Here is a 72,089-nt window from a genome sequence, read left to right as displayed (position 1 = left end):
GACATGTGGACCAAAATTTTGTTGTTTTCGTTTTGTCTTTCCTATCCCAATCAAGTTGGAATCCTTTTCTCACAATTTGGATCATGTCATTGCATTTCCTGTGAATAAGATTGTTAGCTTCAGAGATGCCTATATTTGGGATAGTGAATTATGGTCAGCAGTTTTCACAATGTTCTCCCTAATCATCTCTCCCGGTCCACTGGAGGTGCTGGCTCTGTGCCCAGTACACAAATTAAAGATTAGTTAACTGGATGCACTAGGCACATGGCCGCCAGCTCCATTTAGGACACGTGATTCACTCTTCCCTCTCCTAAGTGCTGCCTGCCCTTTTCTGCCCTAAAAGTAATGCAATTCTTTCTTGTTCAATACTATTGACTCCTCTATAGAAAGAAACAGAAAGGGGAAAATCTCCACCTTTGGATATCTCAGAGCTGGATTTGTCAGCAATCAGAAATACATTCAGTCTCCAACAGTAAAATATTTTCGTATGTCATCTAGAGGGAGTTAGAATACGTTACTTCAGAATTTGATTTCACACATGTAGGCAGTTCATGGGGTGGCAAAGAGTCGGACACGACTGAACAACTGAACTGAACTGAGGAGGTTCATGAGGGCAAAAGTAAGAAAACCACCCCCACCCCCAATACAGCCACAAAATAGGAAACAGAGAAATAAATACATACAGCCAAGGAATAGGAAATAAGGAAACAAACATACTTTCTGAGTGATAAACTATGAAATCAACACATAATGGCACTGGGCCGAGACAGTAAAATGTCTTTAAAGGGACAGAAATCAATTATCTAGCCTATGCCTTTAAGGCTTGACTACTGTCCACTCAAGCCTAAACACATATTCAAAGAAAAAAATGCACATTATTTGTAGAAGGAAATATGGAAATGTTACACAGTAGCCTTTTCAGTTGTTATATAATATGGATATATTAATTTTGTCTCAACACTGCTATTCTTCCCATCTGCCTTTTTCCCCACGGGAGATATTGAAATAAAAATATTTTCCCTTTAATTTTTTTTTAAGTGCTCTACTTGCTAACATAGCTTCAGGGCTGTAATTAAACACATTCATCTGACTCTGTTGGGATAGAGCCTCCAATACCTTCTCAGTTTAAGCTACAGCTGAAATATTTCGATAAGAAAAAAAGAAAAAGGAAATCGCTTTACAAATAAACAAAGGTACATTCAGGATGGAATCAAAACTTCCTTCATGGGAAACAAACTAGCAATATCTCTGTGTTTTTTTGTTGTTTTTTGTTTTTTGTTTTTTTTTTACAGAAAAGAGCTGGCATAATATATAGCTTATAGTACTATTGTTAAATTTACTCTAATTAGGTCTTATGGATGAAACATGCTAATGATCATATCCTTTGGTCAGACTTCTCACACTTGATCTTAGCCAAAAGGCCGAGAAGTGATGGTCGGACTTCTCAACAGCTGTTCAACAAATTAAGCTTCATAAACAGAATGTTGAGAAAAATAATCCTGCTGCTTCACAGACACACCCACGACACACTCGTGGTCTCCCCACACCCTGGCCTTGCACACACTCTGTGGTATACAGCAGTCAACAATCAAATACATGTTGCGGTGATTGTGGCACAAGGACATTCATCCTAGCTAGTGCTCTTTGGGGGATCTTTCTCTCTTAAAAACTTTCAATTGTCAGAGATTTTGAGACTGAATTTCGACAATCAGATTCAACGTTCCCCTATCACCTCACCAGTTAAAAGAAGGAGAAAAAACCCACAAAACCCCAAAATCGACTGCACTCTCATCCTTGTGATTTGAGTGATTGTGCCATGATGACTTAATGTGCTTTTCACACTTTGTGGAGCAATTTAAATAGCTCAGATGTTTAACTCTTGAAAAAGTGGTTACTAGTCATACATAGCAACTACTTCCTTTAAGAAATGTCACAAAGATGCTTATAATTTATTGCTGGACTCATTCAGCATAGCATGCAAATCAACTTACATATTTACATCCAGCTTCAGATTGGATCTTAAATACACTGCTCAAGCCAATGAAATCAGGTACTTCCATTGGCAATGCCATGGCTCTGCTTTACCTCTCTCTAACATTTTCCAAGCTATTCAAATAATCCCATTCCTATGATGTAGCAGTGCATGTATGTGGTCAGAACCATCCAACACAATCAAAGGTGGTCTAGGCACCATTCCATGACTGTCCATAGAGCTCAAAGTTGTTGACCTAATGTAAAGCAAAGTTCAAAGCAAAGATCTTGCTGGAAACCATGGCCACTGGTCACAGCTTATAGGCCCTGGGGAATAGTTGTAAAACTGCCCCCTAACCACAGTGATGCCAGTGATTTTGTGGAGTGATCCCTAATATAATACCTGAAAGTTCAAATAAAAAAGCATCAAGGCTGAATAAATGGATCCTGAGATGAGAAGGATTTTGGAATAGGCCTGTGGTTCCCCAGGACCACTAATGTGATAATAACCCTCTCTAACTGCTAACTGCTGTCTGAAATCTCCTTATTTCTTTGGCTTAGGGCATTCCTAAGTCTTTCTAAAATGAAAATACTTGAGATAGGTATAATACTGTATGCTGTTCTGAGTTACTCATCTCTTAATATGAATAAAGAATAGCATGTTGCTGAGATAAGTGTACACAGAGATCAAGGATATAGGAAGAACCTGCCTGCAATGAACATTTGGGCTCCTCCCGGTACCCCTTGTAAGTTTCATTCCCATGCAGAGCACCAGTGTCTGAGCTGCCTGTTGGGTCGATGATCCCTCACAAAACTAAAGCAGAGTGAGCTGCCTGGGTCCTGAGCAAAAGAAAGAGCTGCTACTTCACAGCAGCAGTGTTGTGTAGGAGTAAGAAATGGGACTTGCAGGTGGGAGACACTTTTGTAGCTTACTCTAGCTTATAGCTTCTTCCCATACAATCAAGTCTCCTCCTCAGGAAGATTACCCCTCTCTAGATATTTACAAAACTAATATTTTAAGTTAATTCCCAAAGGCAGCCTAGCCCTGAGTGCCTGCCAAAACAAGGGCTGAAGAAACTCTTCCATAGCGAGGAATGGTAATCTGTGGATTTCAGGAGAGGGGTCAATGTCCCACCCCATTCTTCACTCACTGCCACCACCGTGTCTCTGCCCAGAGACTTAAGATTTATTTTGCACCTTTTTGAGTGGATCTCAAAGCCCTTCACAGAGAAAAAGAAGGGTTATCCCAGGACAGGACTCAGTTTGTATTCATCAGATTACACTTGGCCAAAGTAACAGTCCCAGTTGGAGGCAAGAACAGGCTTCATGCTTCCTAAGAAGTCTGGTAGGGATTTTGAAATCACAGGAAGAGTCTGGAGTATGAGGCAAGTCTCAAAGTAACTAAAAACTGTGCCAGAGGTGTGTTTCACTATGACCTACACACTGCATATGCTGTTTCCTTTAATCCCATCACGGGCAGTGGATAATAATAACGGTAATAGCTAACATTTACATAGCATTTACTATGTACCAGACACTGTTCCAAGACTTTGGTATGCATCAACTGATAAACACCTAAAAGACAGGTAGGAATAGTACCATCCCACCTGGCAGATGAGAAAACCAAGGCACAGAGAGAGAGTAAATAACTTGCAAAGGGAATATAATAATAATTAAACTAACTACATTTTAAATTCTCAGAATAACTATTACTAATACTGCCTTCATTTTGCAGAGAAGGAAGTGGAGGCTCAGAGGCAAGTAACTGATTAAAGATCATACAGTGTTGATGTGGTGGCAGAGCCCACCCCTAACATTTGGAGGATTGGAGCAAAAGTACAATTGGGGACTCATTTGTCTAAAATTAAATAAAATGTGTTCTCTTCTCTTGCTTTGAAAAATAAGTCTCTGAAACAATCTGGAAAGACCAGATTCAGATTTACTTTTCAGACTTCTTGGTTTGATCCAGAAGAGGTGGTGCAGAGAGTCAGATTTCAGTCCTTGGCCCAGTGCCCTTCTCTTCTCGCCGCTGAAACTCACAGATTCTCCATCGTCCATGACCTACTCCTGTCCATACTCTACACACAGCTGCCCCTAAGGCATCCTGAAATCTAGGTGATATGCCCCTTAGGGAGGACACACCTGGAAGGAGCCTGCACAGGTCCTGGGAGCAGGCTCATGGCTACTGGCAGGGAATTCTGGTGTTTATTAAGGTCTAGAGCAGGGGATATGGGCTCTGGTGGGCATATTTTTTGACCTGCATTTTGTCCTTCACTCTATGAGATGAAGCACACCTTGAGAAGGGCTGCAGTGGAGCCCTCTAGAGCTCATGGCCCAGAGAAGAGGACCTGCTTGTCTGGATCTGACAGTAGCATTGGTCAGAGTACCAGAGTGAGAAATGGAGTATTTCCTGCCGTATCAGTACATAAGGCTGTCACACTCATCATCCATTTTGGCCCTCCAAATGTGAATTTCTGAGCCCTAAGGGCAACTGGGAAGGAGAAGAATACCTGTTATCCAGCAGCCATCAGGTTGCAGCCACTCCCTACAGTGAGCACTGAGGAAAAACTGTAGGATACTGACCCCAGATAGTGGAGATGCATATGAAAGGAATGCTTTCAGTGAGCCCAGACTCTTGCATCTTCCCACACATCAGTTTAGTTCAGTTGCTCAGTCATGTCTGACTCTTTGCGACCCCAAAGACTTCAGCACGCCAGGCCTCTCTGTCCATCACCAACTTCCAGAGTTTATTCAAACCCATGTCCATTGAGTTGGTGATGCCATCCAACCATCTCATCTTCTGCGTCCCCTTCTCCTCCTGCCTTCAATCTTTCCCAGCATCAGGGTCTTTTCTAACGAGTCAGCTCTTCTCATCAGGTGGCCAAAGTATTGGAGCTTCAGCTTCAGCATCAGTCCTTCCAATGAATATTCAGGACTGATTTCCTTCAGGATGGACTAGTTGTATCTCCTTGTAGCCCAAGGGACTCTCAAGAGTCTTTTCCAACACCACAGTTCAAAAGCATCAATTCTTCAGTGCTCAGTTTTCTTTATCGTTTAACTCTCACACCCAAACATTGACTACTGTAAAAACCATAGCTTTAACTAGATGGACCTTTGTTGGCAAAGTAATGTCTCTGCTTTTTAATATGTTGTCCAGGAAAATCCCATGGATGGAGGAGCCTGGAAGGCTGCAGTCCATGGGGTCGCGAAGAGTCAGACATGACTGAGCCACTTCACTTTCACTTTTCACTTTCATGCATTGGAGAAGGAAATGGCAGCCCACTCCAGTGTTCTTGCCTGGAGAATCCCAGGGATGGGGGAGCCTGGTAGGCTGCCGTCTATGGGGTCGCACAGAGTCGGACATGACTGAAGTGACTTAGCAGGTTAGTCCTAGCTTTTCTTCCAAGGAGCAAGTGTCTTTTAACTTCATGGTTGCAGTCACCATCTGCAGTGATTTTAGAGCCCAAGAAAATAAAGTCTGTCATGGTTTCCATTGTTTCCCCATCTATTTGCTATGAAGTGATGGGACCGGATGACATGATCTTAGTTAAGTGCTATATTCCTTAACTTGAGATATCTGGTTTTCTTTAATTCACAAAAATTCTGATGTTCAAATTTTTGCCCTTTGTTGCAAACTTCTATATAACCTGACACCCTCCTCGTTCTCTCAGGGTTACTGGTGAAATTGTCTCCCAGGCTTGAAGTCCTAAAGACTCTGACAGAATAAAACATAATTCTCGACCTTTAGGTTAAGACTATTTTTAAGCTGACAAGGGCTCCAAACATGTCTGCCCAGTTCCAATGCCTTTACCCTACTCAGCCACCATTAATGTCTCCCCTCTGCCACTGAGACCAATTTGGAACTGGAAGCTGAAGAGGAATGCTGTGAGAAACAGGGAACCCTAAGAGTAGGAAGCACAGAGATTTCCCCTCACCCGCACTCACATTTCCCCTTTTCCACTGGGTCCTGTCTGGCAGCTGGCCGGGTTGCATAAACACCACCCAGAGCAAATCCAAATCCTGACCACACCCTTTCCTTGTTTATGGACACCAAGCCTAGAAAGAATAGGCACCGCCTAGAAAATGGTTCTTTCAAAAACTGTCCATTCTCTCTTACTCTGGAAGATAAGACTTCTGAAAATATAATTTGCTAGAGAAAGTCCTTTTTCTTTCTTCAGATTTTAGGACAGCCAATGGCCCTGCTGGCCTAGCCAGTCCCTCTAAGGAAGTTACTTCCTGGCACCTGGCATAGGCTGTTTACATGGATCTAGGAAGGATCCTGTCAATCTGTCCAGGCTTCTAAATTTAGTCTCCATACATAAATGCAATTTCCTGTGTCAGTTATCTTAATTAAAATTTTCCACAGGCTCAATGTTGTATTGTTGATGCTCAAATGTCAACATTCATAATGCCTTGCTCCTTTTTTTAAAGAACCACAGTAACACCCCGACAAACCAGCAGTTTGGAAGCCCCAGCACTCAGAGCTAAAACTCCAGCCAGCAGTGGCTGTGGATCTAGGCTCATTCACACCATCTCTCCTTTTCTGAAAGCACTGGGGGAGTGAAGCCAGACCTACCCAAATACCAACACTTGTGTCCTACTCCTGGAACCTCAGAAATCCACCCACAGCAGCATGAACAAAACGTGGTATTTTGTCGAAAAGAGCAGGCTGGACTTGTGCAGCGGATATATCAGATCTTGCCAGAGGTTTGGAAAAAGAAATAGGAAAGGTGTCAGGAACTGATCTTTCTTCTTGCCAACCACTCTTCTGCCATGATAGTTTATTGTATCACTCCCTTCTCTCTGCAGACCACTTTTTCTGCTTCCCCACTACTTCACACTCCAAATAGCTGGGCGCACGGTTCTGCACATCCTCTGGCTTGGAGCCCTGGTTTAACTGCAGCTCAGTTCCAAATCCAGAGCATCTTATTGGTCCAGCCTGAGCCAAGTGACCATGTCTGGTGCTATCAGCTGGTGGCTCAAGAGGATGCATAGAGTAAGGGATAGTACACATCAGTCTTTAGGTGGGATCCTTGGGGTGGAGAGGGTGAGAAGTCCTTGTGAAGAGGGGGTGGGTAAATGACCTAAGGGTAGGCCAAGTTTCACTACCCAGATTGTACATGTATTTAAAATAGTTAGACTCCTACCTCTTTACCTTTGCCGTAACATTTTTGGATGACAAGCAGTTGGGTTCCCACCTGTGCTTGTTGTTGCACTTTGTGTACCTTTATTCACCACAAATCGTCGTCATGGCAATTTCTCCATCATCCCACCTGTCACCACTAATGCCTTTTCTGGCTTTTGATTATGGAGACTTATGAAGCCGAATCTGTCACCCAAGCTTGAAAGTAAAAAGGAACACTGTTATGAATCAATATAAGCACTGCTTAGCATTTTGCTTGGTTTAAGTCTGTTTTTAACTTGCACAGAAAATGACTGTTGTCAACTGGTTCACTTTTTGGGCCCCCAGCCCAATCACAGCTTTCTCTGCATTTGCTTGACTTGTCTAATACATAAAACAATAGCCTGTTCTACACTCTAAAATATCATAAACCTCTCAGTCCATAAATCCCAGACTGCGTTATCTGAGGAATTTTTGGCAGATCCACCAAGCAACATGGCCAATCTAGATGTCAGAGGAATTTCTTGAGTTTCAAGCCAGCCAAGAACATTAACACTTCACCCATATTCCAGAGGAATGCAATCATTTTGTACAGTTGGACAGTCTTTAGGGAATGAGCAATATTACTATTATATGTTTTAAGAAACGTGTGTTTGGTTTCCCTGACATTAATGTTCAAAGGGAAGAAAGAAGTCATTGTGAATGAAATTTTGGGCAAGGTGTAATCTGTATCAAATTAGTTTTTCTTTCTTTCTTTCCTTTTTTTGTTAGAATGACTGAAGAAAAATTCTGTGCCCAAATGAAGATGCAAGGGGAATTTCATTAATCTTTTTATGAAGTCATTTGCTGTTCACTGGGTATTTGCTATGTACTGGACACTATTAGATGCTGCAAATGCAGAGATAAAGGACACAGTCCTTGGTCTCATCACACTCACAGTCCAGCAGTGAAAACAGATGCATAAACCATAAATGACGGTGCCATGTAGTAAGGGTGTACGTACATAGAACGCTGAATGAGCACAGAGCAGGGGCTCCTAACTCAGCGTGGGTTGAGTGGAGTGAGGAAAAGCCTTTGAGTGGAGAATGAGGTCTGAGCTGACTTTGAAAGTTGAGAAAGGAGTTAACCAATAAACGAAGTGAGGAGAGTATGAAGGCAGGGGGAGAGTGTGAAAGAGGGAGAGCATCATGCATTGTGTGTATTGATGATGGCTTATTTAGGCTGGAGTTTAGGCCAGGAGTAGAATAGATAGGGCTGGCGAGGTTGGCCTGGGACCAGGTCACAAAGGACTTTAGGCCAGGCTTCCCAGATGGCACAGTGGTGAAGAATCTGCCTGCCAATGCAGGGGACACAAGAGACGTGGGTTTGATCCCTGGGTTGGGAAGATCCCCCAGAATAGGAAATGGCAACCCACTCCGGTATTCTTGCTTGGAAAATTCCATGGACAGAGGAGTCTGATGGGCTACATACAGCCCATGGGGTTGCAAAGGGTTGGGCATGACTGAGCATAGACACAAAGTATTGTAAATTTATTATGGGTTGAAATGGAATCTTCAGAATATTTCTTTTTTCAAAAAATTTTTATCGAAGTATAAAATATGTGCATGAACACACATATGACAAGTGCTCAGATGGATGAATTTTTACGACCTCAACACAGTTTTGTAGTCAGAAACTAGGTCATAATGTAACCAGAACCCCTGAAGCCCTTCTTGTTCCCTTCCAGTCACTATTTCCCTCTTGAAGGGGGGCTACTGGCCTGACTTCTAACATGAGAGACTTGTTTTGCCTGTTTTTGAACATTACTTAAAAGAAATTGTAAAATATGTTGTCTTCTGGGCTTCCCTGGTGGCTCAGATAGTGAAGAATCTGCCTGCAATGCCGAAAACTTGGGTTTGATCCATGGGTTGGGAAGATCTCCTGGAGAAGAGAATAACAATCCATTCCAGTATTCTTGCCTGGAGAATCCCATGGACAGAGGACCCTAGTGGGCTACAGTCCCTGGGGTCACAAAGAGATTGACACAACTGAGTGACTAGGCACATAAGCATGTGTTTTCTACCGGCCAGCATGATGTTTCTGAGAACCACCTGTTCCATTCTATGGAGATGTGGTTCATTCAGTCTCATGGTTAAACAACACCTCATTTTATAAATTTGCCGTAATTTTATCATTTCTATTATGTGTCAACATTTGAGTACTTTCCAGTTTTAGGCTATTACGAACAGTACTGCTGTGAACATTCTTGTCCATGTCTTTTGGTGAGTATATGTACTCATTTCCACCGGATAAAATACCCAGGAGTGGAATCTCTGGGTCACAAGCTGAGTAGATATCCAGCTTAATTGGATTCTGCTGGCTTTACAAAGTGGTTGGACTAATTTAAAACCCCAGCAGCCGTGTATGACAGTACTAGCTGTTCCAGTTTCCAACAATTGATATTGTCCTTTTCATTTTAGCCATTGTGTGTGTGTGCATGTGTGTGCAATTCTTATGGGCTGAATTTTGCCTCACCCTCAAATTCATATATTGAAGTCCTAATCCCCCATTGTGGCTGTATTTGAAATTAGAACCATTATAAAGGTAATTATGATTAAACTGAGTCATAAGAGAGGGGCCCTAATATATAATAGGACTGGTGTCCATAAAAGAAGAGAAAAAGACTCCAGACACCTCTCTCTTTCTGCACATACACAGACACACACACACACACACACACACACGAAACGCCATGTGAAGACACAGTGAGAAGGCAGCTGACTGCAAGCCAGGAGGAGAGTCCTCATTAGAAACAAACACTGCTGGAACCTTGATCTTGAACTTCCAACCTCCAAAACTGGGAGGAAACAAGCATATGTTGTTTAAGCCTCCCAATCTCTGGTATCTTGTTATGGAAAGCCAAGTTGACTAATAGAATAGTGGCATCACATTTGAGTTTTAATTTATATGTTACTCCTCAAAGTTTTTTAAATAGGGGAGGGAATTTATCAGATTTGTACTTTAGCTGCAGTGCTAGAAACATGGAAACTAATCAGAATGCTACAGGAATAATCTAAGCAAGAGTTTAAGAAAGCCTGAACAAACTCAGAACCAGCGGACTGGATAGGAGGGGTTATGTCAATAAATGAGAAAGAGATCAAATTGGTAGATCAATGGGGAATAAGGAGAGTTGCCAATATAGCTATTGTCTATAAAAACAATAACACTATAAAAATAATAGCATTATGTCTAAGAGTGGAGCTGAAGTCAGACTACATGAATCCAGACACATCATTTCCTAGCTGTGTGACCTTGAGCTACATATTTTATCATACTAAACTTCTATTACCTCAACTATAAATTAAGGAATTAATAAAAAATAACAACTTCCTTTTAGAATTATTATGAGAACTAAATGAGCTAATAAAAAGTACCTATTTGGAAAAAAGTTCATATAAACCCCAAATGGGTTTCCCAGGTGGCGCTAGTGGTAAAGAATCCACCTCCCAGTTCAGGAGACCTAGGAGACTCAGGTTTGATCCCTGGGTCAGGAAGATCCTCTGGAGGAGCGCAAGGCAACCCACTTCAGTATTCTTGCCTGGAGAATTCCATGGACAGAGGAGTCTTGCGGGCTACATATCATAGGGTTGCAAAAAGCCAGACACGACTGAAGCAACTTAGCATGCATGCAAAAACCCCAAATATATTTGATTTAGCCTTTATTAAAACTCAACACTCAAAAACTAAGATCATGGCATCCGGTCCCATCACTTCATGGCAAATAGATGGGGAAACAGTGGAAACAGTGTCAGACTTTATTTTCTTGGGCTCCAAAATCACTGCAGATAGTGACTGCAGCCATGAAATTAAAAGACACTTGCTCCTTGGAAGAAAAGCCATGACCAACCTAGACAGCATATTAAAAAGTAGAGACATCACTTTGCCAGCAAGGGTCTGTATAGTCAAAACTCAATGGACATGAGTCTCGGTGAACTCCTGGAGTTGGTGATGGACAGGGAGGCCTGGCGTGCTGCGATTCATGGGGTCGCAAAGAGTCGGACACGACTGAGTGACTGATCTGATCTGATGGTTTTTCCAGTAGTCTGTATGGATATGAGAGTTGGACCATAAAGAAAGATGAATGCTAATGAATTGATGCTTTTGAACTGTGGTGTTGGAGAAGACTCTTGAGAGTCCCTTGGACTGCAAGATCAAACCTAAAGGAAATCAATCCTAAAGGAAATCAATCCTGAATATTCATTGAAAGGACTGATGCTGAAGCTGAAGCTCCAATACTGTGGCCACGTGATGCAAAGAGCCGACTCATTAGAAAAGACCCTAATGCTTGGAAAGATCAAAGGTGGGAGAAGAAGGGGATGACAGAGGATGAGATGGTTGGATGCAAGACTGAGAACAGTTTTTAAAAGTCTCAGCACTTATTTTCTATTATTTTCTTTGTGAATACATGCAATTGTGGAATATGTATAAATTTTGTATCATATTCTAAATGCAGTATTTTAGAGAATATGAACATGTACTTTATTGAAGATGACAAGATTACATCTTTCAGTTTTCTTTGCCCATATTTAGCTGATAAAAAAATTGGGAGAAAATATTCAGAAAGTCTTTAAAGCTATAGTTAGAACAGTCCAGGACAAGGGGACTAGTAAACCAAAGGTACTATTAAATGACAAGTATTTTGTTTTGATTTGATCCTTCTGAAATAAGTTGACTAAATGTACACATATTCTATATTGTATCATAAAGTTGAGATTTTCTTATAAATAAAATGAAAGATGATTTGAATAAATATCCTCTAACACAATGCAGGATTTGTCTTTTCCTTGACATTAACTCAGAGCAAGGTAGGCACTAGGCATCAGGAAACTTCACTGCCATCGTCATCACCACCATCACCACCAGCAGTAGCAGCACGTCATCATTATGGAGGTGTCTAGGATTACTTCTGTGGTAGATTGAAAACTACTGCACTTCTATATCACTCTATATTTCTACATCACTTACAATTTGACTTTGCAGTTTCTGCCATCAAGAGCTGATGTGCTCCATCCCTTGCACTTGGACTGGCTTTGTGACTTCGGGTCAATAGAATACAATGAAGGTAATGGTGTGTTCATTCCTGTCTTAGGCTTCCAGAAGCCTTGAATAGTTTTGCTTTCTCTCTTGGAACTCTGCCCATCTGCCGTGTGAATAAACTGAGGCTAACTTGGTGGAGGGTGAGAGAGCATAAGGGCCCAGTTAGTCCAGTTGTCCCACCCAAGCCTCCAGACACAACAGAGCCCAGCCAGGATCAGCTGAGTCTGGTTCCAGTCAGCAGAAATGCCCAGCTGACCCATAGACTTATGAACAATAATAAATGACTACTGATGACCATTGAATTAAGCCATTGTTTGGGAATGATTTGTCAGGCAACAGTAAATAACTGATATGACTTCCAAACAGACATAAACTGAGAGAGAGGATATAGGAGGGCAAGCCCATGTGAAGGTCAAAGAACTCTGTTTGAGACACATCAGATCAGATCAGATCAGTCGCTCAGCCGTGTTCGACTCTTTGCGACCCCATGAATCGCGCAGCACGCCAGGCCTCCCTATCCATCGTCAACTCCCGGAGTTCACCCAGACTCACGTCCATCGAGTCAGTGATGCCATCTAGCCATCTCATCCTCTGTCGTCCCCTTCTCCTCTTGCCCCCAATCCCTCCCAGCATCAGAGTCTTTTCCAATGAGTCAACTCTTCACACAAGATGGCCAAAGTACTGGAGTTTCAGCTTTAGCATCATTCCCTCCAAAGAAATCCCAGGGCTGATCTCCTTCAGAATGGACTGGTTGGATCTCCTTGCAGTCCAAGGGACTCTCAAGAGTCTTCTCCAACACCACAGTTCAAATGCATCAATTCTTCAGCGCTCAGCCTTCTTCACAGTCCATCTCTCACATCCATACATGACCACAGGAAAAACGATAGCCTTGACTAGATAGACCTTTGTTGGCAAAGTAACGTCTCTGCTTTGAATATGCTTGAATATGCTTGAATATGCTATCTAGGTTGGACATAACTTTCCTTCCAAGGAGTAAGCGTCTTTTAATTTCTTGGCTGCAGTCACCATCTGCAGTGATTTTGGAGCCCAGAAAAATAAAGTCTGACACTGTTTCCACTGTTTCCCCATCTATTTCCCATGAAGTGATGGGACCGGATGCCATGATCTTCGTTTCTGAATGTTGAGCTTTAAGCCAACTTTTTCACTCTCCACTTTCACTTTCATCAAGAGGCTTTTGAGTTCCTCTTCACTTTCTGCCATAAGGGTGGTGTCATCTACATATCTGAGGTTATTGATATTTCTCCCAGCAATCTTGATTCCAGCTTGTGTTTCTTCCAGTCCAGCGTTTCTCATGATGTACTCTGCATATAAGTTAAATAAAGAGGGTGACAATATACAGCCTTGACATAGTCCTTTTCCTATTTGGAACCAGTCTGTTGTTCCATGTCCAGTTCTAACTGTTGCTTCCTGACCTGCATACAAATTTCTCAAGAGGCAGATCAGGTGATCTGGTATTCCCATCTCTTTCAGAATTTTCCACAGTTTATTGTGATCCACACAGTCAAAGGCTTTGGCATAGTCAATAAAGCAGAAATAGATGTTTAGAGTTTACTATACCTAAGAAACACAGTGTAGAGGTGTTGAGAGGTCAAGTTTCATCTGGAGGCAAAGATTCAACAGTATTCAGCATTCGATGGAAGCAGATGCCCCAGAAATGAGTTTCTTTTTCCAGGATGAGAGAAAAGAGAACTGAGGAAATAACCCTGGGGAAAATCAATATTTAAGGCATCTGTAGAGGAGGAAGAAAGTGAGAAGAAACAATCAGAGACGTAAGAGGAAAACCAGAAGAGAGTGGTATTGAGTTGGTGAAAAAATTCTATCAAGTTTTCCATAACATCTTATGGAAAAATCTGAACAAGTTTTTTGACCAACCCAATATAGTAGAAGAAAGGCATGAGGGTGTTGCCCACAGTTTTTCATTTTTAAAAATTGAGATAACATTGGTTTATAAGTTGCATGTGTACAACACAATATTTCCACTGTACACAGCATGCTCACCACCAAATATTTAGTTTCTTTCTTTTTTTTAAAAAAATATTTAGTTTCTATCTGTCACTATACAGTTGATTCCCTTTACCCATTTTACCCTCCTGCTCACCACCCCTTTCCATCTGATAACCACTACTCTGTTCACTGTTTCTATGGGTTTGTTTTTGTTTTGTTTGCTCACTTATTTTGTGTTTTTATTTGTTTGTTTTTTATGTTTCATGTGAACGAAATCCTACAGAATTTGTCTTTCTCTGACTTATTTCACCTAGCATAATATTCTCAAGGTGCATCCATGTTGTTGCAAATGGCAAGATTTCATCTTTTTATGGCATATATATACATATATATGTGTATATATATATATATATATACACACACACACACCATATCTTCTTTATCCATTCATCCACTGTTGGGCACCTAGGTTGCTTCTATATCTTAGCTATTGTAAATGCGGCAATGAACATAGGTGTGCATATATCTTTTCAAATGAGTGCTTTCCAGAAGTGAGATAGCTGGGTCATAATGAAGATCCCTTGCAGGAGGGCATGGCAACCCACTCCAGTATCCTTGCCTAGAGAACTCCATGGACAGAGGAGCCTGGTTGGTTACTGTCCACTGTGTTGTGAAGAGTTGGACATGACTGAAGCGACTTAACACATGGTGGTTCTATGTTTAAATTTTTGAGAATCTGTATACTTTTCTTCATAGTGGCTACACCAGTGTGTACTCCCACCAACAATAAAAGGCATGAGAGTTTAAAATCATATTATTACGATAAAAAAAAAAAAGAAGATAGGGCAAAGATCCAAAGTTCTATCCTACCCAGCTGACTCTGTGTGAAAGAGAGGAGAGGGGAGGATGAGCTGAGCTGAGAAAGACTATCAAGGATCCCACATGCCAATCCAAGGTGTCTGGATTTTATGCTGAAGGATTTTTAGCAAAGGAGTGACTTGAACCAGTTTTTGTTTGAAGATCTCTCCGTAGCAATGTGGTAGATGGTCTGATTGGAAGAAGCAAGATAGAAATCGGTGAAGCTAGTTGGGAGGCTTTCAGAGAAATCCATGTGAGAAAGGATGAAGGCCTGAATGAAGGAATGACTGTGGGCACAAGGATGGATTCAAGAAAATGGTGATGGCCCTGCCAGCACCGTGTGACTGATTATCCATGGTGGGTTAGATAGGATGCAGAATGATACCTAGTTTTGAGGCTTAGGTATTGGGGTAAATCGTCTGATTTAGATAAAAATAAACGTAATCCTGAAGGAATACGCTGGCCCCACTAGCCTGTGGAAAGTGATTTTTTCCTTAGTCTAGCTAAACCCCTATAGAATAATGCCTGCCCTGAAACCACTTGCTGGAAACCAGCTCTTGTCAGACGGCCTTGTTTGTTATTTCTGACTGTGTCTTTAAGCGCCTCTCAGTTGAGTCACAGAGCAAGTCTCTTGGGTTCTTCCCCTCTAACCTTCTAATCTTACTGCTTCATTGCTGCTGCTACTGTTCATGCCCTTCAGAGATCAGATGACTTCAGGATCAGATGACTTATGAGTATGGCTGCCTGTGGACCCCCATTCCTGCCTAGGAAATGGGATGTGCCCTCTAGGGACTAACTATGTCCACACTTGCTGCCTCAGTCCGGCAGTCTGCCTCAACTTTCCACAAGTTGCCCCCCAACCCTCACCTCCCCACCATTCCTCCTCCTCTTGTTTGTTTGTTTGTTTTGCATTTCCAGCCTCCACGTTACTGCTAGCTAAGAGACTTGATGTTAACATTCACTGCCTCCATGTCACAGCATCAGTTACTCTGCTGGTGCTAGTGAAATGACTCTAGACTTCTCTGTATCTGAGGTTCAGACTCAGTTGATCTTAAGTCCTATAGCTTTTTTTCCTCTTCCAGTTCAAAGCATTCCCCTGTTCCTATTTCTTGTTCTAAGAAAAGCCAGTTCACAGGATGATGGAGAAAAAAATCCATTCTCTCCTGGGGGAAACTCCATGTCTACCCACCAGCCTGTGGTTGTATTCTATTATTGCTCAAAAGATGCATTCACACAAGAGCTTAAGGCTAGCGTATTTCCCATAGGCTTGGGAAATCATTCTTAATCACCGTTACCATAGGAAGAGCTTCCCTGATGGCTCCTGCAGTGCAGGAGACCTGGGTTCGATCCCTAGGTTGGGAAGATGCCCTGGAGAAGGGCATGGCAACCCACTCCAGTATTCTTGCTGGGACAATTCCATGGACAGAGGAGCCTGGTGGGCTACAGTCCATGGGGTCACAAAGAGTTGGACATGACTGAGTGACTGAGCACAAACCATAAGAAACATGGAATATGGGAAAAGTTTTACAGGAAGATTGTGTGTCCATTTTGCCTTTGATGATGTTAAAAAGATACGACATTCAAGTAGATTTGAGTTTGGTACCAACACAAAAGAGAGAGGTTTGAGCCTGTAGGTGGTAGTTAGCACTGGTGGGTGCAGTGGTGTGTTGGAGCGGACTCATACAGATGGTAAGGGCTGACTTTGTGCATCAGTTCCCAGCTCCACAATGATTGGTAGCTTGGGAGGCCTGGTGTGCTGCAATTCACGGGGTCGCAAAGAGTCCGACATGACTGAGTGACTGAACTGAACTGAACTGAACTGAATCAACGGTGGAGAGAGAAAGCATGTACACTACAGAAATCAGCAACCACTACAAATCTGGGCTTTTTTTAATCCTCCTGGAAGAGCTGTTTGTTAACATTTACCACACACTATTGTGGGTTGAGGGTGAAATCATCCAAAGAAGGCAAATACAACAAGAGAGGAAAAGTTCTGAGAAGGAGTGCTAAGGAAGTAATATGCAGGGAGTGGGCAGACAAAGAGGCGTTGGAAAACAGAGCAAGAAGAAGCATCCAGGATGCAGCAAAAACGCTGTGCTATAGGGGAGAGTTTACAAAATAACCTTGTGGGACACGTGTCTCAAGATATCTATGAACAAGATCAGATTATGTGATGGAGATCAATGGATTGCTGTCCTTTTTTTTTTTTTTTTTTTTTTAAAGCTATCTTAAGCAATCAAACGGAGAAGGCAATGGCACCGCACTCCAGTACTCTTGCCTGGAAAATCCCATGGACAGAGGAGCCTGGTAGGCTGCAGTCCATGGGGTCGTGAGGAGTCGGACATGACTGAGCGACTTGACTTTCACTTTTCACTTTCATGCATTGGAGAAGGAAATGGCAACCCACTCCAGTGTTCTTGCCTGGAGAATCCCAGGGATGGCAGAGCCTGGTAGGCTGCCGTCTGTGGGGTCGCACAGAGTCGGACACAACTGAAGTGACTTAGTAGTAGTAGTAAGCAATCAAATGGGCTTCCTGGGTGGCTCAGACAGTAAAGAATCCACCTGCAATGCAGGAGACCTGGGTTCGACCCCTGGGTTGGGAAGATCCCCTGGAGGAGGGCATGGCAACCCACTCCAGTACTCTTGCGTGGAGAATCCCCATGGACAGAAGAGCCTTGCAGGCTGCAGTCCATGGGGTTGTCAAGAGTCAGACATGACTGAGCGACTAAGCACAAGAAGAAGAAGCAATCAAGGACTGCTTCATGGTCATGTCTGCACTGCAATGCCTGCCCTGCAGGCAGACGCGTTACCCTCTGAGCCACCAGGGAAGCCATGGTCATGTCAGTGTTACTGAAATAATCGACCAAGCTTTTTTTTTTTTTTTTTTAAATCTAGTTATCCTGGTCATTTCAAATAACTGAATGATATTGCCAATTTATTCTTGGGCAACAGACCTATTCAAACTTTGTGTCCAATCACACAGTTACAAACATCAAATCATATCATTTTGGAACTAGAAAGAATCTTAAAGATCACCAAGGGACTTTCCTGGTGGTGCAGGGGTTAAGACTCCCAATGCTTCAGGCAGGGGTTTGATCCCTGATCTGGGAACTAAGATCTGGCACGCATGCCACAGTGTACACAAAAAAGAGAGAGAGAGAGAGAGATCTCAATACCCTAATTACCCAGCCAAGGAACAGAAAGTACAGTGAAAGTAAGTGACAAGGCCTGACCACCACTAGCCTTGCTTGCTGGTCCAGGCAGACCAAATCCAGGTCTCCTGACTCCTTCTCTCTCCTGTCTTCCCTCGCTGGTCACCGAGACTCTCCAGGTGAGTGAAAGACTAACGTGAGTTCAGCTGAGATGAATTTTGGAACAAATGCTAGAAGTCTCTGCAAACTTTTTACTAAAATTCAAATAAATCAGGGTCTTTGGGTCTGTTGTCTTCGGTGTGGGAATATATTGGGTTGGCCAAAAGGGTCATTCGGGTTTTTCCCCTTAAGATCCGAATGAACCTCTTGGCCAACCCAATGTCTGGGACAGTATGCAGTATTGAAGCCCACGAAGCGCACCGACGGTAACCAAAGGGAAGCGGTAACCAAGGGAAACCAGAAGGTCTCAGAGCCATTTTGTTTTCACGCTGTTTCTGGGGGGAAGCACCCAGGGCGGAAGGTCTCTGCTCCAAGAAACTTGGTACCAACTGTTTGTCCCGAACAGCAGTAAAAGGCTTGCCTCCTTGTTGCGTCAAAAGGTAAGATTTTGAATTTGCTTCTAAGTCACAAATGTAGTAGTACAATGTTTATTTAAAATACAATTAATACTAGAACCAAAGAATTGCTTTGGTGTTTGTTATTGGGCGTTCCAATCTATCCTCTGGTATTATTTTCCGCTTAAGCTCTTCGGGGGACGTGTGGTTCACAGTATCAACTTACTGAATAGCCTCATTTCCTGACTGCTGTTCAGCTCAGAAGACACCCCTACGGCTTAGAGAGTGTGTGGGAGAAAATTCTCCTCCTTTCCCGCATCCGAGGGGGCGGCGCGACAGCTGCTAATTGAGTTTTCTTACTTCTTGACTTGAGTGGATTATGCGGCCGCCCCTGCAGAGCTGGAGTTACATATCGGACCCGTTATTCCTCTTATTATTTTCTGTTATTGTTGTTATGTATCTAGATAGCCAGACACCTAGTCCCTGCTTACTGCCCTCCAGGAGCCGTAGGTCAATGAAGTAACCAGAACACGTAGTCCTTATTGTTATTTGCCTATTTGTTTGGCTCCAGTCACCCAGTGCTCCCCCTGAGCCTGAATAATTCATTTCTTAAAGTGGCATCTCGTGCGCTATGACACTGGTCCCAGCCACCCCTGCTTCTTTCATGCATGGGCTTGGCCAGTGCCTCCTCGCCCCACATCTTTCTCTCCTCCTCCCCTTCCAGTTTGTTTCTATTCACTGTCATTTGTGTCCTGCATATTCTCTGCAATCAGCTTTTTCTCTTTTCATATAAAGTAAATCATCTGAGGAAATTATTCATATTTCCATTTTCAAAATATATTCTCCTTCTCATATGAGTTTTTTATTCCTGGAGAATTGGTTCAGCAGTAAATGTGAAGAACCCTTGAGATATATATATATATATATATATATATATATATTGCTTGTCTCTGTTATGTGCTCCTTTTAATCTTACTCTTTTGAAAAAATATTTATTTTAAATACAAGTTACAGTAAAATGAAAGAAATTCTATTTTGTATTTTATGTAATGTATTTATGATCTGAGATGTCTTGGTCATTACTTTAAGTAGGTACTACTGAGCTCTTTTATGTATTACCACTATTGATCCACCACCAACTTCTTTATACACACATGCACACTCACACCCATGCAAGCACACTCATATATTCATTTATTTGTTTCAGATACTTTCCTTTTTTTTTTTTTTTTTTGCATGCCTGCCCCTATCGTTGGTTAAGGTATGAGAAAAATTCTAAGTAACATTTCAATGCCACGTTTCTGAGGACACATGCACATTACAATGCCCTAGTAGAGAATATTTATCAGAGAGCTTTACTTAGCCAGAGACATGTTGAAAAGTACAGACTTGGGAAACTTCCCAGTGATTCCTTATTGATCTTAACCAGTCATTTAAATCAGTGGTTCCCCACAGTGTCCGTGGTGACCTTTCCAAAGGACCATAGAGCAATGAGAGAAATAGTCAATATAGAAAGTTTACATGAAACCAAGTTTATTCAACTTGAAAAACATGTGAAATTTACATCTTTTCTACTCTTTGGAAATTAAATGTCCTTTATTTTATGACAGGGATGGTGACAGTAGATGACAACGTTTTCCCTTAATCATTTTACTTGGCAAAATAAAAAAATAAAATGATTATGTCAGTCTCTTAGTTTTCTGGGCCTTTAGGAATTATTGGAATCTCAGAGTCTGGAAAGTGAACAATTCACTTCCTTGTGTTCTGTTTGCTCCCCCCTCCTCCCTTCCCCCTACCCCCACACACATCCTCTGCTCTCCTCATCACCCCAATGGCATTTACTAACTCTGAATCAATTTAGAAATTCAAGGTCATGACTGTACTGGTATCTTCTTCCTTCTCAGTCATCATGCATGCTTTTTGTGATAATTACTCTCCAGTTTTCTGGAAAAACAGATCTCTAGAGGTGCATTTTTTGCATGTGTGTATGCATACAGTAACAATTTATTGAGTTCCTAGGTGTTGGTAGAATAGCAGTGACTAGGACATACGAGTCCCACCTCGCAGAGGCTCATTTTCTGTTGAGGTGGGGGCAGAACTTCGGGGCAGGGGTCACAAGTCAACACTTAAGTAACAGATGTCCATATAGTGATAAATCTGAGGTTACAGAGCAGTTTCCAGGTCATCTCCAAGACTGCTGGAATGATTTGTGCTGGGGAAGGGAGAGCTGCTTCAGATGGAGGCTCAGAGGCAGCTTCCTGAAGGAAGTGATGTTTGGACAAGATCTGAATGAGTGTTCCATGAATGATGGTGAGAAGTCTGTTCCAGGCCCAGGGAAGAGCCTATGCAAAGGCCCTAACCTGAAATTTGTTCTTTAGGGGACGGGGTGTGGTGTGAAAATCAGAACTCTGTCCTGAACATACTCATTTTTTAAGTTGATCATTGGCATCTGATGGAGTTTTCACATATGCAACTGGATATATTAGTTCTAAGTTCAGGCAAGAGGTTGAGGCTGTTGGGAAGCCGTAGTCTATGAATGACTTTTAAATCAGGTAGAGGTGAAAAGATAGGGCCAAGGAATGAATGACTCTTGTGTGAATAGACACTGAGGAATTAGGGGCAAACAATCAGGAGACTGAGAAGGAACAGCTAGAGAGATAGGAGGAAGTCCAGGGAAATTTGAAGACAAAAGAATTGCACAAATGAGGGGCCATCTGTACCAAAATGCAGTGTCGGTGAAATTTTTAAAATACCCAAACCCCTCTTCATTTATGTAGTTTTAATAAACCCACAGTTGTAGTACATGTACAGGTAGTTCTCTCACTTGATTCAGGCACTGCTTCATCTAAATTAACCCTGGCTCCATGCTCTCCCCTGCTTGTGCTTCTGCCTTCCAGAAAGGCCTGGGCCTCTGGTCTCTGAGCAACATACTAGGTTTGGTTACTTTCTGGGTTGAGGGCATTACAGCAAGTTCAGTCCAGTGGCACAGGGATCGCTCTCAATTACCCTCTAATTCTGAGAGCTTACTTTTCTTTCATGCCGAGAAAAGAGAATATAAAATATTCAGAGACGATGAGTCTGCTTAAATTCCAAGATAGATTCAACTCAGTCTCCCTCCACCTAATCAATATAGATTAACTTTATTTTGCATAGAATAGTTTTGATTTTCCACTCACCAGTTTAGTGAAATATCAGATTTCCCACCTTATCCCTTTGCTCGACCATTGCTGTCTTGTTAAAGAGTGTTCTTTTCCTCTACAAGTTTGAAAATCATTTAGAAAAGTGGAACATTTGAAAGCAGCTTCACATGGTGTTTCTCACATTCCTCTTTGATTGAATGATGGCTGTGAAGATAGCCTGGGAGCTGCTAAAGCCTGAGAGAGGAGGCCATATATTCTTCATTGTTATTGTCCTATCTTCATATATCATTTGCACAAAGGCAAAAGATAGAACAAAAACTACAGGACTGGAATTTGAGAAGACCAAATTCTGCTCCTAACTCTGGGCAAGTTGAAATCACTTTTGAGTTTCAGAGTTCCTTAGTAAATGGAGCAGGCCTGTCTGAATTAGTTAGTATGTTACAATATAAAAGGGTGAAACCGTATCTCTCAGTCAAATATTATATGAATACATGTCAAAGATTTTATTTATTGAGGGAACATTAAGATGTTAAAACTGGCTCAAAGAGCATTAGAGCTATGTGTGTGTGTATAATTTAATTAAAAATAGATGGCCAAGTTAGATACAAAACAGGTTAATGTCCAACATGACAATAAACTGTAATCTTTGTGCTTATCTTCCCTATTAAACAGAAATTATTTGCATCTTTGGGCTTCCTAGGGGGCTCAGTGGTGAAGAATCTGCCCACAATGCAGGAGACGCAGATTCGATCCCTGAGTTGGAAAGAGCCTCTGGAGAAGGAAATGGCAACTCACTCCAGTATGAATCGCATGGACAGAGGAGCCTGGTGGGCTCTAGTCCCTGGGGTTGCAAAGAGCTGGACATGACTTAGCAACTAAACAACAACACAGCATTTGTATCTTCACCTTCATGTTAGCCTCTGCACAGTGGAAAATCAATTCCATTACTGTCCTGAAAGAAAGCCCAATAGTCTCTATTTTCGAGTGAAGTCGCTCAGTCGTGTCCGACTCTTTGCGAACCCATGGACTGTAGCCTACCAAGCTCCTCTGTCCGCAGGATTTTCCAGGCAATAGTACTGGAGTAGATTGCTATTTCCTTCTCCAGGGGATCTTCCTGACCCAGGGATCGAACCTGGGTCGCCTGCATTGTAGACAGACGCTTCACCGTCTAAGCCACCAGGGAAGTCCTCTATTTTTGAATGCCAGATAATCTTTCTGACAAGCACATGTAAAAATAATACTTGGCTAGTGTTTCTTAGGCACTGACAATGTGCTGGGCAACACTTGACATGTATTATCTCTTTGGATGCTCACCACAGCCCTGTGAGGTAGGTACTTTTATTATCCCATCTGATGGGAGAGAATATTGAGGCTAAGAATGGTTAACTAATCAGCCCACGGTCACACAGTTCATAAGTGGCCAAGGTGGCAATCAAACTGAGGTCTTATTCCAAAACTTTGGTTTGACCTGCCTATTATAATTGTTATTATTGTTAAGTGTCAAAAGGAATAATAAATGTGTACATGCTTTAAAAATGGTGAGTGTGCTTTAAAATGAAAAGCATTATTGTTACATCAAGATCATTGTTAAAGAATAAGGCAGCAAGACTTATTGCCAGCCCAGTGCAGAGGGAGATGTGTCAATTATGGAAAAAGTCTATTGTTCAAGGAATGCCTCTGAGACTTTATCTTAAATCTGTTCCCTTGTATTGAATAGATTTAACTCAGCCCACTCTTTCCTCCCCCCCCCCTTTTTTTTGAGGATGGATTTTATTGAGAGGGTTTCTTAGCCCATTTCTTAATATGTACCTGAAGAGGAATCCACTCTGAAACCTGTCCTCACTTCTCTTTCTGTTTTCTGTTTTGCTTCCTAGCAGAAGTGGAAAGAACAAGGTCTTAGGACCGGATAGACCTGAGTCTAAATTTCAGCATTGTGATTAACTCAGTGTAAGACTTTGGACACGTTACTTAGCCCAGCTTGTTGCAGAGCCTGTCCAACTGCACTGAAATCTCTTGGAGGAGAGGGGAATTGCTCAGCCAACATACAGGAGAGGGTACTGAAGAGTCTGAAATTTCAGGGCCTCATTGGTGAGAGGGCAGTAGCGGCACCTACCTTGGAGGTGGTTTTGAGAAGTAATATCTAGTAGGATATCAGAAATGTTCCCTTCTTCTCATCTTTTTTCCAAAGAAGTCTTATTCATTTGCCCTTCTTCTCTGCTCCTGTCCTCTCCATGGTTCTGTTCCGTCTGCTCCATTCCTTTCCTCTCCCCTCCTGTCCATCTGTCCATCTTCTCTCTCTCCTCTTGTCCCCCATTTCCTGTGCCTCCCCTCCCTTTCTTTATGTCTTTCCCCATCCCCTCTCACCCCCTTTCCTTCTATCACCTCCTGAAATTCCCCTCCCTTCCCATGTTTTTTGTAGGTCCCCTCCTGTCCTTCCCCTCCCCTTTTTTCTCTCACAAGGAGCCTGAGACCAGATGACTCCTAAACAGAAAGGCCTGGTTCTCAACCTTACTAATTTAGAGAAACTGTGGAATTTCAATTAGTAGCAAGTCCTGTGGGCTCCTTCTATTCCCACCCTCACTTTATCAGTGAGGGAACTGAGAGCAGAGGTTAAAGCCAGATCCTGATTCCTGGGTCAGTGCTCCACCTGCCACATCAGCAGGTTGCCTCTGTGACTGAACTTGTAACACCATGTTTCACAGTTACCAGGAAACTGGGCGGAATGAGGTGATAAACTATTCTGTTGTTTGTTTGTGAAGAGTAAGGCCTTCTAGCCCCTGGGACCACTTCTAACGTTTGAGACACCTAGTGACAAAGAAGTCAAACTTCACCATCAAATATACAGTGTCCTCCTTAACTGGTCAGGAGAACACGACAAACCCAAATTGCAAAGAAGCTCATCTGTGGTCATTTCCACAGGGCACTAGAACTTTTACACTCAGTGTCACCAAGAAAAGAACAGAACAGTGTCCTACAGAAGATAAGGCTGGAGAGGAAAAGAGTTAATCATTTAGGTGAAGGCAGCCAGAGGCCAAGCCACCCCATGAAGCATGTGGCCTCCTGCAAGTGCCATAGTAGAAAAATGAAAATGTACCATGTGTTTCCTTTGTGTGTGTTAGCTCAGGATGGTGTGCTTCCTGCCCTGCCCTCATTTTCTCCTCATGCTGGTTTTCACTGGTCCTGCTCTCTTGGCTCTTGATATATAAAGAAGGAAGTGGGGGTGGAGGGGAAGCTAAGCTGACGCTCACCTGAGGGAGAAGGGGCTCAAGTTAGCTTATGCACCCCACAGAGCAAGCTAACTTCCTATGGCAGACTCTTTAGTTTCCCTTGAATCCATGTTGAATTCCCCTGTAGTCTGTCTGAGGCTTTAATGGATGGTGTTTACTTATGTTCAGTCAGCTGCACTCCGGGGAGGGCCAGCACATCAAATAGATGTTGCCCCTGATCACCAAGGCCTGGCGAGAACAGCAGGGGTTTGGGAGGCTACTCCAAGGGCAAAGTGAGGAGGAACAGGCAAGTCTATAGACACAGGAGGTAGGTCAGTGGTTGCCAGAGGCTGGAAGGAATGAGGAATGACTGCTGATGGGTTCTTTTTTCAGGTGATGAAAATGTTCTGGAATTAGTGGTGAATTTTGCACAACTTTATGAATATATTAAAAGCACTGGCTTGTATACTTAGAATGAATTTTATAGTATGTGAGTTATATTTCAATTTTAAAAATTGAGGAAAAAAGGGAGAAAGGGGAATTTTGGAGCAATGCTTAGGGCTGTTGAGGCCAGCCACTCTCCCCTAGGTATCCTGCCTGCATATCGTAAATGTTTTGAAGTGTCTTATGTATTTTTCATGTGGGATAGTGGTCCATTGTGTATCATAATTCATTAAGAGATATTTCCAATGTTGGTGATTTAAGAATGTTCCTTTTTTTTTTTTTTTTTTTGGCTATTATAGATGTTAAACAAGGGCAATAAAATTCTTTTTCCACTCTGTGCACAAATCTTGGTTTTCCACAAACTTCTTCCTGGAATCTCTGTTCCCATAGTACTGGACCACTCATTGTCCCTGTTTTAACTCTCTTTGCCGTTTTGACTGGAGTTTCACCTTGTCCCCTTTGTAAGCCTTTGCTTAACCCTGCCTGCTCTCTGCTCACCTACCTCACTCATCCCCATCATAAAAGTCTAGCTTACCTGACAGCACCTGTGGGTTTTTTGCTGGACTTACTGAACCATTTTGTAATGCAGTTATTTACCTACGTGCCTCCTCTGCCAGACTATGAGCCCCCTGAGGTCAGATACGGTATCTTATTAATTTCTGATTCCCTGTTGCCTCTGCTTGGCAGGTGGAAGGTATAAAATATATGCTAATTGAATTTAATTGAATCACCAAGGCTCTGAAGAACAGTGCTGAGGGTGTTTCTTTGCTTCTGTCAAATTATTCTCCTTAGTACTAATTAGAAAAACTGAAATTAACTGGGTCAAAAGGCATGAATGTTTCTCGTGTTGCCATAGTGCTTTCTCAAAGGCAGTACTAGTTTGCATTGCCACCTGAAATGAATGAGTGTGCCAATATCACTGTCACCTTGCCAGCCCATCATTTTTAAAAATAATAATTTAGTAGGTGTCAAATGATATTTCAAGGTTGCTTTAATTTGCATTTCTTTGATTATTACCAGGGCTGAACATTTTCTCTTGTGTTTATTTACTGTTTTTCTCCTTGGGGGAATTGCTGGTTTATGTTCTTTGCCCATTTATCTATCAGAGCAAAGATATATAGCTAATAAATTTAAATAAACTCCCCTTATATCTTTTTTATGACCCAGTCACTTGTTACATATGCTATAGATTTTTCATATTATGTAGTTTTTATGTTTTTAATATTTTTTGTCTAGAAGTTTAAAATTTATATGTGAATGTGCCTATCTTTTTCTGTTTGTGATTCCTCATAAAGTTTTAAGGAAAAAAATCTCTTCCTCACAGATTTGCTAAATCTTTATTTAAATGAACTTCATGTCGTAGATCTGAGACTTGCCTACCTACTTGTTGATCTAATCTCACCTCTATCAGTTAGGCTGGGTGTGATTGTAGGTATCAGAAAACGCAAGCCAAACTGCCCTAGATAAGAGAGATTCACATCTCTGAGGTTAGTTCGGCAGCTCTACCAGGTAGTAAAGGGTTTAGTTTCTTTTTAGTTCTTCAGTCTACAGGGCCACATAAACTTCCTGCTGAGACTGGTGATCCTTGTGGTGATCAGTGGCCAACAGTATTGATTAAACACATGCCTTTCTTTATTTACATCCATTAAAGAGGAGACAGCGTTTCTTTTCTAGACCTTTCCCCATTTCTCCCCTCCTCTTTTCCACAACATCTTTATCAGTCTTACTGGCTTAGCTTATGTCTTTGTTCACCCCTGAACCAATAACTGTGGTAAGGTCAGGTGGATGGGGATGAGGTAAGGTTTGAGTTGGGGCTTTGGAATTGTTTCCCCAAAGCTTGTGGATACAAATATTACTCCACTCCAGCCAAATTAGAGCAGTTACCAAGGGTTAAACAATAGATGTTCAGAAGGCAACCATAATGTCCACCACACTTTAGATGTCACTTCCCAGGACATCTGCCCTGCTTCTCTAAGTAAGTCCAAGTTCCAAGACACTCTATGATCTTCTACATACTACAGTAGATCTGCTTGTTTACTCTTCTCTGTGGGACCAAGAAAAAAATAATGTATTTATAATCCTCTTCTCTTCATGACCCAGATAACCACGATGGTGTGATCACTCACCTAGAACCAGACATCCTGGAATGCGAAGTCAAGTGGGCCTTAGGAAGCATCACTACAAACAAAGCTAGTGGAGGTGATGGAATTCCAGTTGAACTATTTCAAATCCTAAAAGATGATACTGTGAATGTGGTGCATTCAATATGCCAGCAAATTTGGAAAACTCAGCAGTGGCCACAGGACTGGGAAAGGTCCAATCCCAAAGAAAGGCAATGCCAAATAATGCTCAAACTACCGCACAGTTGCACTCATCTCACACGCTAGTAAACTAATGCTCAAAATTCTCTAAGCCAGGCTTCAACAGTACATGAACCGTGAACTTCCAGATGTTCATGCTGGATTTAGGAAAGGCAGAGGAACCAGAGATCAAATTGCCAACATCTGTTGGATCATCGAAGATCAAGAGAGTTCCAGAAAAACATCTACTTCTGCTTTATTGACTTTGCCAAAGCCTTTAACCGTGTGGATCATGACAAACTGTGGAAAATTTTTCAAGAGATGGAAATACCAGACCACCTGACCTGCCTCCTGAGATATCTGTATGCAGGCCAAGAAACAACAGTTAGAACTGGACAAGGAACAAGAGACAGGTTCCAAGTTGGGAAAGGAGTACGTCAAGGCTGTATGTTGTCAGCCTACTTATTTAACTCATATGCAGAGTACATCATGAGAAATGCTGGACTGGATGAAGGACAAGCTGGAATCAAGATTGCCGGGAGAAATATCAATAACGTCAGATATGCAGATGACACCACCCTTATGGCACAAAGTGAAGAAGAACTAAAGAGCCTCTTGATGAAAGTGAAGGCTTAAAACTCAACATTCAGAAAACTAAGATCATGGCATCCGGTCCCATCACTTCATGGCAAATAGATGGGGAGACAATGGAAACAGTGAGAGACTTTATTTTTTGGGTCTCAAAAATCCCTGCATATGGTGACTGCAGCCATGAAATTAAAAGATACTTGCTCCTTGGAAGAAAAGCTAGGACTAACCTAGACAGCATATTTAAAAGCAAAGACATTACTTTGCCAACAAAGGTCTGTATAGTCAAAGCTATGGTTTTTCCGGTAGTCAACGTATGGATGTGAGAGTTGGACTATAAAGAAAACTGAGCACCAAAGAATTGATGCTTTTGAACTGTGGTGTTGGAGAAGACTCTTGAGAGTCCTTTGGATTGTGAGGAGATTCAACCAGTCCATTCTAAAGGAAATCAGTCCTGAATATTCATTGGAAGGACTGATGCTGAAGCTGAAACACCAATAATTTGGCCACCTGATGTGAAGAACTGCCTCATTGGAAAAGAGCCTGATGCTGGGAAAGATTGAAGCCAGGAAAAGAAGGGGATGACAGAGGATGAGATGGTTGGATGGCGTCACCTACTCAATGGATGTGAATTTGAGTAAGCTCCAGGAGTTGGTGATGGACAGGGAAGCCTAGCATGCTGCAGTCCATGGGGTTGCAAAGAGTTGGACATGACTGAGCGACTGAACTGAACTGAATCCTCTGCTCATCTTATAAGGAAGGGTATCTTGCTAATAAGAGGACCTTTGGTACTGGAGATGTAAGACTTAACTAGTCTGCATAAGGAAGGAGGAGCCAGGGCCTGTCCCTGGGCTGGGAGGCTGGGGGTAAAGTAGAGTTGGGTGAGTAGGTTAAGGGTTGATCCGGTGGAAAAAAACAAAGAGTTTGTGGGGGACTTATGGAGAGAAATTCTGTGTGTTATGCAATGTAAACTTCTTCCCCTTTGTGTTCTCCAGTCAAATATCCTTTTCTTCCTTGCCTGATAGAATGGATTTCTTTTAGGAAGATGAAGAGAAGGGAAGAGGCTTACATTCAAGGTGACAGAGCAAGAATGGGGATATTATGACCTTGGGTTTTACCCGACTGTATTCCTCTCTATGCTCCGTATCCTGTGAGGACAGGGAACAGGTCTGTCTTATTCTCCTCTTTGCCTAACTCAGTGCCTAGTACACAATAGCTTAGTTAGTACTTGTGAGTGAATGAATGAATGAACAAGCTTGGGAAAATCAGAGAAATCTTTGTCATATCCCAAGTCTGCCACTTTCTGCTCTGTGGAATAGGGAAAATGGCAATCACCTTGTAATCTTGCTGTGAAATATAAGTCCAACTGAATAAATGGCAATCATGATCATGATAATCAGCTCTTTGCAAATTCTACCAGCTAACCCACAAATACTAACTGCTAACATCTGTTGAACACATTCTTTGAGCAAGACCCTTGAGCAAGCACTTCACATGTGTTACCTTTTTTTAATATTAATCCTTTCAACCACCCTGTAATTATCCAGGTGTCATTTCTTCCTCCAGGACTTTTCACATGCCCAACATCCAGCCATATCTCCCATCACTCAAAGGCAGCAAAATCTAACGAGGCAGAGAAGGAATCCTTTGCTGGCCTGTTATTTGCTACCCCACTCTAGAGATAACACAGCTCGTCTGCTCTGACAAGATTGGGCCAATGTAAGTGACTGGCAGTTTCCTTGTAACAGCGATGGATTCATGGTTGTTGTAGCAACAGAGACCCCCTGACCTCAAAGGCAGGCAGAAGCTGAGCCTGAGGTCACCAGAGATGGGAAAAGTTGAGGGTGGATTTGTAAGCATCAGGAATCAGTGGGCTTTATTTTCTGGCAAGGCCTATTCCTGGAACAGCTGAAAATCCTGAGGGCTAAATTCAGACTCCAGGATGAGAGACTCAAAGATTGCCTGATGAGAGGGCAAAGGGAGAACATTACTTTGTTCTTGTTCATATAGGTCCTCTGGGCATATTAACATGTGAGGATGTTAGCTTTCTTGTTTCTAGAATAGGAATAGTAATATCTGATTCCTCATCTCTCATAGGAGTACTTAGGTGTTTAATGAAGTGATGTTCAGAATCTCTCTACAGAAAAATGCAATGGAGACACTTTCAATAACTAAATGTATATGAGCCTCATATGTACTCTGAAAAACTGAAAGATAACACAGACTCATTTAAGATTAATTTCTCCATGAGTTTCAGATCTGTGTTGTGCACTGAAATTTCCATGATAATACACTTACAAATCTACATATACATATATAATATAAATAAATGTACTCATAACGTGGATACTCTGAGATGCGGAATCATGTGCTTGTTGCTGTTCTTAACTCCTTAGATTTGTCTTTTCAGAAAATATCAAGTGATCACTTTGACAATATTCTAACACTATCATAATGAAGTTGTCACTTGCTTTATAAGTCAAAGGGATCGCTCAAAGCTTAAAGCAGCTGGTAAAGAAATGAGGTAACAAGAAAAGCTCCTCTAAGGATTTCGGCTCTTTTAGGCTAAAATAACTCCACTCTGCAGAACTGTTTTAATCAAAAGCAGTAGAAGATTTTAAACAAGAGTGATAAATGATGGTGATAATGATTGTTAGTAAATTTCCCTGGTTAAAAAGAATAAGCTTTAGCTATCTGAGAGAGATCCCCTGGAATGGAATGTTCAGTTCTCTAACTGTAAGCTTTACTCTAATTCTTAAGAATTTGGCATTCGGAGACCTGTGCTCTGGTTTAAGTCTTGCCACAGATTTGGTAGGTGACCTTGAGAAAGTCACCTAATCTTTGTGGATCTCTGTTTTCTCATCTGTCAAGTGAAGAGAATGGAGTGATTAATCTCTGTAGCCCTTTCAGCTATAAGGCATTGTGATGACTTTCAATCATCTCCAGAAAATTTAGGGCTTATATTTGGAAGACTGCTAAGCAGTGGCCTGAAATGAGAGCCAAACATTAGGTGAGACTCACCAGGGTTACAGTAAGAGCTCACACTGATAGGGTTGGGTGATTACAATGTGCCAGACCTTGTGCCTCATGCTTTGCATTTACTGCCCCTTTAATCCTCTCAGAATAACCTCAGGAATACCAGAGCATTCATCTCCAACAAGGAATTACAGCAACTTGTGGGAACTTCCAGCTACCAGCCAACTAGTCCTTACTTACATAAGGACAGATCCGAATCCTCCCAGTGTTACTTTGGAAGCATCTGGGGAGAGGTGGTTGCTGGGGTTGCTTTTCATGCTTTGATCCACCTTGGGCATGTGGGAGTTTACCTAGCGCTGGAACATCACTCTCTGCAGATCAACGTTTAGTCTTCACCTCACTAGACTTTTTGGTAGCATTTGACACGGTTAATTGCAACAGTCCTTGAAATAGTGTCTTCCTCTGGCTTCCAGGACCCTGAACCCACCAGTTCTCTTCCCACCTCTCTGGCCACTCCTTAGTGACCTTGGCTGGATCCTCCTGGTTGTCTCAGGCCCCATGTGACAGCCACTTCTCTTCTCCACCTGCACTCACTCCCTAGGTCATCCCATCTGGGCTCTTGGCTTTAAATACTACCTATACCTGATGATTTTGAAATTAAACCTCCAGTCCCAATTTCTGCCCAGGACACCAAAGAAATATATTTGACTGCCAGCTCAACATCCTCAATGGAACTCCTAATCTCACACTTAAGAGAACTGAGCTTCTGATTTTCTCGTCCATACCTGCCCCTCCCTCAGTGTTCCAGAGTGCAGTACAAAGGACTATAGATTCACCTGGCCAAGAACCCAGGAGTCACACTGGATTCCTCCTTTTCTCTTGCTTGCCACATTTAGTCCATCAGCAAATTCTGGCAGCTCTATCCTGAAAAATCAGGAATCTGACAGCTGTTCACTAGCTCCATCACCTCCACCTCAGTCCAAACCCCTGGCTCCTCTCACCTAGACTATTGCAATAAGTCTCAGCTTTCATTTTTGCCTCCAGCATCCCCTACCCCCAGTCTAGTCTCCAAACAGCACCCATGCATGGTTCCTTTTAAAATGTAAGTCTTTGCAAACCTGACTACTTTTCCCATACTGGGAGCACAATCCCAAATTCCTACCTTGGCCTGTGAAAGCTATGGGATCTGGCTTCTAGGTTTCTCTCCAGTCACATCTCTTACCACTTTCTCCCTCACTTACTTGAACACATCCAGTTCACTCAGATTTTGGGACTGCTTTCCGCTCTCTCTCTCTCTCTCTCTCTCTCTCTGGAAGACCGTTTGCTTAGATATTTGCACACCTATTTTCTCCTTTCATCCAGGTCCCTTTCAAATGTCACCTCTTCAGAGAAGCATTCTTGGACCTGCTATATGAGAGAGAGACTTGCCTCTTCTGCCAGACGTGCTCTATACCCTTGTCCTTCTTTTCCTTTCTTTGTGACAGTCAACCTTCCTCTCTGGTTAGGGACTTGATGTCTGTTGTCTTTAATACTGCATCCTAGCACTTACCACAGTGCTTGGTGCATAAGGGGTATTCAATAAACATTTGTGAAATGAATGAATATAATTACAAAGGCAGGTTTTAGGATGTGAATAGATAATTCAGTCAAGAACAATAACAGTAAGAAGACACGTAGGCAGTAATCGCAGGTATAATTTGCTCTTCCTTCCATAGTCTAAAGATCTGGTTTGTCTTCTGCCTTGTCTCAGAAGCAGCTGTCCCTAAGCCCTTGTTTCTAGCTTCCTGACTGCTGATCTGGACACTGGTCTGTGTGGACTCCCCAAGCCTTGGCTGTATATCCCATCTGTGTATTCTTAGGTTCTCCATGTTCTGATGACCTGTTTGGACTCTTTTCTTTCCCTTACACATCTATGACAGTGCTGTCAAAGTTTAACTCATTGAAAGTGAAATAATATATTGTAATTGCTTAAATACATATAAAGTAACTCTCTCTCTATATATATAGTGTAATTAGAAAAAACAAGGCAGAAAATAAAAATCAGACAAAATTTCTCTCACATACTTTTCAGAAAGATTCAAAAGATTTTTAGCATTTTGGTTTAACTTAGCTCTGGGTAAGAAACTGTCTTGCTCCAAAGGTAGTCAAATAAGATCTCGCTAGCTTAGTTCTCTGGTCTCCCTGTCAGAAAAAATGAAAATAATGGAAATAAAATATAGTGTTAACATTTTATAGTTGGTGAATCAGTGATCAAACAAGCATCTAAATAATGATAGCACCATGTTAGGCTGTGATAAAATTTGCACATGTGTATATATATAATTAGTAGTAGTTTAAATTTGAACAGTCATTCAGATTGAGATTATGACATTTTAAAAGCTATAAAAATACTCATAGTTTTTGAGGCACAGTTGATATATAACATTAGTTTCTCATATACAACATAATAATTCCATATTTGTGTCTATTACAGAATGATCACCACATTAAGTCTACTTAAATCTGTTACCATAGTTAGTTAAAATTTTTTCTTCATGTGATGGAGTGTTTAAGATTCACTCTCTTAGCAACTTTCAAATTTACTACTATTTTAAACTATAATCACCATGCTATACCTTACTCCCTATGACTTTGTAGTTTTTTCTACACTTAACCTCCTTGCACAGAAAATGTATGCACAGAAAGATGCTATTGCACTATAATCTATATTAGCCACAAAATGAAAAGTCAACTGAGTTCAATAATAGGGACATGGTTAAGTAAATTGTGATGTATATTAGATCTTATAAAAATTTATTTTTACATTAAAAATTATAATTATGAAAAATATATAGAAAAAATGAAAATAATTATGATGTGATAATAAATGAAAAAGTACAAAATGAGTTTGTAAAAAGGTAAAAATGTTTATAACTAGACTATGGGCAGTGAATATAAAATAATACACAAAAAGGAAATCTTTGTAACTAGGATAGAATTATGGGTGATTTTTCTTCTATTTTTTCAAAGTACTATTTGAATATATTTACTACCATTATAGTTTTCATTTTTTTGTTTTGTTAGGACACAGAGAGCAAATAAAATATGAATTGGTGATCTTTAAAGGCTTATACTCTATGGCACATGTTTGTGGCCTCCCCAGCAGCTGTTTCCAGTGCCCTTCCTCTTTGCCCGTCTCCTATGCACAAGGTTGAAAATGCCATGTTGGATTTTCCAGCCCCCTTTGCAGCCAGCGTGTGCCAGGTGACCCATTCCTGGCCAGTGAAATCCAAGAGGAATCCTGCTAGGCTGCTCTTGTGAAAAGTTTCCTCCTTGATAAAGAAGTGAGACCCATAAACAAAATCCTTTTTGCTTTGTCTTTTTGTTTATGCGGACTGATTCTGGAAGCTGTGGCAGCCATTTTGAAACATCACCAACTGTTTGAGGAGGGTGGTGCCGGATGATAGAAAGATCCTTGATACACGATGTTGTCTTACAGCATCACCGAGTCACTGGATAAACTCCAGGACAGACTGCCTTAAGACTTCTTGATAACAATAAATGTCCTTGTGGTTTGAATCACTATTAGGTTTTCCGTTACTTGAAACTCAGTGCATTGTGACTGATACAGCCAGACAAAACTAAAACCTATTGGCACACAGAGCTAACTGTATAGAAACCACACAAGAACAGGAAACATCACAACAAATATACAGATTAATTTGAAAAATGTTGTACTCTTATAGAAGGAAGTGAAAAACTAATAACCCGGTAAGAATTTATTTGTTGCAAAGCTCCCTGGATCTGTTAATATTTCCTGATAGAAAAAAATATATTATTTTATAGTTCTACTTATTATAAAACAAGCATCCAGACACCTTTTTGGCTTATAATCTTTTTCAAGTTTGTATGTGTCAGGAAGCAGCCTCTTAGAGTATGAGGTGGTGGTGGTTTCTCTCCCTCCCTAAATCCTCCGACCTCTTTGACTAGCATAGAATACTGCTGAGTTGTTAGATGGCGCTCCCTGGGAATTGAGGATACACCACTTAAGGGGTGAGAATATGATTTCTTTATTACTCTAATTATAGTATCAGGAAACTCTTTAACTCAGCCTCTGTCTCTACTCAATACAGATCTGGTTTTGAAGGTAACAAGTTTGGGGGTTTTTTGAGAAAGCAATTGGTTGTCCAAAGCTGGAGACGTTGGTGACAAAATAACTTATTCTAAATGGACTCTCTATTAGAAGCAGCATTCCAGATTACCCCGTTTTTTCTAAATGGTAGATGACTTAGCAAGTTAGCCGATCTTTAGGTTAAACAAGAAAGCCAGGACAATGGACTCTGTGATTACTGTCAGTGAGGTGGTGGCTTGGTATAGGCAATGAAAGTGGAATTTAAATATGTGGGTGACAAGAGTGAAGAAAAGGGCTCTGCCCCACAGTGTAATTGAGTGAGGATGGGGTGGGGGGTCAGATGGCCACAGATTTCATCCCTGTGGTCTCCGGTGTTACTTTGGGTGCTCTGCTGGCTGAGTGGTACAGGGAAGGGAGGGTGAGGTGCCTCCTTCCTCCTTTACTGCTTTCATGAAATTCTGTCCTGAAGCTGCCTGGGGAAACACAGCTGCTATTAGTTCAGATTACAGTTATCTGCAAGTAACAGAAAACAAAAAACCGTCTCAAAGTGTCTTATACAAATGTCTGTCTTTCTTGACTTTGTTTTCCCACAAAATAGGAAACATAAAAGTAGGCTGAAACTTGTTTAGCACAGCTGATCACAGTACCACCAGGCACCTAGTATCTGTCACACCATCCTTAATGTGCCAGTTTTCATCTTCATCCTTGACTTTTTGTAATTGCAAGATGGCTATAAATCTATCATTTCCAACCTGAGGAAGAAGGGAGTGGGAGGAGAGCATGCTAATAGCTTTCTCTCTCTCTCTCTCTCTCTATATATATATATATCTTTTAAGTTTGAAATATTTCACAGAAAAACTCAGGAGACTTCTGTTAATGTGTCATTGGTCCAAATTGTGTCACATAGCCATCCTTTGATGCAAAGGGGCTGGGGAAGACTATAGTTAGCTTGTTATATTGCCTACCTGAGCAGAATTGGAATTGTGTTAGCAAGATGCTGCCACTAAAGTCTACAAAGAGTAGATAAATTCTCTCCTGCTTTGCGGAAGATCATGGGGTTCCTTGACAGCTCCAGAAGTTCTGGTGGAACCTGATAGAAGACCGAAGCAGAGCTCAGGAAGGGTGGCAGTGTCCCAGTGGAGGAACTTCCCTAGAACACTATCTTGGTCTCTCTCCCTACCCCTTACTCCACTATCCCCGCGAGAGGAGTAGAGACTTCTCTGATGGGGGATTTTTGGTGGAAGAACTAGGCGTGCTCAGCTCATTCCTGCATTCTCTTGGGATCTCATGACTCATGTATTCCTGATTATGCAGGAAGCTTAGTGGACAGCCTTTGACCCTGTGCTTGAGGACTGAGGTTGTCCAGCTGTGCCTTGACTGGGACAGCATGGAATAAGCCTACTGTTGCACAACCCAGCTGTATCCTCTAACTTAGACTTAATCAGTGATGAAGCCAGTAATTTGATTGTTATTTTTTCTGAGACCTGTGTCTAGTTCTTAATTTTTTTTTTAATTGAACTCAATTGGGTAAAGATATTATGTGTGAATATCCCTAAACGCATGAAATCCTCTGTATCCTCAACCTGGTATGGCCTGGGGCACTCAAGTTTCTAATGACCCACACTGTTAAATTTGGATATGGAGCTAGCATCAAAAGATGTAGTCCCACTTATTTGGGTAATGTTTGACTTCCATGTCTATGAACTTTTTCCTGCCAGAATCATGTAGTTGAACATGTATAGGCCTAGCTGGACTGATTTTAGTCTTTTTTCATAAGCCATTTTATTTTATTCATTTTTTATTGATTTACAGTATTATATTAATTTCAGGTATACAGCCTGGTGATTCAGCTTTTTCAAAAATTCAGGCTTATTTTGCAAAAATTCAGTGATTTTTTTTTTACAAAATATATATGTACTCCATTATAGGTTGTTACAAGGTACTGTCTGTAGTTCCCTGTGCTCTACAGTATATCCTTGTTGCTTATTTGTTTTGTCCAGAGTGGACTGTATTTGTTAATCCCATACCCCTAATTTCTTCCTCCCCACTTCCCTCTCCCCTTTGGTAATAACAGGTGTGTTTTCTGAATCTTTGTTTCTATTTTGCATATACATCCATTTGTATTATTTGTTAGATTTTACATTTAAATGATACCATACAGTATTTGTCTTTCTCTGCCTGACTTATTTCACTAAGCATAATATGATTTTAGTCTTTTTTCTTGAACTTACACAAAATGAAGCGAGCATCATTTAGCTAAGGTGTAAAGACGATTAAGGCAGTAAAACTACCTGCAAATTATTTCAAGGATGGATATTTGGAGTTAACAAAAAAATAAGTCTTCATTCTGGGATTGAGTGAAAAACAAACTCCAGGAGGAAAGAAAACAGATTTCTGAAAATGTCCTTTCCTTCCCTTCATAAAAAGAACATTGGCAATCTTCTTTGTCAAGCAGCTGTGTTTGGGAACTGCTCTTATTCATCTAGGTTTGGGATTATTTAAGATCCAGTACGAGTCATGACCATGCACCTAAGTGGATCCAGAAGAAACTCTCTTGTTTATTTAAAAAAAAAAAAAAAAAAGGCATTATATTCAAGAAAGTTCAGCCATGGGAACAATGCTGAGAATTTCCTAAAGGGTTTTCCAGATCCCACCAACTCTGTGCATAAACACACATATAACCAAAATGTATTTTTGTGGCTTTGGGGCAACTCTCTTAATTTAAAACATATCCTTTAAAATCAACAGAACCACCCACGTAGAAGAGTCAAATGAATTCTCACTGCTTGGCTACCCAAGGAGATTACTGTTTTCCCTAAGAAGCCCTCTTCTTAACCCATCCTGTAATGTGGGGAGGCTTATTGGGCAGATCAGAGGTCCTTGTGGTGCCCTGAACTGCCCAGCCTCAATAAAAGACTGGCAGCAGGATGCTCCCAACAGTCAAGATTGTACTTGGGCCTCTCAGTATTCCACTACCCATCCCAGAATTGTTCATGTCGGAGAACCTAAAGAAAAGTTGCTGGGAAAAAAACATTTAAAATGTTCTGAGTACTGGAATGGAAGCTCAACTACATCCAAGCCTCCAACGCTAGATACAGGGGGCCTGCAGGATAAGCTGGTACCCTCTCCCGCAGAGAAGCATGGACTTGATCCTGGAGTCAGAGAAGTTGACCCAGGAGACTTAGTGGGATCCAGAGGCTCTGTGGGCCAGGCCACTGCCCCACACCAAGCAGTGGGACCAGCAAATCTGCGATGACACCTGTGAAGGGCAGTTGCACCCCACACCGACATCAGCCCAGTTGAGCATAAAAGAATATGGCTGCCTCATTCCCACTTTCTGAATCCCAAACAGAGTTTCTCTTCTGACCCAAGCCAACTGTGTAAGGAAGAGAATTTCTGGGACATGTAGTCCAAGCTTAGCTACATGGACACAATACACATTCACCACAGAGAAAGGCAGCTGAGTAGACTATAAAAACATTAGTGTCCTGCTTGTGTTTCTAGTCAGAACACTGAATGTGCCTTATAGTCAAGCAGCCAGCTCAATTGATGGTGGAAAATGTGAGCATTTTCCCTTGACATGATAAAAAGACTCTGAGATGGAGCATATAAAACTAAAAGCCCAGCATAAACTATTCAAAATGCAAAAAGATGAGAAAATTCATCGACACCTTGAGTAGAATAAGAGCGGTCAAGGCACACAAACTGCCCTGGGGGGAAAAGAAGTTTCCTTGAGTCATCTCAAGTAGCCAGAGCGATAAGAGCTCCGGCTGAAGTTAGGTCTTCACTGACTTCCTCGAGGTGGAGAGAGGGGATGTGCAGGAGAGAAAACCAGGGAGTTTCTTTGCTTTAAAACTTCCGCTGAAGGAAAGTTCCCTGTTGGCCAGAACTTCTGGGTTAATTCTCAGTGACTCTGGAGAAAGTGCCTCTGCTAAATCATCCTAAGGGGTCAGGTGAGGCAAAACACACGATACGTGATCTGCCATTAGCAGCCTGGGTGCCCAAGGGTGCGTTTATGACTGGGTTGCTGGACTTCTTGTCTGTCTCTCTCTCACACATACCTTTTTCAACCCATATAATTTTCTCTAATGGGAAACTAGAGCCTTCATTCACGTCTAGATTGGTAGAATGAACCAGCCACTCACTTCTACAAAAGGATGTGGCAGTTCTTTTAAAACCATCACTGTGATAACTGCTAATGACAGACACACTGAACGGTTCCAGGGCAATTTGGAAGATGTATATTTAGCTAGAGAGGCTTATGGTATTTGCAGCTGTCACTTTATCATTCAACACTGCATCCTGCTAACTTCACACATTCAGTCACCCTCAAGTGCATTTACCCTTGACCTGCCCACATTATAATTATTTCAGATCCATGTGCGCTTCTCATCTGAGCTGTGACTTATCCTTCCATCTCTGAATTGCATACCAGGTTGCTCCTCACAATTTGATCAGAAAGCTAGAAAGCATTATATTTGGGGTTTTAAAATAATATTTTAAGGGTAGTAGAATTTTAACTAACATGAATGACATAAAATATAAATAATGATTAGACATTTGAAAGGGAAATTAATGTTTTGAAAATTTAAGGTAAGAGGGAAAAAATAAAAAATGCATGTTTAATTGGTAAAAAAATAGACTTTCTTGTTGACCATGTGAAGAAACAAAATCTCTCCCTGAATATCCTTCATTACCTTCAGAATGTTATTTTTAATGTTTGGTAGAATTTAGGTCTCTACATTTATAAGATATAAGTGCAATTTATATTGACTATATGTCAGTTCTGTAATTTCTGACCAGTGTGAAATGGAAACATCTTTCAAGCACAGAATATGTATTGATTATGGAACATCCCAGCAACATGAAAAATACTGAAATAACATTAATATACAGATTGTAGTGTTTAACCAGAGTATTCCATTCATTTTTTCAGGATCTGTATAGTTCAAATTGATTTCTACCCAGAGATACACATAGTGACCCTGCTAAGGTTTGAAAGTTTTGACACTAAAAACAGCATTTTAAATAAGAGCACATAAGAAACAGAGCCTTAAATGCTTGTGTGCTTTTAAATGCTTAAATGCATGTGTGCACACACACGTATGTGCATGCATGTGCTCAGTCATGTCTGACTCTTTGCAACCACATGGACCAGCCAGGCTCCTCTGTCCATGAAGTTTTCCAGGCAAGAATGCTTAAATGCTTAAGATCTCTAAATTGAAGGGGATTGAAATGTGGTGAGTTCCATCCAAAATGGAAGGTCCCTGACTGGGTCCAGAGAGCCAAAGATCTGCCATTTGGTGTGGAGGGCCCTGTGTTTAAGGACAGCTTCCTTTCAGGAGTTGAATGCTCACAGCACCCTTGGTGTGGAGGAGCCTAAAACACAGGTCAGCCTCAGAAGGAATCGCTACCTAAAGCCGTCATTAAAGTAAGTTGGAGGTGGAGGGACAAGTAAAGGTTGTAGAGGGCAGATGTGGTCAGATGAGGAATTAATGCTTTCTCCAGAGATAACTTTCTGGTGACCTCCTTTCTTAAAAAAAAAAAAAAAATATATATATATATATATATATATATATTAGAACAGGCATGTCTTCCTCCCCACCCCCACTCATCTTTTCCTTCCTCCTGACAAGCAAACAACGAAACGGCTGTTTGAAAGAGTGCTTTGAATGCCTTCTCTCTCACCTTTATATATTACCACCTGGATGGGTGCGGCCCATTGTTCTCTCCCTCTTTTCCTAGCTCCTCACTGAAAGAACACTGATACAAGTGCTGATACATTATTCAGGAGGATTCAATACCCAGCCTGTAGTTTAATAGATTAGAGCAGTTTCCTTTCTGGGTAAAAGCAGGGCCTTGTTTGAGTTGGACAGGGAACTCAGTCTCTTTCTGGCAGCTCCACAGAATCAGCGAAGGCATCTTGATGCCAGTCTGGGCTTGGGTGGCAGTGGGACCTAGAAAATCCATGCCTATGTAGCCAGTGTTCTCCAGCAATCTGCTTTCTGTGCTACCCTTGGCTTTGAAGGGCTTGACTGAAGATCCTGGACAGTTCCTCTGGATGCCTTAGGTACCAGTGGAACACCTTTCTCATTGACTTAGACACCACGTGGACGCTTTTGTTTTAAATTTTATTGGGAGGGTATATATAGACTCTTGAGAGTCACTTGGACTGCAGGGAGATCAAACCAGTCAATTGGACAGGAAATCAGTCCTGAATATTCATTGGAAGGACTGATGCTGAAGCTGACGTTCCAATACTTTGGCCCCCTGATGCGAAAGCTGACTCATTAGAAAAGATCCTGATGCTGGGAAAGATTGAAGGCAGGAAAAGCGGACGACAGAGGACAAGATGGTTGAATGGCATCACTGACTCAATGGACATGAGTTTGAGCAAACTCTGGGAAATGGTGAATGACAGGGAATCCTGGAGTGCTGCAGTCCATTGGTTGCAAAGAGTCAGAAACGACTGAGCGACTGGCAACTGAACAGCAACAATAGTTGCTTAACAGTGTTGTGTTAGTTCTGCTGTACAGCAAAATGAATCAGCTACACATATACATATATCCCACCTTCTTTAGATTTCCCTCCCATTTAGGTCACTACAGAGCATTGAAGAGAGTTCCCTGTGCTATACAGTAGGTTCTCATTAGTTATCTGTTTTATACATAGTAGTGTATAGGCACCATATGGACTCTTCAGTTCAGTTCAGTCGCTCAGTTGTGTCCCACTCTTTTCGACCCCGTGAACCGCGGCATGCCAGGCCTCCCTGTCCATCACCAACTCCTGGAGTTTACCCAGACTCATGTCTGTTGAGTCAATGATGCCATCCAACCATCTCATCCTCTGTCGTCCCCTTCTCCTCCTGCCCTCAATATTTCCCAGCATCAGGGTCTTTTCTAATGAGTCAGCTCTTCACATCAGGTGGCCAAAGTATTGGAGTTTCAGCTTCAACATCAGTCCTTCCAATGAACACTCAGAACTGATTTCCTTTAGGATGGACTGGTTGGATGTCCTTGCAGTCCAAGGGACTCTCAAGAGTCTTCTCCAACACCACACTTCAAAAGCATCAATTCTTCTGTACCCAGCTTTCTTTATACTCCAACTCTGACATCCATACATGACCACAGGAAAAACCATAGCCTTGACTAGACGGACCTTTGTTGAAAAAGTAATGTCTCTGCTTTTTAATATGCTGTCTAGGTTGGTCATAACTTTTCTTCCAAGGAGTAAGTGTCTTTTAATTTCATGGCTGCAATCACCATATGGACTCTTGCTGCTGCTAAGTCGCTTCAGTCGTGTCTGACTCTCTGCAACCCCATAGACGGCAGCCCACCAGACTCCCCCATCCCTGGGATTCTCCAGGCAAGAACACTGGAGTGGGTTGCCATTTCCTTCTGCAATGCATGAAAGTGAAAAGTGAAAGTGAAGTCACTCAGTCGTGTCCGACTCTTCGTGACCCCATGGACTGCAGTCTACCAGGCTCCTCTGCCCATGGGATTTTCCAGGCAAGAGTACTGGAGTGGGTTGCCATTGCCTTCTCTGATATGGACTCTTGGTGGCCCTTAAATCACCAGAGGCCTCTAGTTTCAGAGAGAATCACAACAAAGCAGTGTGATACAAGCAGTCCCCAGCTCCAACAGAGGACTGCTAGTCACAGTAACACATTTCTTAAGCTTCTCCTTTCCCTCTAAAAGCCCCTAGCAAGTAAGCTAGGGCCTGAGAAGCAAGAGGCTGGCGGTGTCAGAGCCAAGTCTTATCCCCCACACCCAACACACACAGACACACACACACAGAAGTACACACTCCAAGCCTATCCTGGGGAAGGAGAGAAGAGCTTTGAATCCCTTATGAGATTAGTTTGGAGAGGTTTTAATATCTAAAAGTGATCTGAGAGATATCAGATCTGCCTACTATGACACTAAGGGATGGAGAGAATGATTGGACAGGACATGGTTGAAAGCAGTAATAAAAGGAGATATCAAGCCTTTTTCTTATGTATCCTTCAGTTTGAGGGTTTTCAAATAAACTGGTTACCTAAAATATTTATTTAGTGCATAGTTTCTGTAAATTTTAAGTGTAGAAATAAAATAACACCATGGAGGGAAAAAGATATAGGCAAGAAATTTCACCTTTTTCTAGCTTTATCCTCTGAGGATGTTTCGTCTGTCCCTGAAAAGGACACCTTGGCAGCCTAGGGTCTCTGAGCACTGGGCAGGGAGACATGAACCCGGGGCCCTGGCTGCAGCGGTGGCACAGCTGCGGGCTCTGTGAAGCCCCCCTGCCTCTATGGTCTGGTTTCCTCTGCATCAGTGGCATCCCAGGTGCTCCCAGGATCCCCTCGACTTGCTTGTCAGTGACTCATAACCTGATCTTTGTAGGGACCAGAGCATGTGAAACACATCAAATGTAGGTTCAATACAACTCCAGTAATTTTCCCACATAAAACACCGGTTATGTAAGTAAGGAGAGTCCTTCACTCCAGAGTTTATGTGTTTCTCTAGAGGTCAGATTAAATCTCTCTTACGTTCCAAAGTGGAGAATGGACATTGATGATGTAGCAAGAGCCTGGTGTGGTGGCTGTGGGATGGGCAACCTGGGAGCCCTGAAGTCTCCACCCATCAGCCAATGGATCCTGGGAGCTGGCAGCAGGCTTCTTCACCACAGCTGTTTCGCCATCTCAGTATTAAAGGATGCGAGGAAATACACTGAAGCTCCTGTTGAAGGAGATGCTTATGGCGTCTTTATTTGCTCCTTAGAAAGTTTTTTAAAAGGTTATTATTAGAAGAAAAATAATAAAGAAAAATTTTAAATTAATTATTAAATATTTTCCATGTATGATAAGATACAGATAAAACTAGAACAGCACTCATTTACCTATACTCAGGTTTTTAAATGAACATTTGGCCACATTTGCTTCCAATTTAAAAACAATTAAGAAAAGGCAGGCAGGGAGGCAGGAAGGCAGGTAGAAGGAAGGGAGCCAGGAAGGGAAGGAAGAAGGGAAGGAAGCAAGGAAAACATCTAATTGCAGTTGAAATGCCTTCCCAGTCTCATGTGAGAAGATAATTACCACTCCTCAAAGGTAGTAACTTTCTTATTGTTCATGCACGGTTTTTCCTGCTCACATTTTTATATTCTTTCTACATATTTGTTTATGAGTATGTGTTTTAATATTTTACATAAAGGGTATCCTACTGAAAATGATTTTTTGTAACTTGTACTTTTCATATTCAGTGTTACCTTTTAGATTAATCTGTGTTGAAATAGGTAAATGTTATTTATTCATTGTAACTGGGCAAACTATTTCATGTATGGTGATGAAACCACAGTTATCTCTTCCACTCTTGGAGGATGGTAACCTTCCAACCTATTCACATTACAGCAAATGCTGCAGTGGGCACCCCTGTGTTGTATTTCCTTCAGTATCTGAGCAGCATATACCTGAAAGGGAAACTGACTTCTTGAAGGGTATGAGCGTCTTCTACATTACTATTTAGCAGATATTAAAAACTGCTCTTCTGAGTTATCGTGCAGGTTTATACCCCAACAAGTAATAGAGCAGAGTTCTTGTTCCTCAGCATCCCTGCCAACTTTTGGTATTACCAAACATTTGGACTTTAGTAATTTTGCTAAGTGTGAAATGGTATCGATCTCATTTGTGATTATCGTTGGCATTCCCTGATCACTGTCAAAGTTGAAGATCTTTTCATATGTTTATTAGTTTATCAAGGCTACTCTTTAAGTAGCTGTTTATAGCCTTTGCTCGCTTTTCCATTGGGTTGTGGCTATTTTCTTACTGATTTGTATTTCGAGCTATGAATGCTCTCTTTGTTGAAAATATGAGTTGTATGTATATTGTTTGTTCCGCTTCCTGCTGGCGAATGTGGCTGTCCTTCTTGTTGGAGTGGTAACAACTGAGACTTGGGTTCAGATATGGGGATGGAGAGAGAGTTAGCTCTTACTTGGCTTTGATTTTTGGTTGTTCAGGTGTATGCCAAAGCACTCATCACTAGCTCCAGCCCAGCTCACTACAAGTACTGCAGGGAGATTCGGGGCCCAAGCTGCTGGTAAAAAGTTACCTGTTTTTGTTTTCATCTCCGTGTACCTCATAGGAAAGGTAGTATTGTTTAGGAGAGCTTGGGATCCCAGTATCTGTGTTTCATGGCTCCCTGCATTCAAATCACCTGACGAAGTTCTAAAAATAATATTTTGGCCTTACCATAAAACCATTTAATCAGAATTTCTGAGGCTAGATTCCAGGAATCAATGTTTTAAAACTTTCCAGGTGATTCTAATGTGCAATCAGGGTGCTGAACTATTGCCTTAGACAGATACCATCTTCACCATGTCCCATGAGTATTTCTAACACTTTGAAGTCAAGACACCTGCCCTCATTAAGGCTTATTAATTAGCTTTGGGGATAGGTTGAGTTCTTTATGCAGATATGAAAAAACTATTAACACATGTATTTTTAAATGCCCAAGAGACTGATTTTTATGTGATCCAACAAAGCTTCCAGATCTCATGCAGTGTCAAGGTCAATAAGCTAGAGGGTCCTGTATTCCCACTGCCCACCCCCTCCATTATTTGATCTTTGTTTGGTCTCCTTGAAAGACAAAGATGCTCAGTCTGTAGCATTTTTGCAGCTGGAAGGGTGGTCCCTGGAGCCTGAAGACTTCATTTTATTCTGAGGTTTGTAGTCATGACCCTGCAGGATTTACAGTGTTTTTGTGTCCTAATTACTCCCTTCTCTATTTTCCAGTGAATCCATCAACTCAAAATCATTTCCACTGTGTTTTGGTTCCATGGAGGGTCCTTTGGCTCTGACCACCTTAGATCCCATTCTCCAGGGCACCTATGAGCTCCCCTCAGCTGCAGAGCCTTCTTGAAGGTTAGGCCAGAGGCCTCCTGCACACATCACAGGGGAACGGATGTTCTTGGGTGATGCTGGGTCTCCATGGACAAACTGTTGCCACATTTGCCTCTCAGTCCACTCCATCCCTCTCTCTAGGGCAAGAGACATGGTTTCCTCTTTGCATTGGTAGACTCTTCAAATGCAGTCCCAGAGCTCCTTGGGGTACATGGGCTTGAGATAACTGGACTGTTTCTAAAAAGACATGTGACTAAACCCTTGAAAGGAAATGTCTGCCGATGGGAACGACTAGGCTCTCCCTCCGTACTGTTTGACACTGCCAGGTCAATTACAGGAGGCCCACAGGGTCACTTTCCCCACCAGCCACCTCCCAGGGTCTATTCCTCCCTCAACAGCATTAATTTAAAAATTCTACTCAGCCACACTATTTAGCCTCTTCCCATGCTAGGGGCTTTTCCTTGATCTCGTTTTCCACTTCATTTGTGTTTTTTTTTTTTTTTTTCTTAAAAAAAAATGTTATTCTTTACCTCATGCTAATTATTTGCTTTGAGACTTGAGTTTCCTTTAAAATTTTTTCTCGATACTTCCTTCAGAAGGCTTATCCCACTCTGTAACCATTGGTGTTGCCTCAGAAGGATGGATCTGGAGGGGATAACAAGATTTTCACTTTTTATTAATAAAACCTTACTTTTTTAATATGGGCACATATTACTTCAGCAATTAAAATTATTTAAAAAATAAATTCAGTCATGAATAAAACTTAAAGCGCATCCTTTGGAATGTATGCAAACCCATTATATATGTTTTATGATAAACGTATATGTACATATATAAATACATGCATATAAATATGTTCATGCTTATAAAGCACTTAGGACACCACTGAGCACCTAGTAAAAACAAATGTGTGCCACCATTTAAGGAAGCAAAGTGAAAATGAAATTGCTCAGGCGTGTCTGACTCTTTGTGATAGCATGGACTATAGCCCACCAGGCTCCTCCATCCACGGAATTTTCCAGGCAAGAGTACTGGAGTGGGTTGCCATTTCCTTCTCCAGGGGATCTCCCTGACCCAGGGATTGAACCCGGGTTGAACCCGGGTCTCCTGCACTGTAGACAGCCACTTTTACTGTCTGAGCCACCAGGAATGCCCAAGGAAACAAACGGTTTGCCCTAAATCTGTATGTGAAAGGAAATTTTGAGTTAGGGGTGAAAATACAGTGCTTAGCCCAGTATGAAGCCTGTCATACTGCTGACGGATACATTCCGATGTTTTCTTTGTTCTCATTTGAGAAACTGGAATGAGTTAAAGTCAAGGAGCATGCTGAGGTTTAACTCGTAACATAGTTCCAAAGTGACACAAGGCATGATTTAAAGCCAGACAGCCTCCCCAGGTTTTTAGTTCTTAGTGGAAGTTGTCGTTCTTTGATTGATGACACAGGACTAGGGGTTCTGAACACCCATTGTGACTGACCCAGGGCCGAATGCAGCCAAGCAGATGGTTTGCTATGTTCTCCATACTTTTTCTGGTCCCAATTTAAACCCTTGAAGTTAAGTAGCTATGAGGTTGATCTAGGATGAACCCATCATCCACTGCTCTGGCCCCGAATCATCTGGGCTATTTCCAGGCCAGATCAGAACATCCTGAACTTTGAGAGTGACAGTGGACTTTGGGCCTTGACCAGAGCTTTGGTCACGTACAGAACTGGAGTTGGGCTCTAAGCTAAGATTCATTGGAGGTGGGAGGCAAAGTCACCCTGGAGCAGTCACAGGTGGGTTGGTCTGAATCAGACAGATTTCTGCTTAGACTACTGCCCAGCAGGGAGGTCAGGCTGGACCTGCTCCGACCCCAGCTCGGTGAGTTCAGCAAACTCTGAGTCAGCTGTTGTTTTGGCCCAGTTGAACTGGTATCAGTGTGGCTCTTCTAAGTTAGTTTTCCTTGAAGGCAACCAAAAATAGGATAAAATTGCATTTGCAGTATATTTTTTGCAAATAGATTTTTCTGTTCTTTTTCTAATACTCTTAGCTGCATTTCTTTTTTATTATAAAAATTTTCTGAATATTAAATAAACAAAAAACTGTAGGGGCTCTTGCAAAATTAACAAAAAAAAAGTGTAACTTGCCTTTTTTGGAATGAGAGATTCTTCAGGGACTTGTGAAAAAGTACAGGGTCTTCTTTCGTGTTCATAGGCACTAATTCAAAGAATTCAAATGTTCATGGATCAATAATGCTACAACTATTATAACTTCTGAGAGAATTCACCCTGCTGGGGTTTCTTTAAGGGAGAATATTTTTATGAGGCTTTACTTCGATGGGCAAGAATTAAGTGTTGATTCATGATTGCTTAGGGAGGGGTAGTTTGGGAACTTTCCTGATGACTGCATTCAGAGTGAGGAGCCAAGTCCAGCCCCTGGGGCCACAGAGTCATGTCCTTCCGGCTGTTCTAACTGTGGAGGGAAGTCCAGGAGCACCTCCCGTCCCTTGACAACTGGTAGGGTGGGGACCAGTCAGAAATACAAAGCGAAAGTACCAGAAGCTCCTGCCATCCATGTCCCAGGCTTAAATTCTTACTTGGCTTGTTCAGTTTCTTTTAGCCCCATGGGTTCCCTGGGGCTTTTCTAAAGGGATCTGGCTTTTCTAAAGGGATAGGAGTTTATTTATAATGACTTCAGGACAAAATCAGTCATGCTGGAAGTGAATTGTATGTAGGTTTAATATCTAAGATATTTAAGTATGTCAGTTTCATTCTCATTTCATGTAAGTTCTCTGAAGACATATCCTGGCCAAAATATTGATTGTAATATTTCCACATGGCCTGAGTACTTCTATTTTTTATTAAGAACAGATGTGCTCCTGGTTGGAGTGTGAGTCCCCTTATAAGCTGTGTATACTTGATAGCATAGCAGAAATTCAACAAATATCTGTAAATGAATAAAGAATAAAGGATAGATTCCACTGTGTTTTGAAGCATTTATCAAGGGCTTGTGTGTCCATGTATCAAGTGTCTTGATCAGACACAAACAGCTACCCCTAAATCTGGCCAGTCTCAACCTCATGCATGGTGTGTCATCCAAACAGGAGAACACCGTTCTCCTCGCTCCTAATCTAATGAGTTATTCTTGAGCATGACTTCAGGGTGTATTTCCATATTATACAATAGAGTTATCATATCTATATCAGGGTTTCTCATCCTGGGCACTATGGGCATTTTGAACCAGATAATTCTATGTAGAGGGGACTTTCCTATCCACTTTGGGATGTTAGCAACCTCCCTGGCCTCTATCCACCAGCTGCTGGCAGGACCCACCTCCCTAGTTATGACATCCAAAAATGTTGCTAGGTTGCCAGATTTCCTCTGGGGAAAAATCAACCTGTTAGAAACCATGGATCCATATAAAAGAATAATATATGGTTGTACCACCTTAAGCAATATTAAAATCACAGGAAAAACCCCAATAACCCTTTGTTGTTGTTCAGTAAAGGTATTCTGTAATATTCTGCTGCAAGAAACACACTCAGTGGACTTTTCTCTGAGAAGCAAGGCTTCTGTTTAGGGAAACAAAAAAGTGTTAGGACAGAGATGTGTAGTTATGAAACTTACCCCCAGAAAAGCATATTTGACTTCTTTTGAAACAAATAGAAAAATGAAGACCCAAAAAGTTATGAATGCTTCACATTAATAAAGTTAGTAATTAATAAAATAATAGTTGAGAAATGAATACAAGAAGGTAAGAATAGAAAACAGATACCTCTGTCTTTCTGCTCCAATCTCCCTTTCTCTTCCCAGAGCCCAAGACTTTCAACATTTTTCATTTCAAGGAAGAAAAAAAAAAGTTTACAGTCAGGAAAGTTTAAGCTTTACTTAGGGAGAATTGGAAAAGACAGAAGTGTGAACTCAAGGTGGCAAACAGGGTGCCGACTTGAAGTTAATGCCAGTTCCAAACAAATCAGAAGAAGGCCTGGGCTTTGCTTTCATGAAGAGAGTTTGAGACTATTTCTTATTTACCTCCCCTCCCTAGGAAGGCAGAATCTTCTTTTCCTCATGGTATACTGGCTACATATTTTGGAGATTGAGCTGTTTTTAGTTTAAATCTGATTGAATTTTCTCTCCTGGAGGGAACTTACTGTGACGGGTTTTTTTGGCCAACAGCTCTGTCCCGCCTTTGTTGAGGCTGACCTGTTGTGGTGATGCCAGGGACTCATTTACAGCCTTTTCCCTCGGTACACAGGGCGCCCACTCTTCACTGCACTATCCCGTTGTTCTGGAGAGAACAGTCCGGCCTTTGTCCTGCTGCTGAGGTCCCTGAATGGATTCAGGTTTCTGGTGAAGTGGGGGCCCGTTGTTACAGTAGTTACTGTCCTCTCCTTCAGAGGTGCCTGCGGATTTCAGCTCCTTTCCTTACTGAGTTGGCTCTTGAGAAAAGTCCTCAATGTGTTTGATGTCCTGAAGCTCTTGTGGCTCTTTATCTGAAAATGTAGACATTTTGAAGAATTTCTTAGCCTTTTCTTAAGCAGGCTTTTTATCCACTGAATGACTCTCTTTATGTGTCCCAGCCACTAACACCCTAAAGTTCAGAGGCATACAAGTAAAAAGAGACATTTGTATGAGGAACAAAATATTTCAGGACAACAGAATTTTTCATTATTTGTGACCTTTCATGACATTTCCCCTCTTACCATATTTCCATTTGTTTCTTAACTCATGTAGCTGCAGGCATTAATTCAGCAACAGCTGTATGCACAATACTTCATTGGGCACAGTGTGGGATACAGGGGTCCCTGGGAGGAAGGGGATCATAGTGGCCAAGATTTCAAAATTTGGGGATCTGAACATGTGCTGGGATTTAGAAAAGGCAGAGGAACCAGAGATCAAATTGCTGAATCATCAAAAAAGCAAGAGCGTTCCAGAAAAACATCTCCTGCTTTATTGACTTTGCCAAAGCCTTTAACTGTGTGGATCATGACAAACTGTGGAAAATTCTTCAAGAGATGGGAAACCAGACCACCTGACCTGCCTCCTGAGAAACCTGTATGCAGGTCAAGTAGCAACAGCTAGAACTGGACATGGAACAACAGACTGGTTCCAAATTGGGAAAGGAGTACGTCAAGGCTGTATATTGTTACCCTGCTTATTTAACTTATATGCAGAGTACATCATGAGAAATGCTGGACTGGATAAAGCACAAGCGGAAATCAAGATTGCCAGGAGAAATATCAGTAACCTCAGATATGCAGATGACACCAGTCTTATGTCAGAAAGTAAAAAAGTACTAAAGAGCCTTTTGATGAAAGTGAAAGTGGAGAGTGAAAAAGTTGGCTTAAAGCTCAACATTCAGAAACTAAGATCATGGCATCCGGTCCCATCACTTCATGGGAAATAGATGGGGAAACAGTGGAAACAGTGTCAGACTTTATTTTGGGGGGCTCCAAAATCACTGCAGATGGTGACTGTAGCCATGAAATTAAAAGACTCTTGCTCCTTGGAAGAAAAGTTATGACCAACCTAGACAGCATATTTAAAAGCAGAGACATTACTTTGTCAACAAAGGTCCATCTAGTCAAAGCTATGGTGTTTCCAGTAGTCATGTATGGATGTGAGAGTTGGACTATAAAGAAAGCTGAGTGACGAAGAATTGATGCTTTTGAACTGTGGTGTTGGAGTAGACTCTTGAGAGTCCCTTGGACTGCAAGGAGATCCAACCGGTCCATCCTAAAGGAAATCAGTCCTGAATATTCAATGGAAGGACTGATGCTGAAGCTGAAACTCCAATACTTTAGCTAGCTGATGCAAAGAACTGACCCATTTGAAGAGACCCTGATGCTGAGAAAGATTGAAGGCAGGAGGAGAAGAGGAAGACAGAGGATGAGATGATTGGATGGCATCACCAACTCAATGGACATGAGTTTGAGTAAGTTCTAGTAGTTGGTGATGGACAGGGAGGCCTGGCGTGCTGCAGTCCATGGGGTCACAAAGAGTTGGACACAACTGAGTGACTGAACTGAGCTGAACACATGTCAGCTTTGCCTCTTCTGGGCTATGTAATCTTGAGCAAGTCCTTTAACCTGTCTTAGCTTGAGTCCACAGCTGAAATATCAGAATACTAACAAAATCTACCTTATTGAGTTATTGTGAGAATTAATTGAGATATGCTGGCAAAGCACATACTGCCATGCGTGAGCATCTTTTCATTGCTCATTTGATACTAATTTTGAAAAGAAAGCAACTTGTGGACCAGAATAGAAGAAAGACATTTATGCAAAGAATTATATCATGTGGTAAAGAACAATACATTCTAGGAGAAGTAGAAAGGAGGGTATATCAGCAGAATAAATAACACTAGCTACTATAATGTACAAGCCTCAGGCCTGTGGTTTTGCATGGTAGGGATGGCTTTCCTCCAGGGGACTGGGTGGTCCTTGCTTCTTCCAACTTGTGGTCTTCTAGAGCTTTCGAATGATTCACTTCAAGGTACATAGGAAAAAAGACAAGGAAAGTAGAAAGGTGGGTAGGGAAAAGGAGGGTGTGTGCATGTGAGATACTGCTTGGGATGTTTTGTGGCTAGGTATGTCTTTATTGATGTGTGATAAATTGTTCCAAGTTGAGTAGCTTAAAACAGAACATTATCTCTTTGGTCAGAAATTCTGGAGCAGCTTAGCTGGGTGGCTCTAGCTTTGGGACTCTCACATGTCAAGATTTGGCTGGGTTGCAGTCATCTGAAGACTTGAATGAGGTTGGAGGAGCCTCTTCCAAGACAGCTCACTCACATGGCTGTTGGCAGATGGTCTCAGTTCCTTGCCATGTGGACCTTTCCATTGGGCTGTTTGAGAGTTCTTACAACATGGCAGCCGGCTTTCCCCAGAGCCAGGGATCTGAGAGAGAACAAGGAAGAAGTTCTCACACCTTATGATCTAGTCTTGGCAGTCGCATGCTGCCATTTTTGCTATATTTTTCACTAGAGGAGAATCACTAAGTCCAACCCACACTCAAGGGGAGAGGAATTAAGCTCCAGTTTTTCAAAGGAGTATTGAAGAATTTGTGGACCAAATATATAAAGAGCACAAAGCTCCTGAAACCCTTGAAATTTGCTAAGTGATAAGAGCAAAGTGAAAGGAATGTCTTTTATTTATAAGAAGCCCCTTTCAACCGCACCTGAGCTTATTTTAATTTTTAATGTGGTGCGGATTTTTTGAAAGCCTCTGAGGTTGAGGGGCTGGTTGCCAGGGGAACCAACTTTCAGCCTCATTCCTTTCAATCTCCAGTCAAGGGAGAAGGGCTAAAAGTTGTGTTAATCACCAATCATGGCTATAGGATGAAGTCTCCATAAAAGTCCCTAAATTATGGGGTTCAGAGAGCTTCCTGATTGGTGAGCATATCCATGTGCTAGGAGGGTGGTACAGCCCAACTTCACAGGGACAGACACTCTGATGCTTGGGACCCTTCTAGTCCTTGCCCTATGTATCTCTTGATCTGGCTGTTGATCTATTTTGTTTATAATATTATAAACTGGTAAATGTAAGTAAGTATTTCTCTGAGTTCTATGAGTCATTCTAGCAAATTATCAAACCTGAGGAGGGGGTCATGAGAACCCCAATTTATAGCCAGTCAGTCAGAAGTGCAGGTGGTAACTGGGACATGCAGTTGGTGTCTGAATGAGGGGGCAGTTTGTGGGACTGAATGCTGACTCCAGGTGGATGGGGTCAGAACTGGTCAAATTGCAGGATGCCCAGCTCTTTTGGGATAAAACCCACACATTTGGTCACAGAAGTGATTAAACTAGAGGAAAGCAAGTTTTCTTTCACAGCTTCTAATGCCTTCTTTGCTCCTCAATACCTGTGTGTCCTTGGGCAACTTAGTCTGTTTCAGCTTCAGTTTCTCCATCTGTGTAATAGGAACAATAATATATCTTTGAATAGGTATTAGGAGGATTTGATAAAACATGCATAAAATATTTAGGGCAGTAAATGGTAGCTCCAATGATCAATGGAGCCTTTTTATGGTGAAGGAAGAAACAGGCTGAGAGAGTTTTTAACAACTTGTTCCAAATCACATAGTAAATTAGGAACTGGATTAGAAACCCACATTAGAACCTCGCATGAACAAAGGCATAAAGGTCAGAAATATCACCTGGGCCTGGACCAGAGGTGGCAGAGGAAGATTTGGGCAGAGTGGGGCAAGGCAGCACCAGCCCTTGAAAGCAGGAGACCAGCTTGAGATGGTGGAGAAAGAAACAGCAACCCACTCTAGTATTCTCTGCTGGAGAATCCCATAGACAGAGGAGCTTGGCAGGCTACAGTCCATGGGATCACAGGAGTCTGACACGACTTAGCAACTAAATCACACACCACCACCAGCTTGAGATGGAAGCTACTCAGTTCTCAGGTAGGGTGGTGGTCTATGCAGACTTACTCTGAGGTTGGGTTGCAAATAGATGAATGATATAATTAATACAATAGACTTTGAATCAGGGCTAGGAATACAGTCATTCAGCCACCATACTCAGTGGAGAAAGATCTACTAAACAGCAACCAGAGTCTTTTCATGATTCTCAATCTGTAGTCAGGGAAACAAGGAGACTAAAAAAGACATTACCAAAGAAACACTGTTTTGAAAATATCCATAAAGGAAAGAGGGGAACTAGCTACGTATTCTGTGCCCACGTTCCCATGGCAGCACATGTCTGAATAGGACATTACACCCCAAAGCATGGGCATAATTGTGTGTGTGTGTTTGTGTGTGTGTCAAGGCAGGTATGGACAACCCACACCCAGCTCACATGAGTTGCAGTTGGGAGAAGGGGTGATAAGCATGTGGTCCCCTGTAGTATTCCTGTGGGTGAGGAATCCCCAGGAGCTTTTATTTTTCTTCTAAAACCCCCCAAATGTATACTCAAACCCAAACTTCTTTTCTGAGCTCCAGACCTAAATCCGACCTGCTTAGCAGACATTTTTATTTTCTTTGAATGTCACACAAACATCTCAAATTTCACATCCAAATCCAAAATCATGATTAAGAGCCTTTTTCTTATTAAACTGATTTATTTTTATTTTTTATTGAAGTATGGTTGATTTACAGTGTTGTGTTAATTACTGCTATACAGCAAAGTGATTCAGTTATGCATATATCATTCTTTTTAATATTCTTCCCCATTATGGTTTATGCTAGGATACTGAATATAGTTCTCTGTGCTATACAGTAGGACCATGTTGTTTATCCATTTGAGACATAAAAGCTTACATCTGCTAACCCCATCCTCCAACTCCATCCTCCCCAAACCCCCTCCTTGGCAACCACCAGTCTTTTCTCTTAAGTCCATGATTCTGTTTCTGTTTCATAAATAGGTTCATTTGTATCGTATTTTAAAATCCATATATAAGAGATATCATATGGAATTTGTCTTTTTCTTTCTAACTTACTTCACTTAGCATGATCTCTAGTTGCATCCATATTGCTGAAGATTGACATAATATTTCATCCTTTTATATGGCTGAGTTTAAACTGATTTTTAATCTAGTCTTCAGTATCTTAGTAAATGACACCACATCCATTCAGGTATTCAGTCCAAATACCTGGACATCATTTATGTTCTTCCTTTTACTTCACCAAGTCCTGTATTCTCATACCCCAGATATAAGCGGCCGTCTTCTAATAATCTAATCTCAGAAGTGACATACCATCGCTTCTGCTGTGTTCCGTTCATTAGAAGTGAGTCAGGAAGCCCAGACCACATGCAGGGAAGGGGGATTCCACATTTGGGGGCCATTTCAGAGGCTGCCCACAGCACTCCCACCACTGTTGGAGCAGGTTCTAACCCTATTGTGCTCCTCCAAGCCCCACCAGGATCTTCCTTCCCCTCATCCATGAGGCCTGCTGGAAATAGGGTGAATACTTCTTTTGGAGTCCAGTGGTTGGCAAAGGCCTAACAATGCTCTGCTGAACTGAGTTGAATTGTCCTCTCTAAGCCCTGGTCAGAGTGTATAAACTGTGCTGATCGTTGGGACTAAACTGAGGAGCTTCTTGAGCTTGTATCTCTTATGGCAAATGAGCTGTGGAGTAGCATCTCAGAAGTCATTTGGGGTGAGTATAGGAAACTGCTGGAACCTGGGGTCTTGCCTGTGAACAGATGGAAGGTGTTTTGGGTGGGGGTCAACTGTGTGTTGTCATGGAAGGAACTGAGGACATGGAGTCAGCTGAACTCTGGAATCACAGTACTCACTCACTGAGGGACCTTTGGCAGTTTGTCTTATCAATATATTAGCGTCTGAGATTCATCACTGAAAGAAACGTAAGATCTACCTTTACTATTGTTGTGAGAATCAAAGGAAGCATCTGGCATGTGGAGGCCACACATTTATTTTCCTTCCCTCCCTTCTCTTCTCAATCAGAGAGTCTCAACCTTTAGAGTCTCAACAAGCTGCCTGGGAGATTGCCAGCCTTATTTCACCCCCAAGAATCTGATCCAGTAGCCTGCAAATGGGACCAAGAAACCAGCATATTTAGATAGGGCCCTGGTGATCGATGAGGTGACCCAACAACCACACCTTGAAAAACAGTTTTCTGGAGGACACTGGAACTAGAGAAAAAAATAGAAGTCAAAGGATGAGGTCTCAGATGAATAGCAGGGGTCTTTTTCTGGCTACTTTATTATCTGGGTGGATGAGGAGAAATTGTTAGGAGCAGCCAGGCTACTTTCCAGGGATGTCGGTCACAGTGACCTGAGGCCAGAAACCATGTTGATAGTAGAAGCCTGGTTTTTAAGCTCAGTCAATGCAGTCTCCTTGTGTAAGGCCATAGGAGGAAACTGAGGGCCCCAGAAGTTGTGCGTTACCCAAGTCTAGAGGTGTTCATTTGTGACTTGATGTGTTCACTTATTCATTCATAAAATGAATGGCCTATTACATTGAAGCTTATATAAAAATACAGTGCAGGTTCTCTGCCCTCAAAAACAGATGTTATAACAATTTGAATCTCTATAAAGGATAACAGTATAGAATGGAGGAAAGTATAAACCGGGCAGTAGAAGGAACAAATTATATAGTTGCAGGAATATGGGAGTGTGTAAGTGCTTGTGTGCTTAGTTGACTCTCTTCTTTACGACCCATTGGACTGTAGCCTGCCTTGGCTTGCCTCTATGTCCATGGCACTTTTCAGGCAAGAATACTGGAGTGGGTTGCGTTTCCTTCTTCAGAGGATTATACCAACCCAGGGATCAAACCTGAGTCTCTTGTGTCTTCTGTGTTGCAGGCAGATTCTTTACCCCCAGAGCCATCAGGGAAGTCCCGGAACACAGAAGCTGTGGGTCCAAAAAAGATTTACTAGAACCCTCGGCAGTCAGCATGAGACTTGGAAAGGGGATTTGATTTGAGTAGATAGTGAGGGGAGGGCATTCCAGCTTTCCACCTTCAGCGAATACCTCTTTCTTGTGTATTGTTTTGTGAGTTATTGCATATCCTTTGGTCTGTTTTTATATGTGTTACTACACATTGTTGTTATTCAAACTTTACTGTTAATTGTAATATGTTCTGTTTTGGGAAAAAGCTAGGTGCTGCTATATTTCTTCTTTCTAGACAGTATTTTTTGGTAATTTCACCTGCATGTTTTCCCAAGTTAGAGTGAATTTCTAATGTTCTAAAAAAAATTTATTAGCATGTATAAAGCTTCTGATGTGACCAATTAATTAAGGAAGAATTAAAATTGCAGTATATAGTTTTCCTTTTCAAAAACTTTTTAAACTGCTTCCAGGCCTGCTTAGGTGCTGGCCCAGCACGCTGGATAAACTTGTATAGCCCCAGAGCATGTGAGGTGAGATTTTCCTCAAGAATGAGTCACACTGGCTATCCGGTCTTGGTGACCCAGAGGAATATTATCACCACAAAGCCAGGAAAGTTTTATCTCTAGAACTTTCTGCCACACAATGACAACCCTAATTGACAGGATTAAACTACAGACCGTTGCCAGGCACCAGAATGATAAAGTCAGAGTGTCTCCCAGCCTGATTTTCAAATCAGGTAAAAAGAAAGAGAGAGCCAAATTCAGCCTGTCTGCGTCCTGATGCCGCCTAGGTCTCTGAAGAGCTCTGGTCAATTACATGGGGCTTCATCGAGATGTTGTTAAAGAGAAAAAGGACTGACGTGTTTACCTCCTGTTACGTGCCAAGTGTTGTACAAATGTCAGTCCTTAAACCATACACCTGCTCTGTGTTTAAGTATACTCTCTCCCTTCTTTACCTCTTCTTCCAACAATCCCATGGGCAGTACATATTCTTAAATTAAGAGTTAAAGGTTAATTGCACATTGACACAGAGCAGTCACTAATCTATTTGACTCCAAGGTCCATGCCTTTCTTCATCTACTACACTATTCAGCCCCAACACCAAGCCCAAGATGGCACACATCAGTGTACAGATATAAACAGACATATAGATTGTCCAGAAATATTGGGAGATATGCACTTCCATTGAGGAAGTAATGACTGTGAGTTTTCCAGGAGAAAGAATACCCATAAAACCTTGCAATGCAGTGATCTTAGGAGTGTGCTGGAGCATCTTGTATTGGCTTGCTAGACTTGTTTCAGTTTTCAGGAATTTTGTGAGCAAGTTGTTAACACAGCCATTATTAGAAATATGTAACCATTAAATAGATCTTATTTAAAAATGTCATTTTTACAACTCAGTGCTTCCTAATATTTTATTATATTCACTATTAACCTCTGTTCTTGAGGTAGAAATACTGTATAATGGTATCCTGCTGTGTACACTTCTTCCCAACTGATATGCAGTGATGTTTGTTGATAGCTTGAAGTTGGCTATGGGAGTTATACCACACTATGGAAATCAGTAAATATTGGGTTGGCAAAAAAGTTCGTTGGGGTTCGTAACATGTTATGGAAAACTTTAACAAACTTTTTGGCCAACCCAGTATTATAAACCAGGGCATAGTTTCTCCAGAAGTCAGTTGTTATACATTCACCAACCACGGGGCAGTAGCCATACAGGTGTTGTTATGAAATAAAAGATTCATAAGGACTAATGAATATCATCCACTGGCCACTCCATAGAGACCTGGTTGGGAAGTCAGAAGAACAGAAAGTCTGGAAAGTTGGTGAGCTGAGTAGTAAAGACTCCTTATATCAGAAGAACACTTGGTCTTTCACACAACTGCAGCACAAAGATTCTTGTGTGAGCTTGACGGTGGCCCTGAAAGGGAGAGCCTGTGCCTCATTTCTTGTGTTTACAGTAACAAAAGCCCTGGAGTGTGTTTAATATTCTGCTTTCTGGGCCTCAGTGCTAATGGCCAAGAAAGGGCACCCCTGGCTGGTGAGGTGTGTGGTCACATACTCACAGCAGGTTGTAGAGCATGGTATCTGGCTGACTTTCTTTAGCTCACTGTGTTTGGCTCCTGATGCTGGGCACTGCCAGCCCATTGCTCCAAAGTATGTGCACTGGTTTATTCTGGGTAACTGTCACCAAAGGTCAGATTTAAACCTCCATGGAAATAAGGTATTTGGAAGTGAGTCAGAATAATTGGGAAGGGGTTCAGAAACAAAACTCATGGTCTCCAATGTAAAGTCATTCCTGTACTCTAGTGCCAAGAGAAGGGACCATAAAGTAAACTTGAAATTTTAGGGTAAATATGGTCTTGGTTGTGGTGGTGGTTTAGTCGCTAAGTCATGTCTGACTCTTGCAATCCCAAGGACTGTAGCCTTCCAGGCTCCTCTGTCCATGGGATTCTCCAGGCGAGGATACTGGAGTGGGTTGCCATTTCCTTCACCAGAGGATCTTCCCAACCCAGGAATTGAATCCTGGTCTCCTGCACTGCAGGATTGCTCTTTACCAACTGAGCTATGAGGGAAGACCCAACTATGGTCTTAGGGATCCTCAAACTTAGTAAGTAGATACCCATGACAGGAACGTAGGTAAGATTTCTGTGGATATTATTTCTCTTCAATTATGTTTGTAAAAAAAAAAATTACCAAGTGATTCATATCACTGTAAAAATTTTGAACAATATTTGAGATTATAAAGCTGAAGGGAGTTGCCTCTTTATCCTAGCTTTCATGGAATAATCACAATATGTATCCCTCCAGAACTTTATCTCAGAGAAGGCAATGGCACCCTACTCCAATACTCTTGCCTGGAAAGTCCCACGGACGGAGGAACCTGGTGGGCTGCAGTCCATGGGGTCGCGAAGAGTTGGACACGACTGAGCGACTTCACTTTTACTTTTCACTTTCATGCATTGGAGAAGGAAATGGCAACCCACTCCAGTGTTCTTGCCTGGAGAATCCCAGGGATGGGGGAGCCTGGTGGGCTGCCATCTACGGGGTCGCACAGAGTCAGACACGACTGAAGCAGCAGCAGCAGAACTTTATCTACACACACACACGCACACACACCCTGCTACCTACCTATATAATTTGAAAAATTTTAGGTAAAAAATAGGATCATACTGTCTCCATAAATATTGGATAGTTTGGTGACTTGTTTAGTTCACAGTATATCTTAGACGATCTGACCCATGCTTTTTGTGTGCATTAGAGAATTCAGTCATGTCAGATCAGATCAGACCAGTTGCTCAGTCATGTCCGACTCTTTGCGACCCCATGAATCGCAGCACGCCAGGCCTCCCTGTCCATCACCAACTCCCGGAGTTCACTAAGACTCACGTCCATTGAGTCAGTGATGCCATCCAGCCATCTCATCCTCTGTCGTCCCCTTCTCCTCCTGCCCCCAATCCCTCCCAGCATCAGAGTCTTTTCCAATGAGTCAACTCTTCGCATGAGGTGGCCAAAGTACTGGGGTTTCAGCTTTAGCATCATTCCTTCCAAAGAAATCCCAGGGCTGATCTCCTTCAGAATGGACTGGTTGGATCTCCTTGCAGTCCAAGGGACTCTCAAGAGTCTTCTCCAACACAACAGTTCAAAAGCATCAATTCTTTGGTGCTCAGCCTTCTTCACAGTCCAACTCTCACATCCATACATGACCACAGGAAAAACCATAGCCCTGACTAGACGAACCTTTGTTGGCAAAGTAATGTGTCTGCTTTTGAATATGCTGTCTAGGTTGGTCATAACTTTCCTTCCAAGGAGTAAGCGTCTTTTAATTTCATGGCTGCAGTCACCATCTGTAGTGATTTTGGGGCCCAGAAAAATAAAGTCTGACACTGTTTCCCCATCTATTTCCCATGAAGTGATGGGACCGGATGCGATGATCTTCGTTTTCTGAATGTTGAGCTTTAAGCCAACTTTTTCACTCTCTACTTTCACTTTCATCAAGAGCCGTGTTAGTTCCTCTTCACTTTTTGCCATAAGGGTGGTGTCATCTGCATATCTGAGGTTATTGGTATTTCTCCCAGCAATCTTGATTCCAGCTTGTATTTCTTCCAGTCCAGCGTTTCTCATGATGTACTCTGCATATAAGTTAAATAAGCAGGGTGACAATATACAGCCTTGATGAACTCCTTTTCCTATTTGGAACCAGTCTGTGGTTCCATGTCCAGTTCTAACTGTTGCTTCCTGACCTGCATACAAATTTCTCAAGAGGCAGATCAGGTGGTCTGGTATTCCCATCTCTTTCAGAATTTTCCACAGTTTATTGTGATCCACACAGTCAAAGGTTTTGGCATAGTCAATAAAGCAGAAATAGATGCTTTTCTGGAACTCTCTTGCTTTTTCCATGATCCAGCGGATGTTGGCAATTTGATCTCTGGTTCCTCTGCCTTTTCTAAAACCAGCTTGACCATCAGGAAGTTCATGGTTCACATATTGCTGAAGCCTGGCTTGGAGAATTTCGAGCATTACTTTACTAGTGTGTGAGATGAGTGCAATTGTGCAGTAGTTTGAGCATTCTTTGGCATTGCCTTTCTTAGGGATTGGAATGAAAACTGACCTTTTCCAGTCCTGTGGCCACTGCTGAGTTTTCCAAATTTGCTGGCATATTGAGTACAGCACTTTCACAGCATCCTCTTTCAGGATTTGAAATAGCTCAACTGGGATTCCATCACCTCCACTAGCTTTGTTAGTAGTGATGTTTTCTAAGGCCCACTTGACTTCACATTCCAGGATGTCTGGCTCTAGGTCAGTGATCACACCATCGTGATTATCTGGGTCGTGAAGATCTTTTTTGTACAGTTCTGTCATGTCAGTGTACCATAATATATTTAAAGAGTTCTCTATTGAAGAACATTGAAGTTTTCTTCAATGATATACAGTTAAAATTATATAGTTGATAATCATCCTTATAAGTATGTTCTTGTTTATAGTATAGTTATTTCTGTAGGATAGCTTCTAAGAAATAAAATTGTAGGGTAAAAATGTATGTGCATCTACACTTTTTATTTTGTCAAATATCCCTTCAAAAGAGTTGTTCCTGTTACATTCCCATGACCTTAGGGTAAAATATGTACCCACCCCCCTTATCCTCACCAACATTTTATATAAGCAGTCTTAAATTTTGGCTCAACTCGGGTGAAAACTTGTGTCTTGTTCTTATTTTACAATTATTTGACATTATTTACACATTTTAAAATATTTGTCCTTTGAATTCCCTGTTCATGCCCTTTGGCTTTTTCATATTTATTTGAATACAAAATATTCATTTTTTAATTTTATTTTACTGATTTGTATGAGTTCTTTATATAGAACTTTTAATATCTTTATGTATTAAGGAATATATTAATATTTTGTTATATGCTTCCAAAATTTTCTCTCTGCCATTTATCTTTTATCTTTAGTAGAGCTATATTTTTGGCCATATTAGCATTTAACATTTTTTGTAGAAAAATCTCATCTGTTCCTTCTGGGTTTGGGGGCCTTGTTATGGATTTTTTTTAAAGGCTGATAAGGGGAAGCCTTAAAGTCTGACTAAATGAATGTCATAAAGTAATAGCCAGGATTTACTTAATACTTCACTAGATAAACCTTAAAAAATGTTTTCCAGGTAAGATTAAGAAATGTTTTTCACAGCTCAGGGAAGAAAATGCTGAGTAGAAAGCTGCACTGAGCCTTCTGTGCATGGGAGTGGAGCGAGGGAGGCAAACAGGACCCGGAAAGGTGTCTTGGTGTATTCATTTCATCTCTGGAGCCAATATTTAGCACTGCCGTATTCTGTCTTTATTTGCCACATTAAAAGAAGAGAAAGAGAATGAGAAGTCTGTCAAGTGCTCTGCATTTGAAAAGTGACCACTTTTTCAAGGCCAGGCCCATCCCAGTTTTCTCTTTCTGACACACAGTTGAGGATAATGTATGACATCCTTCTAAAGGGACCAAATTGGGAACTGGTTGATGTTTCAGTTCAGTCCAGTTGCTCAGTCATGTCTGACTCATTGCTTGCCCATGAACTGCAGCACACCAGGCTTCCCTATCCATCACCAGCTCCCAGGGCTTGCTCAAACTTATGTCCATTGAGTCAGTGATGCCATCCAGCCATCTCATCCTCTGTTGTCCCCTTCTCCTCCTGCCCAATCTTTCCCAGCATCAGGGTCTTTTCTAACGAGTTAGTTCTTCACCTCAGGTGGCCAAAGTATTGGAACTTCAGTATCAGTCCTTCCAGTGAATATTCAGGACTGATCTCCTTTAGGATTGACTGATTTGTTCTCCTTGCAGTCCAAAGGACTCTCAAGAGTATTCTCCAACACCACAGTTCAAAAATGTCAATTCTTTGGCACTCAGCTTTCTTTATGGTCCAACTCTCACATCCATATGTGATTACTGGGAAAACAATAGCCTTGACTAGATGGACCTTTGTTGGCAAAATAATGTCTCTGCTTTTTAATATTCTGTCTAGTTTGGTCATAACTTTTCTTCCAAGGAGCAAGTGTCTTTTAATTTCATGGCCGCAGTCACCATCTGCAGTGATTTTGGAGCCCCCCAAAAATAAAGTCTCTCACTATTTCCATTGTTTCCCCATCTATTTATCATGAAGTGATGGGACTGGATGCCATGATCTTCGTTTTCTGAATGTTGAGTTGTAAGCCAGCTTTTTCACTCTCCTCTTTCACTTTCATCAAGAGGCTCTTTAGTTCTTCTTCACTTTCTGCCATAAGGGTGGTGCCATCTGCATATCTAAGGTTATTGATATTAACCCTGGCAGTCTTGATGTTCTAGCTTGTGCTTTATCCAGTCCAGCATTTCTCATGATATACTCTGCATATAAGTTAAATAAGTAGGGTGACAATATACAGCCTTGACGTATTCCTTTCCCTATTTGGAACCAGCCTATTGTTCCATGTCCAGTTTCTAGCTGTTGCTGCTTGACCTGCATACAGGTTTCTCAGGAGGTAGGTCAGGTGGTCTGGTATTCCCATCTCTTGAAGAATTTTCCACAGTTTGTTATGATCCACACAGTCAAAGGCTTTGGCTAAGTCAGTAAAGCAGAAGTAGATGTTTTTCTGGAATTCTTTTGCTTTTTATATGATCCAGTGGATGTTGGCAATTGATCTCTGGTTCCCCTGCCTTTTCTAAATCCAGCTTGAAAATTCATGAGTTCTTGGTTCATGTATTGTTGAAACCTGGCTTGGAGAATTTTGAGCATTACTTTGCTGCTGCTGCTAAGTCGCTTCAGTCATGTCTGACTCTGTGCGACCCCATAGACGGCAGCCCACCAGGCTCCCTGTCCCTGGGATTCTCCAGGCAAGAACACTGGAGTGGGTTGCCATTTCCTTCTCCAATGCATGAAAGTGAAAAGAGAAAGTGAAGTTGCTCAGTCGTGTCTGACTCTTAGTGACCCCATGGACTGCAGCCTATCAGGCTCCTCCATCCATGGGATTTTCCAGGCAAGAGTACTGGAGTGGGGTGCCATTGCCTTACTTTGCTAGCATGTGAGATAAGTGCAGTTGTGCGGTAGTTTGAACATTCTTCGGCATTGCCTTTCTTTGGGATTGGAATGAAAGCTAACCTTTTCCAGTCCTGTGGTCACTGCTGAGTTTTCTAAATTTGCTGTCATATTGAGTGCAGCACTTTCCCAGTGTCATCTTTTAAGATTGGAAATAGCTCAACTGGGATTCCATCACCTCCACTAGCTTTGTTTGCAGTGATACTTCCTAAGGCCCAGTTGACCTTGCACTCCAAGATGTCTGATTCTAGGTAAGTGATCACACCATTGTGGTTATCTGGGTCATGAAGATCTGTTTTGTATAGTTCTTCTCTTCTTAATATCTTCTGCTTCTGGTTGATATTTAAATTCTTTAAATGGAAATAAACAATGTTGTTATTTTGAAAGGAATTAGCCAGTCTCTGAGAAACATAGGGCATATGTATTGGTTCTCTAAGCATTATTTTGCCTTTACTTTAAGTATTAAAATCCTTATGCTCCTTTTGCCCTGGGATAGTTTTTCTTTTTACTTGAAATTATGACCAAATGAGAATGTACCAGCAGTTATTAAATATCATTTCTCGAGTGGATAACTCAAATCTAATTACTCAAAATGCCTTCTATTAAATAGGGCTCCCAGTAGATGGGTATATAATTGCTGGAAATAGCTCATAATAGAATGAGAAAGAAGAAAAGACATTCACTTTCAACATTTAGGATTGTATCTGTAAGAATTATAGTGTAGAGCAAGAAATGCTTAGTTTAGACAAGACTGTAAAACCAGTTACTATAGAGGATAAGAAAAAGAAAAGAACATTGCAGGAGGCATGTTGTGTAGTAAAATACAAGTTAAGATAATTGGAGAGGAAGCGAGAAACACTACACTTGTGATGCAGGTGTCTGTATGCCATTGCCTAGGCACTGAGCAGTAAAGAAGGCGAACTTGCTGTCTTGCACCCAGAATGAAGTAGGACCTCATGGGTATTCCTGAGACTTGATGTGGAAACTCACTGCCAGGAATGGAAGGACAAGCGTTGCCCAAGAGAAACAGACTATTAGGAAGATAAAATAGGAATAGAAATTTAAAAATCGAGGACGGCACTGTGCTGATGAATGTCTGGGTACAGACAAGGGGAGGGAGGGTTGGTCAGAAGCAGCCCAGAGCTTGGCAGCACCCACCCAACTTATTGGGCAGCTTCAACTGTTTGATTATTTTGCTAAGTCTCCTTAGTCCATAGACATATGTGTAGGTCACAGATGCCATACTAAGGAGTTCTGTCTTCATTTGGTGAAGAGCTGCCTAAATTTCTGAGGAGAAGATGGCCTGTTGGGGTGCTGTATTTAAGAAGACAGAGTGGAGATGATTCTTTGAATTAGGGCAGCAGCAGTGGAAATCCGAGAAGCACTGATAGAGCACCTATTGTATGCCAGGCAGGCTACACAGTAGGCCCTGCAGATGCAGAGTATAGAGACAAACACCAAGTATGAGCTACAAAGTGACACCCAAACTGGAAAACAATGGGATGTACAGAAAGGAACAGTTCGTTCTGCTGGGAGTTGAAGGGGGAGCCTCAGAGAGGGTGATAGCTGAGCTAGGTCTAGGAGGAATCAGAAACATGTTACAGACGTGGGGGATGTGAGAAGGCGTGGACAGTCCAGGCCAAGGAAACAGTGTGAATAAAGGCACAGAAGCTTGAACATTCCTGGCATATTCTAGAAAGAGCGAGTAGCTCCAGGTCTGAGCGCAGGTCATTGGGCTGGGGGATGGGTGGATGGGGAAAGGCTACCTGGCTGTGAAGATCCTATAAGTTCTTCTGGCAGCAATGGGGAGCTTTTAGAGGGTTTTTAGCAAGGCTGAGACTGATCAGAATCTGCAAAGACCAAACCTGGCCGTACTGCAGAGTATGTGCAGGGTGTGAGAAGCTAAAGACAGGCAGATCAGTTAGGAGACCATTGTCTTTAGATGAGTGAGCGGTAGATCCTGAGCTAGGAAAGGAAGAGGTAATGGAAATAGAAGATAGGAAACAGATGAAATAGAACTTGGTGACTAACTGGAGGTGGAACATGAAAGTTTCTGACCTACTGGGTAGCCGATTTTGCTGTTCATCTAAAGGCAGAAATGAGGGACGGGGAGTATAGGAGGCAGGGACGAGTCTGAGTTGGGACATGGTGAGTGTTCCAGTTATCTGTGGCAGTACAGTGAATGAATCCAAACACGGTGACACAGGATAACGATCACTTTAATATATAGTTATACGTGGCTCATCTGCTCCTGATCTTCGGCCTCCGCTGGAGACTGGGGATGACTCAGATGATTGGGACAGGAAGAGCTGGAAGGGCAGGAGCCACTTCCAAGATGAGCTTTCTCCTGCTGTTTCTGGCACCTTAGTGGAGGAGACTGGAAGGCTGGCCTCAGCCCAGGCTGGTACAATGCCTGCATGTGCCCTTCACGTGGCAGCCTCGGGGAAGTGACTTCTCACGCGGTGGCTCACTGTGTCAGTGGACAGTGGGCTTTAATGACCTAGCCTTGGAAGTTTGATGTCATCACTTCTATCTTGGTCTGTTGCTCTAAGCAGTCACATGCCCACTTAAATTCAAGGCGAGGGGCCACAGTCACCTCTCGATAGGGAGAGTGTCAAAAAGTTGCAGGCTATGTTTTGAAACTAAATAAATAAATTTGAGAGAATAAAAAACAAAAGGACAAATGTGAGACACTGATGGACTCTACAGATCTCAGCAGCTGGTAGAATATTAGGTTAAGGAGGAAGGAAGACTTAAAGCTGAATATGCATGTCAAAATTTCCCACATTATAACATTATTGCTAGAATCAGAGGGCAGATTGGAATCAGACTACCCAGGTTTGAATACCAGCTCCATTGCATGTTAGCCATGTGATCAGAGACAAGCTACGTAATATCCTTGTGCCCCATTTTCCTTATGTTATCCCATTTTAATGGGTGTAATAATAGTAACCTACTTCAAAGGGTTGGTGAGGATTCCAGTAAGACCTGTGAAGTTCATGGACCAGTATCAGGCACATCGTACCTTCAATGCATGTTAGCAGTTACTGTTTATGAAGCATTCCACATGCATCATCTCACTTATTCCTTACCAGGACCGTCTGATGTATCTGTTCACATTATCATTGTTTAACAGCTGAAGGTGGGAGAGGTTAGGTGACATTTGCAAGGTCACACAGCTGGCAAGTGACTGAGTGGTAACTCGGAAACCTGCTTTCCTGCTTGACTGGAGTTGGCTGTTCCCAGGCAGCCAGCACAACTGCTCCCCAGGCAGAAGCCTCAGGCCCACTCCTGCGCCCACCCACACTGTGGGATTCGCTTCCTGGCAAAGCCACTGTGTTTCTGGCATTGATGTCGTCCTCCTGGGAGATGCCATCATGGCTGCCTAGGCCCTCGCCCACCGCCGGCATGTCTGATATTTACTAGAGGCGAGATGCGGACAACTGTGACAGCAGGTGTGACTCCTGCTGCTTGAAGACTGCTTGAAGTCTCCAGACTGTTGCATTTGCTCTGGAGTCGGAGTCGGGTGGGGTCAAGCCAGTGGGAACTGGTAACTGGACGCTTCAGTGTGCCTCTGCTCCCTCTGAACCCAGCACCAGAGCAGATGCCGAGCCCAGATGTTCCTGCCGCCTTTCTGGGCACAAATGGCTGTGGAGGTTGGGGGCTCCTAAATAAGATGGGCCTGCCTTTCCCTGAAAAACCCAATGCAAGCCAGCACCCTGGGGAATGCTGGCAGCCTCCAGCGGCGGTCCCAGCTGGGTGGTCCCTCTCATGCTTTGGAGTCTCTGGCCTAGCTCAGGCCTTTTCTTAACCTCAACTTGCCCCATCTTCCTTATTTGGGGGGCTCAAAATCAAACAAGGAAATACTGAGGACAGTGGTGGGTTTTTTCTTCCTGCTTGAGCAGCCTAAAACATCTGTGAGAAAATGAATCTTAGCCCATAAGAGACCCTGAAACTGTGGGGAAAGGAATAACAATGTCCCCTGCTTCCTGTTAAAGGTCGCCCTCCAGGCCCTGAGGAATTTTTCCTGAATTACAAAGGAGGAGCAGATCAAATGCCTGTCATAACACTCTTCAGAAAACAAGGAGCAACCAGAAGTTTCCATTCATCTAAGGAATCTTTGAAAATCCTGCCTTGGGTGGAGTGACATTTGGTAACAATAAAAACAGTCCCCTTGGCAGAGGCCCAGGGCACAGCCGGAGCTGACCAGTGGCCTGTTCCTCCAGGGGTGGGGCCTCACCTCTTCATGCTTCCAGGAAGTTCCCAAGAACGTCAGGAACCCTGTCTGGTCTTGCTGGGTCCCAGCCCGCCCTCCACCCAGGCTTCCTGTCCACCCCCATCACAAGAGAAGGCACCTTTAAACCAGCGCTTTCCTCTTCTAAAGGCCAGTGAGGCTTCACCTCTCCTCAGTGTAAGCAGACTGGAAGGAATCACCAGACAGAGCGCCTCACAGATTCATATTTTCAACAAGTTATTTGGGTTCCAGCCCACTTCAGATCCTGAGGGGTGGAATCCTAGATGGCAAAACCAAAAAATTACCATGTCAGCTGTGCGGCAACTGGTCTGAGTGAATACACTTGCTACTCTTCTCTTGATGGTTTTGTGTTTTTTTTTTTTTTAAACAAAGCTCTAAAATAACAACTAATATTTCAAAACAAAATATGTGCTTTTAAATGAATATGCAAAGTAATTTTTATAATTAACATCTCGTGATTCCTACAACATTTTTGTAGAGGTAATAGGAGATTTTATGTCCTTTTCCTCCTTCTCTCTGAAAAATGTAATTTTGCTGTCTTTTTATAGCTGGCAGCACTGAAATATAAGACTGAAGTAGCATAGAATTACCAGGTGTTTTTGTACTGTTGAATTTACTGGTAGTGATGTTAGGAGCAAAATGAATAAAGGAACTTCCCACTTGACCATCCAGCAGTGGGACACCCCTCCTTGCCATCACTGAATTCTTTTGTCTAGCAACTTCGGCATGATTGATGTGATGAGAAATGTTAGCATGACACTGATGTAAAACACTCTGGCCTAGGAAGGAATGTATTTCATACACACACACACATATATATAAAAATATGCATTCAGAAGTATTCTTTTTCTCTCCTTAAAACAATGCTCCCCTGTAACCATGGAATTGTTCCTAGTTATTTAAACAATTTTTATTTGCCCATTAAAATTTTCATAAAATCATGACGTCAAAGTTGTGATAATGAACCTCACATCTGTCTGTCACTTCACAAATTTTAAAGCACTTTCCAATCAATTTTTAGTGGAGGTGATGGAATTCCAGTTGAGCTATTTCAAATCCTAAAAGATGATTAGTGCAGCTATTAGAGTGCTGCACTCAATATGCAGGCAAGTTTGGAAAACTCAGCAGTGGCCACAGAACCTTTGAGAGTGGAGAAATATCAATAACCTCAGATATGCAGATGACACCACCCTTATGGCAGAAAGTGAAGAAGATCTAAAGAGCCTCTTGATGAAAGTGAAAGAGGAGAGTGAAAAAGCTGGCTTAAAATTCAACATTCAGAAAACTAAGTTCATGGCATCTGGTCCCATCACTTCATAGCAAATTAGATGGGGAAACAGTGGAAACAAAGACAGACTTTATTTTTTTGGGTCTCCAAAGTCACTGCAGATGGTGACTGCAGCCATGAAATTAAAAGACGCTTACTCCTTGGAAGAAAAGCTATGACCAACCTAGACAGCATATTAAAAAGCAGAGACATTACTTTGTCAACAAAGGTCCATCTAGTCAAGGATGTATGGATGTGAGAGTTGGACTATAAAGAAAGCTGAGTGCCAAAGAATTGATGCTTTTGAACTGTGGTGTTGGAGAAGACTCTTGAGAGTCCCCTGGACAGAAGGAGCTCCAACCAGTCCATCCTAAAGGAGATCAGTCCTGAGTGTTCATTGGAAGGATTGATGCTGAAGCTAAAGCTCCAATACTTTGGCCATCTGATGCAAAGAACTGACTCATTTGAAAAGACCCTGATGTTGAGAAAGATTGAAGGTGGGAGGGGAAGGGGACAACAGAGAATGAGATAGTTGGGTGGCATCACTGACTCAGTGGACATGAGTTTGAGTAAACTCCGGGAGTTGGTGACGGACAGGGAGGCCTGATGTGCTGCAGTCCGTGGGATCACAAAGAGTCGGACATGACTGAGCAACTGAACTAAACTGAAGGAGTATGAAGTGTTTTTTTCATTATGCTTTTGATTTGCACTTCCCTAATTATTCAAGATGTTAAGAATCCTTTCAAGTATTTACCGGTCATGTGTATAGCTTTCTTGGAGAAATGCATATTTAGATCCTTTGCTCATTTTTTAAATGGGCTGTTTTTAATTGTTGAGTTTGCAAGTTGTTTATATGTTTTGGATAAAAGTCTCTCAAATGATTTGCAACTATTTTCTACAGTGAGTTGACTTTTTACTTTCTTGATGGTGTTCTCTGAAGCACAAAAGTTTTAAAGTTTTATTAAATCTGACTTGTCTTTTTTTTCTTTTGTTCCTTGTGTTTTGGTGTCATCTGTAAGAAACCATTGACTAATGCAAGATGATTAAGATTTATACCTGTGTTTTATTTTTAAGAGTTTTATAGTTTTCACTGTTAAATTTAGGTCAGTGATACATTTTGAGTTGATTTTTGTTAGATGTAAAAAAAAAGGGATTCACTTTTATTCTTTTGTATGTGGTTATTCAATTATATCAATAACCTCAGATATGCATTTGACACCACACTTATGACAGAAAGCGAAGAAGAACTAAAGAGCCTCTTGATGAAAGTGAAAGAGGATAATGACAAAATTGGCTTAAAACTCAACATTCAGAAAACGAAGATCATGGGATCCGGTCCCATCAATTCATGGCAAATAGATGGGGAAACAGTGGAAATAGTGACAGACTTTATTTTGGGGG

The 72,089-nt window shown here is 41.9% G+C and overlaps 2 long non-coding RNA genes across 2 annotated transcripts; both read left to right on the top strand.

Annotated features, from left to right (window-relative positions):
- Positions 1–23,010: 23,010 nt before the first annotated feature.
- LOC123464764 lies at positions 23,011–34,914 on the top strand. Its single transcript, XR_006639789.1, has 2 exons — positions 23,011–25,372; positions 29,943–34,914. It is a non-coding gene; the product is annotated as an uncharacterized LOC123464764 (long non-coding RNA).
- Positions 34,915–42,929: 8,015 nt separating this feature from the next.
- On the top strand, positions 42,930–70,364 carry LOC123464762. The gene is made up of 2 exons (XR_006639787.1): positions 42,930–44,548; positions 69,165–70,364. It is a non-coding gene; the product is annotated as an uncharacterized LOC123464762 (long non-coding RNA).
- The last annotated feature ends 1,725 nt before the right edge of the window (positions 70,365–72,089 follow it).

This window comes from Bubalus bubalis, chromosome 12 (assembly GCF_019923935.1).
Source record: "Bubalus bubalis isolate 160015118507 breed Murrah chromosome 12, NDDB_SH_1, whole genome shotgun sequence".
Taxonomy (NCBI): Eukaryota; Metazoa; Chordata; class Mammalia; order Artiodactyla; family Bovidae; genus Bubalus; species Bubalus bubalis.
Note: the sequence above shows the minus strand (reverse complement) of the source record. Positions and strands in the feature narration are given on the sequence as shown.